At 41.9% G+C, this 55052-nt stretch overlaps 1 protein-coding gene across 3 annotated transcripts; it reads left to right on the forward strand.

Moving 5' to 3' along the window:
- Positions 1-852: 852 nt before the first annotated feature.
- LNPEP (leucyl and cystinyl aminopeptidase) lies at positions 853-47735 on the forward strand. 3 transcript variants are annotated; one of them, XM_080972400.1, is made up of 18 exons: positions 853-2536; positions 13523-14369; positions 15224-15362; positions 17954-18085; positions 19525-19645; positions 20051-20205; positions 23069-23182; positions 24927-25058; positions 27011-27142; positions 28996-29159; positions 30901-30989; positions 34431-34614; positions 35972-36128; positions 37172-37356; positions 39145-39306; positions 40153-40293; positions 41711-41792; positions 42401-47735. In XM_080972400.1, exons 1-18 carry the CDS (start codon positions 2515-2517, stop codon positions 42530-42532), a joined length of 3090 nt encoding a protein of 1029 aa, XP_080828526.1. In that variant the 5' UTR covers positions 853-2514; the 3' UTR covers positions 42533-47735. The 3 variants fall into 3 exon arrangements, with proteins under 3 accessions (XP_080828526.1, XP_080828527.1, XP_080828528.1); XM_080972401.1 differs by lacking the exon at positions 853-2536 and adding an exon at positions 2641-2771; XM_080972402.1 differs by lacking the exon at positions 853-2536 and adding an exon at positions 2863-2980.
- The last annotated feature ends 7317 nt before the right edge of the window (positions 47736-55052 follow it).

Below are 55052 nucleotides of genomic sequence, written 5' to 3' on the forward strand. Positions count from 1 at the left end.
CTGTCATGAACAGGAAAAAGGTGCCAGTTGCACAGCAGCTTATTGAGTTTTCTGCAAAAGCTTTTGAGGAAAATAAACAGAAGCTGTACAATAGAATAACCATTGTGGGTCACATAACCTCGGTCTTCGTAATAAGACCAGTATATAAAGCAGCTGACATGATAGACCTCTTACAGTTTTGTGTTGAGACAGAGTATGAATTGTTTGGTGTTTTTTTTTTTTAATGGGAACTGGGTCAGGCATCTGTAACAACACGGAATGCGTTAATAAAGTTGTGTAGCCAAATTATGAGGGAGATCCTGTAGTCAAGGCTAACACATCTATGAGATTCTCAGTTTTAGCCAAGGAAACAGCATATATTTCTGGCATAGGGCAACTGTCTCCAGGTGTAAGATTTGTGGGAAAATGTGATTGAAATGCATCTATACATGGGGCAATTTCTTGGGGGACTCTCTACTGCAAACACAACAATAATTTTCACCAATCCAAATTACCATGCTTGTGAAACGCTCAAAATGCAAGATGATATCCTAGGATCATAACAAATCAGGAACTGAGGTGCCACCTGCAAAATGCGCTTTGAGCCACCACACATCATGCACCCACACATCCAGGTGAGGGTCTTCTACAAGATGGCATTGGATCCCACCTGGCCCAGAGCCCCCTCCAAGTGCATGGCACGGTCAAGCGTACTAATGCTCACCAGCAGCAGCCCAAACATGTATGGGGTGGGGGGAATCAAGAACTGGGGGTCTCAATCACAGAACATGCTTTGGGCTACCACAGATCAGACACCTACACAACTGGGAGGGTGTCATCTGTGATACGGCATTTTAATCCATCAGACTCATGGGTCCATGACGCTGTAGTCAAGTGCATCTAGACACACCAACAATAGCCAAAATTGGGGCAGGGCAAAGAACTAGGGAAATGGGAACCCAAAATATAGGTCTTGGCCAAAAGATGGATCCTATGACTCAACAGAAGAGGGCAGAGCTTGCATTTGATCTTAATTGGCAATGCCCATGACATTAACTTGGAGGTGGATTGGTCCAACATGCATAGTCAAATCTTAGCTAAGTATATGGCCAGCTGGTTTTCCATAGCCGTTTTTGTTTCTTTTAAAAGCTGCTTGGCCAACAAGCATCAGGTTACTATTTGGTGACAAACCACGAAACTACTGCACTACCGTAAGTCATTTCCCTTATGGGTCATCCTCACATTTATCTCCCTCCAAAATGACCAAGTTCCAGTTCGAAAATGATACTGATATCACACCACCTTTACCACCTGTGGGAGGAAGATAATTTATCAGTTGATGTGGGAGAGAAGCATCGCCTGCCAAATTCCTACTTGCTACGCAGTTGTCACGCAGAGGAGCCCTGCCAGAATTTTTACCCAATAGGAACAGTATGCGCGGTAATTCTTACGCCCTGTTTGATTCAGTGAAACGTGGAAAGGTTAAAGATGGGAGGGGGAAAGCCCTAGAAGCCGCAAATGGATACTCAAAATAATTTAACTCGCCCCCACCCCCGATCTCTTAAAACAGACATTACTTGCGCTCACAACCAAGGGCTGGGAAAATGGTAGCTACTAGGATGTCTTTACTGCATGTTTATGGCTAGCAACCCGATCCTAAGCGTGTTTACTCAGAGCTCACGTCTACTTGGCTCAGTGGGATTTATGATTGGGTTTAGGATCGCAGCCGGATCCGATTCTAATCCGGTTGTGGGTGGGGTGTGCGTGCAAGTCAATGCTTGGCCATATAGGAAACAACGATGGCGAATTATTCCAGATTAATACACACACACACACACACACACACACACCCCATAGCTGTCAACGTTTGCCTTTTTTTTAAAGGAAATTCCCTTATTCCAAATAGGATTCCTCGCAAGAAAAGGGAAAAGTTGACAGCTATGACACACACGCAACTACAGGAACAGATACTGCAAGTGCTGCGAAACGGAGCGTCGACCTCTCCTCCTGGATGTGGCGCCGATGGCCGCGGAGCAAGGCGCCTAGCCAGACAAGCTGCGAGCTTCCTCTCCCGCCGCCTGCTCTTGAGGCCGAGGCGGCAGGCGCTGCTCCGTCTGAAGCAGCCCAGCCCAGGCAGGGGGAGGGATTGCACAAGCCCCGGAGCAGAAAATAGTCGGCCGGGGTTGGTGCGAGAGGCGAAGCTAGCCGGGGACGCCGCCGTGCCGAGAAGAAGGGGAAGCGCAGCAGCGCCGGAGACCCTCTTCCCCCCCCCTTCTTTCTGTTTTTTTGGCCTTCGTCGTCATCCGGGCTGTTGTTTTCCCTGCTGTCGACCGATATTATTGCATGCATGCAGCGGATTTGAGCACCGGCCGCCGCAGCCGCCCGGGCAACATGCAGCTGTCTCCCTGCGGGGCGGAGGAAGCGGAGTGAGGAGGAGCCGCAGTGGCGGGTTTCTGCTTTCTTCTTCTTCATTTGCGTGTGTGTTTCTCCTCCTCCCGCCACCCCGCCTTGTTTGGGCTTTTTGCTCGCGGGAAAATGGAGCCTTTCCCCAGTAACGGTGAGTACGACAGCTCCTTCCTCCCTTCTGTCTCTCTGTCTGGCCTTTCGGCTCGCCAGCTGTAACCAGACTCCTCCTCGCCCCTCATGCTGTTGCTGCTGCTGGAGGAGAGCTCCGAGGGTGGCAGAAAGCACCCGGCCCCGAGGCGGCAACAAGAGAGAGGCCGTGCGCCCCGGCGGCTGTGCCGGGAAAGGGAGACTTGCTGCATCCGCGCAAGGCCGCGCGCAGCCTGAAGGTCAGGGGGTCGCCTCCCCAAAAGGAAAGCGCCGGGGTGAAGGAGCCATGCGCGCGCGCCCACCCTCCGCCTCGCCTCCACCCGCAACTTGAAGCTCTGAGCTAAGCGACCCCCGAGGCTCCTGGAAAGGAAAGTTTGGCGGGAGGAAGCCTCCTCGTGGCCTGAAGCGAGGCGCTTCTGAGGCGCACTAGCGCCTCTGTTTTGGAAAAGTAGGAGCGCCCAGCTAGGCGACCCTTCCAGGGAGGAAGAGCTTTCAGTGGGGCTGGAGTGGCCTGTCCGTGTGGACAAGAGCCCTTCTTTGGAAGGGTACCTGCGAACAGCCACAACCTTGGCCTTAGGGCAGCAGCCCCATCTTGAATGAGGCGAACGCTCCCCAACCTGTTGTAACTTGCTCTCTTGGTTTATTGACTTTTCCATTTCCAAAAGCTCCTTCGAACCATGCGCTGGTTTGCTCAAATGTCCCCGCTGTGTTGGTTTTGTTTTCAGCCCAAAGACTCAATGCTAGGATGGAAGATGGCGGCAAACTTTAGACATGCTGACTGTTGTTCAGTAGGCCGACAAACTTGACTTTAGTGGGGCTTGTTGTGGGGAGGGGACACCTAGCGAACCACTTCAGTGTCTGGGACAAGAAGCATTGCCTTCTCTACCCATGAACTCTAAATAATTGACCATTATTTTTGTTTAATAAACTTGCATATCTCCTTTTTTAAAAGTCACTGCTATTTAGAGAAAATCCACAAACCACATCTCGCCTAAACAAAACGAGAACCAAGACTACTACTTGAGTTCTTAGTGCAAGGATTGTTAGCAGCTGGGGGGGGGGTGTTATAAAAAGTTAAAACCTTTGAAGCCATTCAGTGTAACTGCAAAATTAATTGTTTGTTTTACTCCCATACTATTTACATGATGATTGCGGCAGTGAGTCTTGTGGCTCCCTTCAAGACTTAATAAACATGGTGTGAGGTTTCATAGACTAGTTTATTTCAGGAGATGAATGAAGTGTTGCCCTGTGTTACATGTGTATATATATGCATATAGTTGAGGCGGGGGATTGTAAACTGAAGTCGGAAGATAATTGTGTTCTTACTTAGGAGGACAACATTTCATGCACCTAATGAAGTGAAGTGTAGTCCATGAAATCTTATGGCATAAAACATTTGTTTGCCTGTAAGGTGTCATAAGATTCGCTCCTGTTTTTACCAACTGTGTTGTTTCTCACGTATAAGATTTCATTCCCTGCCAGAATTTAGCTGTAAAATGCAAGGGGTGCTCTCAAATCTCCAAACTACATGACAGTTTGGAGTGGCAAACATTATCTGGCACCATCAAATTGATGATGTCAGGGAAACTTGTTAGGCAGAATGCAAGAGTAACAGTTCACAGGTGTGAAAATGTCTTAAAGCCGTTTAAAATAGATAGAATGCTAAAATTATGGAAGAATCTCTGTAATCTTTTCCTACATTTTAAAAAAGCTTTATGAAGCAGTAGCACACACATACAAAAAACAAAACAAAAACCAACAAAAAACCCAGAATCAATATTGGAACCTGGGAATTTCCCCCTATATAGAGGCCTTGTGTGTGGCTTTAGTCTGTAAAACTTTGTACTGCTTAAATTGAATTCATGCATGTTGCGCAAAATGCTCACAAGAGTTTATTACAAGAAATAAGAGATGCATGGGACAACATGTTACCTTCATAAAGGCATGATTCCAAATCCGGATTTGCCAGCATAACCAGAGGCAGATGTTGCAAATATGATGCCCTCTGGTTGGATTAAACTCCCATTAATCCTGACCTTTGGCCATGCTGGCTGGGACTGATGGGAGTTGTAGTCCAACAACAGCTGGAGGGCACAGCTTACTTTCTCTGATCTAGGGACAGGAGCATTTGAAGTGTGGGAAGGACTAATGACCTTCCAGGTGTGGGAAGGACTAATGATCTTCCAGGTGTGGGAAGGACTAATGATACATCCCACCCACCAACCCCACCTCCCCTTAAGTGACTCCAAGGCTGTTTGTTTCTCACTAACTGGGCAAGGCTTTTGGTTTTAAAAACTTGCTGTGGCAGGAAGTGAGAGAGTGGAACTTGCTTAAAGGGGCTGGGGGCCATTTGCAGACGAGAGAGGTGGATGGATTAAAAGTAAACCCTTATCCCCACCTAACAAATGGTTTCCTGCCTTTGATTAGTGTTTTGAGAAAGTATAGTGAGTAACTATTATTATTATTATTATTATTATTATTATTATTATTTATTACATTTCTATAGGATCCTTCATCTAAGGATCACAGGGCAGTTTACAATATAAAAACAGATAGACAGATAGATAGACAGACAGATAGATAGATAGATAGATAGATAGAACAGACAGTACTCCTTTGCTTTGGTATAGTTCTTAGTTGCTTGTACATAAGAATGTTCCTCAAGCATTCGTCTCAGACATGTCAAGGTTTCATTTATGGAGCATGTTATTGCATTTTTAACCACTGGCACCTGCAGCAGGTCCTTTTCCTGAGACTGGAGATACTATAGTAAGACCATACAAATGTCCTCCAAAGTGTCCTAAAATCCTTTTCCTTAAATGATATAGATTAGGAAGAAATGGGCTACTGGGCCAATGCCACTTTGGTTCAATTCACATGGTCTCTTATCCTGGGATATTTTATCTTGCGTCTTATTAACCCCCTCCGTTGGATGGCTTCTTCTTCTTCTTCTTCTTCTTCTTCTTCTTCTTCTTCTTCTTCTTCTTCATTTTGTTGCATTTATATATAGCTTTTCTGACGAGGCACCCAAGGCAGTTTACAATTTTAAATGACTAAAACACAGGGTCCCAACTCCATGATTTTTTAAAATGATACAACATTTGTTTGGTAGAAGGAAGGAGCCGGGCTCTGATGTTGCCTGTGCCTTCCTGCTCCCTCATCTTTCTTCCTCCTAACAGTGCAGGTGGTGTCTTTCAGCCCTGTAGGCCTTGTGAATCATGATTGTGTTTTAAAGAATTCATATGTTATAGCAAGCGTCATTCAGGTAGCAGAGTATATTGGCATTTAAATTCTTTGCTTGCTTCTAAGCCACAGCACTTGAATAGGGAAAGGAGACACATAATCTGCTCTGCCAAAGCTTACTCTTGTTCTGGCAGAACAGGAAATATAAGTATTTTTGTTTCAGAGGGTAATCACATATTATGTTTGGGTTTTTTTCTTACTCAGTTACATCTGTGTTGTATCCATTTCTGCTATTTCTCCCCGTTAAAAAAACACACCACATCTCAGTGCCCTTCCATCTGGGCTCTATTCAAACCTCTTCCATTGTTTAAAACCACCATGTTCCTTTCAGTGTCTTTTCATCTTTGCTTTACTCAAACTTCTCCCTTTTTTTTTTTAAACCACCACTTTCCCTATCTCAGTGGGGAAGTGCTCTCTCTCTCTCTCTCTCTCTCTCTCTCTCTCTCTCTCTTTCACACCCCCACCCCCTTCTTATCCCCCACCAATGCCTTCCATTAACCTGCCCCCACAAGTCATTTACTGTACTACAGACATGAGTTTCCTCCTTTTTCTTCCTGCTTCTTCCTCCTTCCCCTGCCTATAGAATCATAGAAACAGACGGAAGACAAAGTAGTGTAAATGCAGTATAGACAGAAAAATCATTATCAGTGAGATGCAAATGTATTCTGGTCTCTAGTCAAGATTTATCTTCTTCTCAGTACTGCCTTGTTATGTTGACTGAATCTCAGGGGCCTGAGGAGAAACCTCTAGTTTCTGGCTGACTCATAAAACCATTTAAATACATGATTCCTTATAACTTTTTTGTAAACGTGCATTGTGTTTGCTAGCACCCAATCAGTCACAGAAATGGATGAAATTATTTGTTAGTAAGCTATTACTTGACACCAGTAGTATCACCATACGAAACTGAATTTGCCAGAGATAAAATTGAGAGAATGGAATGGCTAAAGTCGGTTAGCTTAAAACCATAAAGCAATATCCTTTGTATATTACACCTGCAATGTAACCAAAAGATCCGAGAGATAATGGTTATGTATTGTGTTCTATAGGTGCTAAAAAGCGAGCAATTTCTGAGCTCTGGACTCAGCACTGTGCCTAAGATTTCAGATTAAAATCTCCACTCCTGACACTGAGGGTGTGGGAGGAGAAATTCCTGCCTGCTCGACTTCCAAGAAATCACAGCATCAGGCAAGCTGATAGGTTCTGCCTCTCAGCTGGCCTTACAGAAAGGCACCGTTTGGAGGGACCCTCATAAGAATATTAAGGGATCTTTGTAGTCTTAAAATGACTAGACCATGTGAAAAATGAATGTAAGATTTTAGCTGCAATTCATTAATTTTCAGCTTTGTGTTCTTGTTATAAAAAAGTGTGCCTAGACATTCCATTGTTGCGCCCATAACCTAGGTTTAAGGTGCCATTTAGCTCCTAGCTTTCATTGCTCAGTTTCTAACACTGGTTATGTGGTTGTCGTATCAGATTTAGGGATGTGTTTATACTTAGCCTTTCCCCCTTCCAGGCAAGCTGATTACGCTTTAATGAGTATATTGGAAGGATGTGATAAGAGCATGCAACTAAACTAATTTTAATTACTAATTTTTTTAAAGATGCTTTGGAAGAAAGAATTAGAAATAAACTAGGATTGGTATAGGATTGAATGAGAATGAGCATAGCATTTTGGCCATTTTCCACTACATTAGTAGTTTTTATTTCTATTGACACTTTCTGATGGAATATTAAGGTCAGCCAGGTTAAGAATGCAGAAGGCCATAATCCAAATCTCATTTGTTAAGACCCTTATCTGCTCTGCTGACATTCGTATGCTACTCTGTTTTGGCTTACCCGGCCGGATGTGTACTAGTATTAGCACCACACTATTGAAGAGAGGCTATAATCATATGATAACTCTACGGTGGAATAAAATACCCCCCACAGATTCAAACAATTATTACATTACAGTCAAATACTGACAGAGAGATGGATTGCATACAGGAAAACAACAGGTAATTCTCCAAGGGTAAAGGGGACTCTAGTCTGCTGATTAAACCTTTTATAGAAACACATGAATAACAGGGTGAATTAATTTAAACAATTGATTTAAGTTGCCAAGGGGGCGAAAGACCAATTTAAGTTTAATGTTGTAAATACACAGCTATATGATGGGAGTTGATCAGATGGGTCCCAACCATGGAAGTGGTAGTCTGCTGCATGTGTGTGTTGATTCTTTGGAAAGACCCATGTGATTGGCCCCCATCATGTTATTAAAAAATGGCTGCCAGACTGCTAGTGCAATCCTTAAAGGAACCACCAATGGAAGATATTGTGGAAAACAAGCAGTTTGTCCTTCAGCACCATTTTTGTGGGTGTGCCTCTTAAAAACTTTGTTTTGGGTTTCCTTTTTGACAAGCGTGCAGAAAAGTTGGAATGTGCAAGTTCCTTTTGGAGTCTTATGAAGTCCAGTTTATAAAGAGACCTGGATTCCAAATTGATTTCTAAGATTTCCTGAGTGCAGAGGAAAGATAAAGAGAGGGGGAGGATTTTTGACAAGTGCAGCCTTTGGAGAAGTTCTGATTGTACCCTCTGTGTCCCATTTGTTTCAATGAGATAGGGCTTTTGATTTTGCCTTCTTGCTAGGTTTTTAGGTTGAATTCCTAAGGATTGTGTTGCTCAACGTATCTCAACAATTTTGTTCTTTAGAATTTAGTCAAGTGTTTCTGAAATTCTTGCTGTTTACATTATATTTGGCTACTTATATTTGGGAATTGATAACCCATTTCTTCCCTCCATCACCAAGGAGGAACAAGTTCATTGAAATAATATGGCTTCTCCTGTCTTCCTTATATTCCTGTAATACCTCACAATTCCACCATTAACTATATGTTCATGGAGTTGTTTCCTAGCGAGAGCAATGAGCAGTGTAAATAATTTTAAGTGACCCTGAAAGGGATGGAAAGAGCTATGCTTTCATTTTAGAGGAAAAGAGTTGAGTAGGATTTGTAATCATTTGTTCCTTTCACTGGTTAAAATGTTGAAATAGTGAAAACTATTTTTAAAGCGCATTAGACTAAAGATGCGGAAAACATGGCCTATGCAGATGTCAGCTGTGGGTAGTTCTCTAGGTAAACGAAAGTGGTACAACAATACAGGATGCAACTAACTTCTTTTTTTTAAAAAATAATATTTATTAGTAGTTTTCAGAATTATAAGAAGAAAAACATTTTAAAAAATTTAAAAAACAACACTATAATAGACAAAAAAAGAAAAAACACGAAAATCAATACAACAATACAACAAAAAGATAAAAAGAAAAAAGAAAACAACACAAATCCCAACTTACATATCTAAAACTTCCATTTGCTTGTTTCATTTACTTCCTCACACCTCCTTTTTTGTATTCTAGTTTAATTAGTTATTTCAGCAAATTCTTTCCATCTTTCTCAATTTTTATTAAAAAATTCATCCTAGCCTAATTTAATCTAATAATTAACTCAACAAATCCTTTCCATCTTTCCCCATATTCTATTGTTCACATTACCTTAATTAATTTAACCTTATCTTACCCTAAAACGCCTTAAAGCTTGAATCTTAGTTATCAAATATACATTACTCCTGATATCATTTCTGCTAAAGTCATATAGTTTCATTCCAACATTTTCCCTAATATTCATTAATTTTTAGCCAATTCCCCAATTAGAAAATTTTCTTTATAATTTTTCTTCCAATCTTCATCCAACGTCCCTTCTTCCTGGTCTTGGATCGTGTCAGTCCTTACTGTCCATTCCATCTAGTCCATCAACCTGGAAGCCTTATGTCCGAGGCCCTTAAGTCTCTTCCATGTCCCTTCTGCAATTTTTCTTCTTCTTGTTTATACTTGCCCTTTTCCTTGTCTTTTCTTGGTCTCTTTCTTAGTTTCTTTCCTTTCTCATTGAGGGGTAGGCCTCTGGGGGCTTCCAAGCCGGAATTGTCTCCATCTCCCTTCATCAAACCCGCCCATTCCCCACAGTCCCACTCCCCACAATCCTCAATATAGTCAAAAAAGTATTTAAAAGCATATTCCAAGGTTTCTCCAACGTTGGGAACCTCCTCAACTCCAGACTCCCCCTGGCCCACTCCAACTTCAATCTTCAATGACAGCAGCTCATACTCCTGTAGGGCCTCGGGACTCTCCATTTGTATTATTTGGGGTGCAACCGCATCCTCCTCCATTATCTTCTGCACTTGCCCAGTCAGTACAGATTCATGAGTTGGTCCCTGGATAATTTCTATATCAATATTCCCTGTTTGCCCACAGTTATTAACTGCAACAGTCAAATCCATTTTCTCATTCATCAAGTCCATCTTCTCATGCATCTGTTCCAGCAGGGCACTTGTCTTACATAAGGCAAGCACCCAGTCTTCTTTCCAACTCATCTTTAGTCAAGGTCAGAAAAGCCTGTTCCCACGGTCTTAATCTCACATCTGTTGAGCCCTCAAGTGTACTGCAGCAACAATTTGACAAGCTCCCTCTAGAGGAGGCAACAGATATTTTTCAGATATTTTGTTTCTTTAGGATGCAAAAGGCAACATTGGAATCAGCTTGTTTCTCTTCTTTAGCTATCTGTCAAAATATCCCATTCACAGTCAATGAACCTCTCCAACAATTTCTGTCTCTGACACCCCGTTCCCAGGTTAGAGACGGTGGAAACTTATCCTTCTTCACTCCCTCTCCTGCTAGGGTTGAACAAAGTTCCCCCCCTTTTCTCCTGCTTCCAAGGGGGTTTCAGTAATTCTAAATGAAGAAAATTTAGACTTTTTTGACAGCTTTCCAGGCTTTAGCTTACAAAGTTTTTGCTTTAGTCTATATACAAAAAGCGGAAGGCAGACTTCCTGTTTTGAACCTTCCCGCTTCGTTACCAAATTAAGAAATTTCTTGATCCAATTTTCCGTTTCTACTCACGGGTACTTATTTTAAATCCAATTGTCCACAGGAAAAAGTCAGCGCTCTCCGGCAATGGCTGTGCGGCTTCACTCCGTGAAAGTAGCAGTCAGTTTGCAGCACCGCGCTTCTCACCCCACTTCACTCCGGAGCCCCTAAATGGGATTCCCTGCGAGTAGGGGGGCACTCCTGGTGCCCTGCCGAACCCCACGTTCCCAGGCTTCCTCCGCCTGGGATTTCTAGCGGGTCCCCACCTTCGCCGTGGCGGGAAGATCCAGTTTCCACGGAGCCCGTTCCTCCGGACGGAGGAACTCCGCCATTCACCGATGGCGCTGACCTGGAAGTCGGGCCAGGATGCAACTAACTTCTTACATCTACTCTCAGTTTTCAGGAACCATGAAAATGTGGGTGAGTCAGTTGCAAGTAATTAAATATACAGCTTTAACCACACAGCTTACAGAGTAGCCGTGAACTTGTTAACTTTAAATATGAAAGACGTGGTCTTTCAATTCACATATGACATGTGTAACTTTTACTTTATGGCACATCAGAGTTGGAGTTTTGATGTTGCAGACAGTCTCTATTGATCCCCCCCCTCCCAGTTCATGTTCATAAGTTAATATATGAAAAGTTTCTCTTAAACTGGTGCAAGGTAACCATCTGCCGGGTATTTCAGCAGAACAAGTTGTTCAGCATACCTTTCTCTGCAAAGGACTTGAACCAAAATTGCCTGAAGGGTTTTGTTGCAAATCTTTATAAATAAGCCCAGGTGAGAAACTCTTAAAACAGATGTAAAGTTTCAGAAGCTGCTGTTACTGCAGAAATATGTGGGCATTTCACAGTTCTCCAGTTTTTATCATTTACAGAATCTTACAGCAACAAAGGATCTAGAAAAACCTGATCAGATTCCCTGTTCGCATGCAACACAGGTCAATATTAACTAAAGTATAGGAATTTGGACACCAATTAATGTATAGCCCTTTTGCTTCAGCTAGATGCATGTTCTACCCCATTTCTCCCCTCCTTTAATGCACATAGATGAGAGATGGTATGGTGAGCATTTGCTACTCAGTGTCCTACCGCTTTTAATATTGATTTAAATGCCTACTATCTTTTAAATGGAGGGACGCGGGTGGCGCTGTGGGTTAAACCACAGAGCCTAGGACTTGCCAATCAGAAGGTCGGCGGTTCAAATCTCCGCAACAGGGTGAGTTCCCGTTGCTGGGTCCCTGCTCCTGCCAACCTAGCAGTTCGGAAGCATGTCAAAGTGCAAGTAGATAAATAGGTATCGCTCCGGCGGGAAGGTAAACGGCGTTTCCGTGTGCTGCTCTGGTTCACCAGAAGTGGCTTGGTCATGCTGGCCACATGACCTGGAAGCTGTACGCCGGCTCCCTCAGCCAATAAAGCGAGATGTGCACCACAACCCCAGAGTCGGTCACGACTGGACCTAACGGTCAGGGGTCCCTTTACTGTCTTTTAAATGGGTCTTAATATTCTACCAGTCATTGCCAATGGGTTGGGGGAAAGAAGTGCTATGAAAACATCTGTGATACAGCTACCATAATAGCAGCAATTGTACTGTGCCTTCACCAAACTAGTGTCCTCCATATGTTTTGGACTACAATTTAAATATTTTTTCTTGGTTTTACTGTTTTATCATTTGTACATCACTTTGAGGTTTGTTTTCTTTTGGTTTGTTTTACATTCAAGCGGTGTATAAATTTTTGTTAAATAAATAAAGCAATTCCGATCAGCTTCAGGCAGCTAGCTTGGGAAGTACAATTTTCTGCAGCAAAACAATTTGCATAATAATGAAAATAGCGCTGGTTATACTTGGCAAGTTATTGGCATAATGTTGCTTGCTAATGCTTTCTTCCTTTTTTAATGATTTTGCTTTGAAGGGTAGGGTGGGGGAGAATTTTATTATTGGACTCAAATGGTCTTTATTGAAGCTTTGCTTTTAAAAAAAGTCAGGTGAGGTTTTATATGACATAGTTGTTATAAGGTTGTGTGCCGCCTCAATTGCCTTTGAGCATAGAAAGGCAAGAAAGATGAATAAATGTAAATGTGAACCATAGTTTGGGAAAGTCTTTAACCAAATGCATGATGATGATGATGATCTCAATGATTTAGTTGTGGTGCGTGTTTTGTTCTGGAAAAAGTCACAGATAGACGCCAGTGTTATGCTGACTTTGTCGGTCTGACTTGGTAAAAATCCTTATGCATGAACTAACGGAGGAACTTCAATCCTCCTTGGAGGTTTTCGATAAAAGATTGAGCAGGAATCTTGTCACAGATGCTCAGAGCACAGGCTATTCTGTATTGCATGATTTCCATTTCATAGCTTGCTCTGAACTGCTGCTTGTCCAGATTTAAAACAGTTAGTATTACATTAATACTCTTTGCAAAAGTCTAAATCTATTGCATTTTAATTAAGGCATTTCTAATACAGTGTTTGGTGGTGAAAGTGTAGCATAAAACTGTTATATGTGGTACAGGTTTCATGTAAGAACACATTGTGGTGTTGGTAGTTTCATTCAGGTGCCCTTTGTGTAAGAGCCCCTTGCCAAGTAGATAGCCCCAATTTCCATACTGTCATGGCACATTGTTGGCTACAGCCTGCAAAGAAATGGACTCATCCACTTGTTAAGCAACTTTTGCTAATTAAATCTTCTGCATTGTTGTCCCTGCATGAACACATGTCCACTGTGTTCCTTCATGGGTACCATAATGAGAGACACAACCATCCACATACATGCAAACTATGCTTGAAAAGCCCCAAAGCCCCAACCACCCAACAATTCAAACAGCTGATAAGCTTCATTTGTGTTTCAGATCGAATTCCCTTACCTAGGAATATGATTGAAAACAGCATGTTTGAAGAAGAACCTGATGTGGTTGATCTGGCTAAAGAGCCTTGCTTGCATCCCTTGGAGCCTGACGAAGTGGAGTATGAGCCAAGGAGTTCTCGGCTCCTTGTCCGTGGTCTTGGAGATCACGAAATGGATGAGGATGAAGAGGACTATGAATCATCAGCCAAACTTCTGGGAATGTCTTTTATGAATAGAAGCACAGGCCTGCGTGGTAACACAGTGGGCTACAGGCAGAGTTCAGATGGATCATGTTCTGCACCATCTGTAAGGACCACAGTGATTTGTGCTGTTGTTCTTGTGATTGCTGTCTCCGTAATAATGGCAATCTACCTTCTTCCCAAATGTACCTTTACCAAAGAAGGCTGTCATAAGCAAAACCACACAATGGACGATATATATCCTTTGGCAACAAACGGAAAGCCCTTTCCATGGGCAAATTTCAGGCTACCAGGTGCTGTTGTGCCAGTACATTATGATATTGTCTTGCAGCCAAACTTAACCACTATGAAGTTTTGGGGTTCAGTCCAGATAACTGTGAAAGTCCTCCAGGTGACCTGGCATATCATTCTTCACAGCTCAAAACTTAATATTACCAAGGTAACTCTTTCTTCATCAGGCTCAAGCCAGCCAAAGCAAGCCGAGCTTCGGGAATATCCACTGAATGACCAGATTGCAATTTTTGCCCCCGAGGCTCTCCTTGTAGGACAACAATATAACATCAACATGGAGTATTCCTCTAATTTATCAGAAAGTTACTCTGGCTTTTACCGAATCGCTTATAACAATGACAACAGAAATTCAACAAAAAGGTAAAATTGGGAAATAATGTATTTCTACCTTATTTGTAATACATTATGGGAGTTGAAGTACAGCAGTATCTGGAAGCTTACAGGATTCTCACTCATAATTTAAGGAACCTGCCACCTCCTCCTTTAATTTTTTCAAGTGATCTACATGCAGTGTAGTGCCCAAGATGAAATTATAAACCTGGTTCAAATCTCTTTGTTGCCATAAACCTAGTAGATAGATTTGGGCAAGATACATTCAATTTTAGACCATGTGCAACATGGAGATGATAACATTGCTTTCCTTAACTGGATTGCTCTAAGAATTACTGAGAGTGTATGCAAAGTGTTTTGAATATTCAAGGCACTCCATAAAATGTTAAGTATGTGTTGAAAAGTTCAAGCATTCTGAACAAGGAAAACTTATTTTGTAATCTTTTGATGTTGCAGTTGTTGACTGTGCCTTTGGGTCTGGGAATTAAACCTGCTAAAGTGTTCTTCAGGAGTGAAAAGGAAAGTGTTCATCCTCTCCACTAGTTTTTGTTCCTTTAGGTAGAATGCAGGCATATATATAGACTGTAAACTAAGTTTGGTTTTTGTTATCAAGCCTTGATCAAAACCAAATTCTAGAATTCAATCTAGAATTTTTGTTTCAAAGCCAGATCTTTGTGTAGCTTAATCCGTTAGGATACAGCAGATCTTTTGCAAGGTACATTAAGCTAGGGCTAGTATAAGGAACTTAAAAGGTACAGTGGTAGACAACTCCTTAGAGCTTGTTTACAGGTGGCCTGAGAAACTATTTTTAAGATTCATATGCAATTATGAAGTAATAAATATAATAGATAATAGCAAATGGATTTTCTTTTGATTTTCATCAGGTGGCTTGCAGCAACCCAGTTTGAACCCTTGTCAGCAAGGTCAGCTTTTCCGTGCTTTGATGAACCAGCATTCAAAGCCACTTTCCAAGTCTCTGTCAAGAGAGATAATCAGCATTCTGCTTTGTCAAATATGCCAAAGGTAAAATCCTGCCATATTCTTGTTCGTGGGAGATGGGTACCTATGCTGCTATGCTCCACTGGATATATAGCATGGGCACCTCTGGCTGAAGGTGGCCCTCAATGCCTCTCTTCCCACCCTTGGAATTATCCTGAGGTCATTCCCTACACTGACTCTGCTCCTTAAGCGCTTTAAACCTGGCTGGAATGTGACCTTGAACTGTGGTGATGCCTCTTACTCACCTGTATGGAGAGGGAGGGGTGTGTGTGTGTGTGTGTGTGAGAGAGAGAGAGAGAGAGAGAGAGACCTCAGACTGTTGCATGGTTGTAATGTAGCCCTACTGTAGAAAGTTAAGAGTTGGAACCACTGTCCTGTCCATGTTTGTCTGTGGCTGACCTACCTGCAGCCCCAGAATGCTGTCTATCAGAGAATCTGTTTCACAAGCTGAAAAAGGCTTCAAGCCACTGGTATATAATATATGCATCAGAATACTAGTGGCTGCTAATCGCAAGCTGGAGAACACCTTTGTGTTTTCTGTGTGGTATTCCCATAAGCATCTCATTGCCCACTATGGAAACAGAATGCCCGACTAGATGGGACTTTGCTCTTACATTCTTAATAATGTGCTCATGGTTGTTGGCACAAAAAAGCTGTTTAGTTCATCACATGAAATGGCATTCTGTGCTTTGCCTTTGCTTTTATGATGCGGAAAAATGTGAATATGTTGGCATTGTGTGGCTATAGGGAACTTGGAAACAAAAGAGCCATACAAAAAGTCCTGTTTCCCACAAAGGCCAGCTGGATGCCTCTGAAGTCCACAAGCAGTTTATGAAGGCAATTGCCTTTTCCTGCTTGCTCCCAGAAACTGGTGTTGCATTTGGTAACTCCTTCACTTTCCATTGGAAGGTTAAATGCAGTAAGGTCTATGATTTTCCAGCTGGGAAATGTGGTACTTGGTTCTCTGTGCTGTTATGGTAGCTGTGTATAGTTACTTGGCTGCTATTTATGGTGCTGGTTGGGGTGAAATGGAAAAGCATGGCAGCACCATTTTGCCCATGTTCTTTAAGATCCAGGAGACCCAGAAGGTGAAGAACCTGTGGCAGCAAGATGATGTTGGACACCCAATTCCTATCAGCCCCAGCCTGTCCAGCAACATCTGAAGAGCTATAGGTTCTCTACCCCTGCTTGAGACAAATGGAGTTGGGGAGGAAGCATCTATGAAATTGATGGAACAGGGAACAGGACTCAGACATAGCAATCAACAAGTCAGTTAAATCTCATACAGGTGTTGGTGCTCTCTATATAAAAGGTAAAGGGACCCCCTGACCGTTGGGTCCAGTTGTGGACGACTCTGGGGTTGCGGCGCTCATCTCACTTTATTGGCTGAGGGAGCTGGCGTACAGCTTCTGGGTCATGTGGGCAGCATGACTAAGCTGCTTCTGGCAAACCAGAGCGCTCACGGAAACGCCGTTTACCTTCCCGTCAGAGCAGTACCTATTTATCTACTTGATGTGCTTTCGAACTGCTAGGGTGGCAGGAGGAGGGACCGAGCAACGAGAGCTCACCCCATCACAGGGATTCGAACTGCCAACCTTCTGATCGGCAAGCCCTAGGCTCTGTGGTTTAGACCACAGCACCACCCGCGTGGTGTTGGTGTTCTCTATATACCCTATACCAAAGCCATAAGTTTTTTGTCTTCTGGTTCTGGCCAGACATTTAAAAAATGTGGTTTGAGAAGCAATCCGCAGATAGGATATCTCTGCAGTGTGTCTTCTAGGGAGGCCCAACTGATGAGATATGAATCCGGGATTCATCATATTTGTTTTAGTCTGTTAGATATAATGTCTGTGTGTATCAATAAGTTAGCCTCATTCTATGTATGTGTGGTGATAGGACTGCTGCATCAAAATTATAGGGGCAAAAGTGGGAGTTGAGCGCGTATGAGTTTTCCCTAATCCTTTGCTTATCTTTTTATCTCTTTTGCAAGCTATTCATGGCCTGTTTGCCACTGCTTCTTTGTCCATTCTGTAGCTTCGGCACAGTTTTTCTTAAAAAATAAGAGCAGCTTGCTGAGGTCATACAAGGAGTGTAATGTCATGTCACCATGAAGCTATTCAGGTTTGACTTAAGGATATTATGAAACCACATCAGTCTGAGCTCAGGAAGCATTTCCTTCTGTTTGAATTGACTTTGTGGTGATATCACAGAGCTAAATTAATTGTGTGACATCACTACAGAGCCAAAACTGAGAGAGTGTCCTAACTCTTCAGGTGAACATTTCTCCCCTGTTTCAACTACTTTTCATGGAACCGACAGAAAAAAGGGTGCCTTACCTGGGGGGGGGGGGTGAAGTTTTTCATAGAACATGTTGCCAACTATTTAGTTTCAGTCATCATAATACTAATTGCAAACCATTGGGCAGTGCAGGCCTAGGGAAATATCGATATGCAACACTTAACATTTTGCATATTAATTCCAGTTCTAGCCTGTATATATTTTGCATCACTCTATTTTTTTACTGTGTCAACACAGGGTAGGCATCTTTGAGCTTTACTCTTGCCCCAGGGCCTCTAGGTTTCTATTAAATACTTATATTTTGTTTGTGTTTCCAGAAAGCAACCAAATCTCTGGCAGATGGATTGGTTCAAGATGAGTTCTATCCAAGTGTGAAAATGAGCACTTACCTAGTAGCGATCATCGTTGGAAACTTGGCAAATCGCACTAAGGAAACAAATGGGATTCAGGTATGTGTTCCTTTAGCTCTTGAGCGTAAGCTTTTTCGTTCTCAGAATTTTTCAGGAAGTGCCCTTTGTGTGAATTGAAGAAAGCTGTGTCCCCTCCCTTGTGCCAGCATACACTGTCTGAAGTAGGTTGTGGTTTTCTGGCCTAGACCCACCAGAACCAGCCAGCTCTGCTGCTGCTGCTTGCTTGTTTCAAATTACTGTGAAGGAATCTCAAAGTTCAGCTAAACCAAATAAGCCACATAGGTGTATATTTGTGAACTGCCGCAGGTGGGGCAGTGGTATTACAAATAACCTTGCAGAAGGAAGGGTAGCTTCTTCCTTGGGTTGTTTTTCCTGGGTGTGGCCACAAACCCCGCTGCTGACCCAAATATGAAGTTTTGTGTGTCGGAGCCGTAAACTCATATTTAGCTCTGTAGAGTCTCAGTTGGTAGTAGCAGCCTATGGGGTATAGCATAGTTATGGAGCTGCACTCCTGACACCTGCTTCACTGCAGCGTATCTGGGAGGCAGGGAGGCAGCAAGGTCAGGGCTGCGCAGGTACCCTGGTCTCTACTTGGTCCACACATGCAGTGCAGGCCTCTCCACTGCTTTGCCTTGCCTCAGCCCTATCCATGTAAGCTGTTGTGATGCTAGTGTTAGGAAGGCAACTCTTCCTTACCACAGAGGTTGCTACTGCCAATTGTGAAGGCAGCTTTTAATTTCCCTCATATTCTCTCTTTTTAATCTCTGGAATAATAACCACTTCTGGTGGTAGTTAGTGGTGGCTCATGGGGGTGTGTGTGGTAGAAGCACATGCACCCACCTGGGCTCATTGAGAAGATGATGGGGATGAGGTCAGGGGTCCTCTGGGAGGGCAGTCTCCATCCAGGAGGTGCACACCTGTGGGGCAGCCACAACCAAATCAAAGGTTCCCCAAGGATACACAGCCTCCATCCAGGGGGTGGGCACACCTGTGGGGCAGCCACAACCAAATCCCCAAGGATACACAGCCACATCCCTGTCCCAGTAAACCCAGTACAAGCACTGGGAGGATGCCGCTGCCTCCCCCCTCTCTCCCTCTGACCATGAGCCACCAGTGTTGCTGGTGGAGTTACTCAGAAAGTAGCATAAAGCTAAAACATGAACAAGGTTGTATTTACACAGTAGAAGCCGTTCAGAACTGCGAAACTCTTTGGAAATGTCCCAATGTTGTTTGCATTCCATTTTATTGCCTTGTTTAACAAGAAAGTGCTAAGGTGGTTCTCAGCCATAAAACAAAGAAGTCGGTTCTTTGAGCTGCCTTGCAAATGCTGCCTTTGACAACTGTTTTACTAAAACTGTGTTCATAAGAGCAGTTTTCTCACCTAAAAACTATCAGTGAAGCATATGCGTCTCGTGGGATTTTCAGTTTCATATTCTCTCTCCCCACCCCCACCCCTTTCCTTTCTTCCACTGTGATAGGTATCTGTCTATTCTGTGCCACAAAAGTTGAACCATACTGAATATGCCTTAGACACAGCAGTGGAGCTCCTCAAGTTTTATCAGAAGTATTTTAATATAACATACCCGCTTCAAAAATTAGGTGAGATGCTTTATATTCTTGTGAGCTTGCATCTGTTGCTCATATATTCTTATGAGTTTGTTTTTAACCTGGTTTTTAACAGTATAAAAGTAGAGGAGAATTAATCACTGTAACATGGGGAAATAATTAATTACATAACTAAAACTAAGTGGAGTCCTTGTTACGTTGTCCGAGAAAGTGCATGTTTCCTATGTTCATTGAGATTTGAGATATGCCATGTATAAACAAAATGGGCATAGGTTTGCAAGTGGTGCCACAATGTTGAGCATGGAACATGGACATGTTCTATGCACTTGAAGTTTAGTGTGTTTGACTAGGTTTTTTTAATTATAATTAAACTTGGTAAGTTTTTTTTTCATTTTAGTACTGGTTTATTTAAAAACTGGTGCCTTGTTTTTCATCTAGACTTGGTAGCTCTTCCTGACTTTGAGGCTGGAGCAATGGAAAACTGGGGTTTGATCACTTTTCGAGAGACAACACTCCTTCACGAGGACACGACATCTTCAGCCATGGATAAAAAGAGAGTAACAAGAGTGATTGCTCATGAGCTGGCACACCAGGTATGAAGGATCTCCCAATTTCTTCCTGTACTGCAGGATTTCCTCTTTTTTTAAAAAAAAACCATTGCAGTTCTGATTTATGCTGCTTACAAGAAAGCTTGCCTTTTCTCAATTTCTGCTAAGATAATTAGGCTGCATCTTTTGCACCGCTAATAGGAAGTAGTTTCTCTCTCCCCTCCCCCTGCCTCAAATAAAAATTACTGTGTCTGTGCACTCGTGATGGAGCAGTGCTTTTGAGACAGCCTAGAGTAATTACATTTTCTCACGCTGCAAATTTGTCCAGACAGCATATAAGGAAGACAGAGCAACTGCAAGCTAGATTTTTTTTTTAAAAAACTAATTTGATTACACGCTGTAACTTTGTACTAGGAGCAATGGAAAAGCATGATGCGATATGAACTGCTGATGTGCATTATCTGCAATTGCCAAGTGGTGGTTGGGGGGCAGGGTGGATAAAAAATCAGATTTTTTTGTTTTTATAATAATAATAATAATAATAATAATAATAATAAATTTTATTTATATCCTGCCCTCCCCAGCCAAAGCCAGGCTCAGGGCAGCTAACAACAAACAAATAATCAAACAATCAAATAATCCAACATTCTAAAACATTTCATTATAAAATTAATTAAAATCAATTTAATGGCAACCGTTAAGCAAAGTTCTGTGCAGGTTGCCAGAGGAGGGAGTCAGGCTGGGCCCTGACCAAAGGCCTGGTGGAACAACTCTGTCTTGCAGGCCTTGCGGAAAGATGTCAGGTCCCGCAGGGCCCTAGTCTCTTGTGACAGAGCGTTCCACCAGATTGGAGCCGCAGCCGAGAAAGCCCTGGCTCTAGTTGAGGCCAGCCTAACCTCTCTGAGGCCTGGGACCTTCAGGATGTTCTTATTTGCAGACCGTAGGTTCCTCTGTGGGGCATACCAGGAGAGGCGGTCCCGTCGGTACGAGGGTCCTAGGCCGTATAGGGCTTTAAAGGTTAAAATCAGCACCTTAAACCTGATCCTGTACTCCACCGGGAGCCAGTGCAGCTGGTATAGTACCGGATGAATGTGATCTCGCAGCGAAGACCCCATAAGGAGTCTCGCCGCGGCATTCTGCACCCGCTGGAGTTTCTGGGTCAGTCTCAAGGGCAGCCCCACGTAGAGCGAGTTACAATAATCCAGTCTGGAGGTGACCGTTGCGTGGATCACAGTGGCTAGGTCAGGGCGAGAGAGATAAGGGGCCAACTGCTTAGCTTGGCGGAGATGAAAAAATGCCACCTTCGTTATAGCTGTAATCTGCGCCTCCATAGAGAGGGAGGTATTGAAGATTACACCCAAACTCTTAACGGACGGTGCTGGCACTAATTGCACCCCCGCAAGAGATGGGAGTTGCCCCCCCAATCCCATAGCGTCCCGTCCCAGCCAGAGGACCTCTGTCTTCGAAGGATTTAACTTCAACCGGCTTCCACGTAACCATCCAGCCACAGCTTCCAAACATCTGGTCAGTGTGTCTGGGGCCGAGTCAGGATGGCCATCCATCAACAGATAGAGTTGGGTGTCATCGGCATACTGATGGCAACCCAGCCCAAAACTCCGGACAAGCTGGGCGAGGGGGCGCATAAAGATGTTAAAAAGCATCGGGGAGAGTATCGCACCCTGAGGCACTCCACACACCAAGGAGTGGCGGGATGACAATTCCCCCCCAAGCGCCACCCTCTGTCCCCGACCGGAGAGAAACGAGCGCAGCCATTGAAGGACTGTGCCCTGGATCCCCACGTCGGCAAGGCGGTGGTCCAGGAGTTCGTGATCAACCATGTCGAAGGCTGCTGACAGGTCTAGAAGAATCAGAATAAAATGCTTTTGGAGGAAAAATCTTTTTAAAGATAGTTTTCTATTTAAGTTACATTATAGTCCAAAGGCTATTCATCAGGAAATAAGGATTTGTTTTAAGTTTTGCATGTGTCCTAAAACTCAGTCTGGTTTTTTTTTTTTAAATCGTTTAACCACATCAGTTAACAAACATGGATACATATGCTATAATGTTATTGTTTTAGTTAAATAAATTGTTTAAATTGTTATTAAGGAAATGGTTATTTTTCTCCTTCCAATAAAGTACAGCAGAAAAGTTGTCCAAATATAAACAGTTAACTTATTAAACTTCTCAATAATTTCATAATTATCTCTCTATGTATTTCTAATAGTATAACCAAATCAGCAATTTTTGATATAACTGTAAAAACTACTCTGAAAATTTATTATTCCAAAAATGAAACCTTCATCTGGTTGTAAATATTAAGATTATACCAGCAAGAATGAGTCTTTCAGTAAAAATATGATTTAAATCAAGTCTTACTGACTAGTGATTTAAATCATGATTTAAATCAATTTGATTTAAACCAAATCCACCCGGGGGGGGGGGGGATGTAAAATTTCTGTTCACAAGCACTCTTGCAGTTCAAATTAAAACAATTAAATGAGCAATTTTAAAAATATGTATATACAATATTTATTTACATTCAGATTTGTGTTTTGGGTTAACTGGGTGGTTAGGCCAATTTGCAGCAGCATGCCCCACTGAAATGTTTGTTTCACATTCATGCACGATAAGCTGCCAGTATAAACATCTATGCAGCTGTAATGTGGTTTTCCTGAGTTGAGAAAATGCATGTAGCCCCACGTGTCAAAGCAGTATGGGCTGTTTTACTGCTTCCTGTTGATGAAGATGATTGATGAAGACGGTTTGTTTCCAAATATGAAACCTTCCTATCTATCTTGCATAGCTCCTTGAACGCTCCTTAAAATTTTTATTCTTATACATAACCCGTGGTTTCATCTTTGGGCATGTTATCTAATAACGGGAATATGTATTTCTTTTGCATCCTTAGTGGTTTGGCAATCTGGTAACTATGGAATGGTGGAACGACCTGTGGCTGAATGAAGGATTTGCCACTTTTATGGAAAATTTTGCCTTGGAGAAAGTCTTCCCAGAATTATATACTGTAAGTGCAGTGAACGGGTGTGTACAAAGTTTTTTTTAACTTGGCATAATCCGCTTTGGTCTCAGACTTCGTAGTTATACTAGGAGTTTGGATTTGATATCCCGCTTTATCACTACCCGAAGGAGTATCAAAGCGGCTAACATTCTCCTTTCCCTTCCTCCACCACAACAAACACTCTGTGAGGTGAGTGAGGCTGAGAGACTTCAGAGAGAAGTGTGACTGGCCCAAGGTTTTGTTTTTAGGAGTTCTATTGTTTGAAGAAAAGAAAAATCCTTGCTTTTGAAGCACTTGTAGTAAAATTCTAGCCATGGTGGAGTTTAACATATATATGGAATTCAGCACATATGCACACACACAGAGAGAGAGAGAGAGAGAGAGAGAGAGAGAGAGAGATTATTGGATAGCTCAGTTGGTAGAGCATGAGACTCTTAATCTCAGGGTTGAGGGTTCGAGACCCACATTGGGCAAAGGATTCCTGCATTGTGGGGGGTTGGACTAGATGACCCTTGAGGTCCCTTCCAACTCCAGGATTATTTTTAAAAGTGTATTTAGGCTCCTTTTTAGGGCCTAACCCATCGAAGGCAACTTCCATAATACACACCTGGAGTATGAGAATGTGAGCACAAGTGTGTGACTGGTTGAGAAGAGAGTGTTGTATGTCTGCATCCGGTGCTTATATGGTGGTGACAATAAGAGAGAGGAATAGGGACACATGCATTTTTGTTTTCCCCAGCTCATTTTTCTTGCCTACCCTTGGTACATACACCCCTGAAGTGTTGGTTAAGTTTGAATCTGGGCCTTGGGGTAAAATAGTTTCCCGACCCCAGTTTTTACAGGCTTATAAACAAGTCAAGAATCGCTTGGAAAAAACTGCACACATTGGTGCCCTGAAGAAATAAAACTTCACCACTTGGTGGTGCCAGATTGCTTTAAAGAATGTACATTTTCTTTGTGGGCAATGTAAAACTTACCAACTTGATTTGTACTCTTGACTATCTTCTCCTTGACCTTTTCTGCTCTCCTAATCTTTTGAAACGAGTGGTCACCTGGGGTTGAACCTGGACATTGTGTACAGGCCTCTGCATCTGAAGTGTTTGCCAATGGACGGTGCATTGAGGAACAGGCCCTAACAGTTTATGTAGAAATCTGAGTGTAGAATGAATTATAATAGACAGCCCTATGGCATTTCATAGCTTACTTGTTTCATTCAGTAAATTGTAAAGTGGAAACATAAAATATAGTCCATATCTTATAGTTGAAGTACATAATCTAAAATCCAAATCAGCTATAGTCCTCATACTGCTAATCTAACTCTTTATTGCTAACACCTTGTTCAATATTGTTCTGGCTCAGTATTTCAATCTTACGCATCATATGCTGGAAAGCAAGTTTCAGCACACTTGGAAATAAATCCCATTGTGTTCAGGGGAGCTTGCTTCCTGGTTATTGCATTCATAACTGCATTGTTGGTGTGACTTGGTGGCGGGTGCTGTTGCATTCAGGTCCTGCTTGCAGATTTCCATGGGTATCAAGTTGTCCACTGTTAGAACAGACTGCTGAACTAGATGGACTGTTGGACAGGGCCAGTTGTAAATCTTCAAAGGCACCCCAGTATCTAGAAGGGACTGTGTACAAGATAACTATTTCTCCAGATCTCCAGTTCTGATAACAGTACTTACAGACTGGTCAAATTCCTCATGTTACTATCTACTTGAGTTCACTTAAACTTTTTCCTGTTCTTCAGGATTACTCTTTTCCAAATCTGCAATTCAAGACAATGGAGAAAGATTCCATGAATTCATCTCATCCCATCTCCCTTGCCGTCCATTCGTCAGAGGAGATCGAGCAAATGTTTGATGCCGTCTCCTATATCAAGGTAACTTCAAAAGTACTGGCAAATGTGCTTCTAATAAAATTAAATGCGCTTGAAAAGTCCGCACAAATATGTTTCAAATCACATTCCTGACGTGGGCAGCAGCAGGTCAGGCCCTGAAAGGTGGGGGGAAGGGTTTGCAGGGCGAGAGGACCATATAATGGAAACCTTTCACACCAACATGAGCAATTTTTAATCAGAAATTTTAGCTCAACAAGAATTGGTTAGAAATGTTCCCTTTCCTCAGTGGAGGGGGGGAAACGGAATGTTGTTTCTCACATGCGTTTGCACTGAAATATCAATCCATTGTTTCTGAGCATTTTAAGACACGGCTAGAAGATCAGATGCACTTCATAGACTTGCTGTCCTTACACTCTGTATGCATTTTCAGAATGTGATGCAGGGGTAGCCTTAAATGAGAGAGGGAGGGAGGCCACAAATCTCTCTGCCCCCCCCCCCTCAGTTCTTTAACTGTGGTTAAAAGGATGACATCTACACTAAGCCATCATTTATAAATATTTAGATTGAATTTTACTAGTTCCTGTTTTCAGTTAATTCTCATAATTATCCACCATAAAACTCTTTGTTTCCAAACTTCTGTTTCCCCTTTTTGTAAACACTGTTTTGATTCGAAGAAGGAGCTCTTTGCTTAGGCTTTAATGCAGTTTTGATAAAATCAGGTGTGTATTCTTTCAAGACTAGATGCAACACTGTTTCTTTTCACAAGGTTGGCATTTGCAAATAAAAGGCTATTCATACACACCCTTGAATATTTGTAAACGTATAAAAGGGAATTGGTATCTGTATAGATGATGACTTCGCTAGATATACATAATGGTTTAAATTCACATAATAAATGTGTAGAAAGCAGATGTATGTGAACTGATACTTTTTCATCTGCTATTTCCAATCAGGCCCAGTCATTTGTGGCCAGATCACATCTTGTTCAGATTTGAGGAATAGCTGAGACCCACTTTTACCCTCCCATCTGTAAGCATGGCCAGAGGTGAAGTTTCGTTCACATCTCGAGCTGTTGATATGGAAGGGAGGGGAGTTATAATATTGGGGGCATGTTATCCTTTTTGAGCCTTTATCTTTATATTCAGCCATCTCCAGCTGCTTGTGATCTTGAGGCCCTGCAGACATCTGGAAGAGGGAGAGGAGGAACACATACAAAAGCATGGTGGAAACTAATTATATAACTCCCTGTGGCAGCCACTTCTGTAGCCATTTCTGTATTCCTGGCTTTAACCACGTGGAGTTTCTTAATACCACTGCAACTCCTGGTGGTCAATTACTTAGCTCTCCCTTCCTACAGTTTCCACAATCTAGTATTCAGAAGCATACTTTGTCCACCTGTGAAGGCAGTGCATAGCCATCATGGCTGGTCACTACTGATGTTTTCTCCATGAATTAATTTTAATTTTCTTTTAAAGTCGTCTATGTAGTGGCCCAAGTACCTTTTCCTCAGCAAGGAAAAAGAAAAAGCCAGTTAGTATGCTTTGTTGTACCGGGACGCGGGTGGCGCTGTGGGTAAAAGCCTCAGTGCCTAGGACTTGCGGATCGAAAGGTCAGCGGTTCGAATCCCTGCGGCGGGGTGCGCTCCCGTTGCTCGGTCCCAGCGCCTGCCAACCTAGCAGTTCGAAAGCACCCCTGGGTGCAAGTAGATAAATAGGGACCGCTTACTGGCGGGAAGGTAAACGGCGTTTCCGTGTGCTGCGCTGGCTCGCCAGATGCAGCTTTGTCACGCTGGCCACGTGACCCGGAAGTGTCTCCGGACAGCGCTGGCCCCCGGCCTCTTAAGTGAGATGGGCGCACAACCCTAGGGTCGGACACGACTGGCCCGTACGGGCAGGGGTACCTTTACCTTTACCTTTATGCTCTGTTGTAAACAGAAACTGAAAACATGGCCATTGCATTTCAAATAGGTATGTGATCTATTTTTCTCTTTGCAGGGAGCTTCTCTCTTGTCAATGTTGAAAAACTATCTCCACAGTGATATCTTCCAAGCTAGTATTCAGTTATATCTGCATGACCACAGCTATGGGTCCACCCAAAGTGATGACTTGTGGGATAGCATGAATCAGGTAAAACTCTTGGACTAGGGGAGGGGAAGTGAACAAAGGTTTATTGATGTTACTTAGGTTGGCCACCACTGAATTGTTCTGCAAAGTGTGCCATGATGGATTTTGCTGGGAACTCCATGTCTGCTTGTCCTGGCTCTTCCCCCTGGGAAAACCCGCTGAATCGGAACAGGCATCCATTGGTTTTTTCTGTGAATAGACATTCTGATTCAGTGGTAAACAGCGGGTTTTGCCCGGAAAAGTGATGGGACAAATGGGGGGGGGGGCTGCTCTGATCTATGCTTAGGAAGCTTAGGTCACTTGGGAAACTTCTCAGACCTCTGCTTTTTATGCATAGGGCAAGCCCTGTCCCTATCAGTGCCACAGTAATCAGCATGAAACCATACTAGAATGGCAAACAGCATGTTTATTAATATATATCCTTTAGTAACCCTGCAATTTCAGAGTCAACCTTTTCTAAACATGGGTTCTCTTGTACCTTAACGTGCCAAAAGGCAAGAATGTGAACACAACAGTAGAAAAAATATTTCTTTGCCTGCATACATGAATTGTTTTTAATTCGATTGTAATAGTTAGCCTCTCTGAAAACCCTTGTTTATTGTTGAAGAGTGTTGTTTAAATTTATTTAAATAAAATGTGTACATGTACATAACGCGGTCAAATATTATTCCCATTTTGCAGATAGGAAGCTGAACAAGTTATTGAGCCCAGAGGCTCCGTATAAGTCTGGCAGACCATTCTTACTAGATATAGGTGACTGTTCCCCTGATTAACTTGTAAGGGGGAGAAAAGAGGGACCCAATATGTGGGAGGAATTTACTCTTGGAACTCTGGGTCTAAGCCAATCACTTAATGTGGCTTGGCAGGATTTTCTTTTCCTCACTTGCCCCATTCCCTGCCAGCCCTCGCTCTGAAAATCAGTAAATAATAACAATAAACATTCTGTGGCATTTAAAATGTGTATGTGGGAGGGGGCTTATTATGTGTTTGTATTTTTATGTTGTGGTCTTTGGATAAAGGGCGGTATGAAAACTTAATAAAGGGCAGCATATGAAAATTTAATAAATAAATAATAAATGCTCAGTGGATGTTCAGCCATTCAGGAATGAGCACAGTTGAAAGCAGAGGTGTAAATACAGCATTAAAACGGCTTCAAAGTTGATGTTTGCTTGCTCTCTTGTTGGCTTCCACAAGTCTATAGGTAGCCTGCCCAGCTTCTTGCTCCCTCTCTCTTGTGAAAACGATCGCCAGCTTGTTTTAGTTTCCCCCCAAAGACAGTAGATTAGAAGAAGTGATTAGTAATGCTCTGCTTTCGGCCAACAACCAAGAAGCAGCCTGTAGCCTTCAAACAACTTCCCCCTTTCATCCTGCTTGTTTTCCTCATGAAGAGGTAGCTTAGGCCTTCCTAAGACAGGCCTCTCTCTAGAAAACTGAGCCACACCCCAAATATAATTTTCTGAAATTAAAATTTCAACTCTTAAATGGGAAGTTTACTGTGTTGTGACCCAAGATCCATGGATCTTTTCTGTTGTCTCTCAGAAGGGCAAAGAGACCTAAAGATGACCTGCAGTTTAGTGCTTTGACTTTTTCTCTGTTTCTTGCTTTTCTCAAACGCTTCCACTGCATAGCTGAAGCAGTGTGGAAATAGGAAGGTAGAGTTCAGTTCCTGGACTTTTCTCTTCTTAAAAAAAAAAAAAAGGAACTATCACTGATAAACTTGGCAGTTACAATTCTGTTTAACTACTTAAAACCCTGGTTTCACAAGGGTCCTTGTTGAGTGAATTGATTAGGCAGCTGTTGAAGGTATCCCATAATATATTCTTCCTCAAAAGTTGATTTTTCCTGTGCTTTCCTAGGTGATAAATGACACCCGTGTCGATATCAAAAAAATCATGAAGACCTGGACTCTCCAGAAAGGATTTCCTTTGGTGACTGTCAAAAGAGAAGGCAAACTGATCCATCTGCAGCAGGAGCCATTTGTGCACAATGTGGAATCGGAAAATCAGACCGTACCTGCCAGGTTCATTTCTTTTTTTCTTATATTTAAATTCTGGTGATTTAACTCTTCAGACAGTGTTTTAGCTTACGGAGTGAGGCTTCCAAATGCTTTCTGCTGATGGCAAATAAATCCACTGAGGTGTGGTGTAAATATCAAACTGAGTGGTACACGGTCCAGCACATCTGCCCAGGTTGGGAGAGAACAATTGGAAATGATGGGAACTTGTTGGAGGGGTGGGTTGGAGAATAGTAGCTCACTCACCTTCTAGTACACCTCAAATCTGTTTTGAAACATGGATTAGAGGGGCAGTGACAAGTTAGAGATGGAAGGTGGGCCTATAAATTGATAAGGAAGAAGACACTTTTGGACATGAAGGTGGGTTTATACCGTCCACATAGGAGTGTCTGGGTTGCTGATGAATCTATTGGACATGAGCTCCACTCTTTGCTGTTCTTTTTACACACGGATTATATCAACATTTTGTGGCAGAAACCTAGTTCAAGGAAGTATATTTTTTGACTAGACAAGGTTGTTGGCATTGCCGGGAAAGGCAAGGAGATTAAATGGGGGCGGGGGGTGGGACATAAAAGTTTGTGCCATAAAATAAAGGTGGAGTATTAAACTGGAGGTGTTTTGTACATTCCAAGTTGCACAAAAGTGCAAATGACTTGTATCCACCCTCCCTGCATACTTTTTCTGGCGTAAAATGGAATGTTGGAATTGCTGAACTTCTCCGCAGAGAAATCCGTGAATTCCACCTCCTTTGTTATGCTGGGAAATGTCTTGCATTTAGAATGATTGCCCCAATCCCACGAAGAGCAGCTGAGCTTGCACATGCAGAGTCTTTTTAAAAAGCTAAAACCCAGCTATTCGGTAAAAAGAGGGGAGGTGACTACTGTGATTTTTCACATCTGTTTCTTTGCCTGAAACGAAGAATGGCCCAAATATTGCATAGTTGGAGAATTTCTTAACACGTCACTGCTGATTGTGGCAATTGAATGTCTTCGTGAAAAAAACCTTGTGTTATTTGAATGACACTTAAGGCCAATTGCTACTTACAAATATATGCAGAAAAGCAGAATGGGAGGAGAAAATTGATTGATTTTAAGTGTATTACATACCATGAACATAAGAGCTCCTTGTAGATCCGTGGTTTTGTGTGTGCATTTGTACAAAACTGATTTGCTTCTACAAAAGCAAATTGCGTAGTGAACCTGTAAAGCACAAGATTTGTAGGCACAGGTTTGGTCTTGATCTTTATAACTGTACCCTCAACTAACTCTGTTAAGTTTAATAAACAATGCTTCTGCACACAAACATAGGAAGAACTATCAGTACAGTGGTACCTCTGGTTAAGAACTTAATTCGTTCTGGAGGACTGTTCTTAACCTGAAACTGTTCTTAACCTGAAGCACCACTTTAGGTAACGGGGCCTCCTGCTGCCACTGCGCTGCCACTGCACGATTTCTGTTCTCATTCTGAAGCAAAGTTCTTAACCCGAGGTAATATTTCTGGGTTAGCGGAGTCTGTAACCTGAAGTGTATATAACCCGAGGTACCACTGTATCTGTTTTTTCTTTTAAGGTACAGTGCATAAGCAAACACAGATCTCCAGATGTTTTGGAACTACAATTCCCATCATCCCTGACCACTGGTCCTGTTAACTAGGGATCATGGGAGTTGTAGTACCAGAACATCTGGAGTTTGTCTATGCTTGGGATAAGCGATCTTTAACACTGTGTAAACACTTTCTCCTCTTCCAGTTATTTGTGGAGCATTCCTCTTTCTTATACCACCAGCAATGGCAGCTTACCCTTCAGTTTTTACAATTATTTACTGCAGCAAAAGTCAGGTATGTATGTTTTTGAAGGCTTTTGTCCTCACAGATGCTAAAGTCAACCAATGCACAAATACGTTCTTGATGTTGAATAGTTTTCCCCTGGAGAGTCTCCAGAGCCAAATTATGAGCATCTTTCAGAAGCATCATCGTTGATCTTTGATGGCTAGTGTTGGAACAAGGGCAGGGGACTCTTTAGGGTTTAATTTCTGTAAAATAAATGATGAGTGTTCAGAGCTTATAGTTAAGAAAGAAGAAAAGTGCATATGCCCTCATTATTTTGGGTTTGCAATACAGTTCATTTACTTCATTTACATAATGCGTTTACAGTCAAAACACTTCTTTTTTTTTTTGGCATGGTTAGGAAAGGGGGGCATACCAAAATGATTATTTTCTTAGTTGTAACATGCTAAGCATTTTAGGATTTTAAACCTCTGAACTAGTACAATCTCTGTAGCAACTAAATTCTGTAGCTTCTGACTGGTTACACCTTGTTAACCAAGAGTGCATGCAAGTCCTGCTTTCTGAACACCATATGCTCCCCAGAGAATTGTTAGGCAAGCATTTGCACAATGGGCTGAAATAATTTCCATTATTTTCCAAGAGAACATTTTAAATCCATGCTTTCTATTTCCATGCATTCTGCCTGAAACTGCTGCAGCCAGTCAGCAGAAGGCAGATAAAGATTTGTCCATTCTCTCCTGCTCCCTGATTTGTCCAGTCTTTCTCCCTCCCTCCATAGTTTCTGCCCAAAATGGCTCCTGGCCACCAGCAAAACACAAACAATTAAGGAAGTGGGCAAACTCTATCTGTTTGGATATTTGAATCAGCAGTATGTATAGTGAGGTTTAGGTATAATTCCTTGTGTTTGGATAATGGAGATTTTGGATGAGTTTTCTGAAAACGGGCCCTGTGTGTATTTTGTCCCTCACAGAATAATTGTGGCCAATAGAAATTTGTCCTAGATTTTTAGCGGTAGTAATCTTTTTACATTTGGATACATTTTGTCCCCCCCCAAAATAACATCTAATTTTCAGGTGCATTTTATTTGAATAGTGTTCCCTCCCTGACTTTACTAGTGCTCACTTCTGATTTGGCTCTTCATGAGTTGGCGTACGTTAGAGCAGGGAAATGCTTCACATTATTATTATTTATTTATTATTATTATTTTACTGGCGGTACTTGTATATGACTTTGGGAACTTGAGAAAGTTGAAGCATAACACAATAAAAATACTTTTTAATAGTAAAGCATTGGTAGGATTTGTTCCCTGACAAATGGAATATAAATAATTGCAAGAAACAAATAGTTTAAATTGCATTAGCTTCTGGTGTCTATAGAATATAATTTTTTAACCAAGATTGCAACCGAAGTTTAGAACATGAGACTTGAAAATATACATTTTCCCGGTTTGGATTAATTATGAGCCAATCCCAAATCACTTCAAAGGTCAAACACAGCTTAACATTAGTACGACCTTCTTTCCCTCAGACATTAACGTGGTAGCAGCAGTGAGGAGTAGCTGAAATGGCCTTCATTTGTTAGGTGCCAGGATGCCTGGAAATTGCAGCTTCTTTTAGGTCCTTAGTAAAATTGTACTTTCCCAAAATCCTGCCACCAAAGCATATTCTCAGCAGCATCCCAGCACCAGGATTTATGGAAAGTAATTTCTCAAGGCTTATATTTCTTGACAAGGCTTTGGAAACCCTGGAAATCTACGATACCCTAGAAGCAAATTGTCTGGGACTGTGTTCCTGTAGCATCTAGGGGAAAATGAAGACTGAAGTCTTTCTGTACTGCTGCCAGGCAAGGCTTTTATGTTTTTGTTGTCAAGAAGAGTTTGGGTTGGGAAGGCCTCTAGGTCTGCTTTATTTTCTCGGTGGATGAGGCAGCTCAGGAAGGGTTGGAGAGGAAGTTTTGCATTCCCAGTGACATCAGGAGCCTAGTCAAACCTAGAGTCCAGAATGGGTCTGAGCATAAAATGAACTCAATGGTCCATCACGAGTAGTTGTTTTCTTTAACCAGGTTAGGATGTGAAAAAGCAAAACTAGTTCATCTAAATAGGGGTCTTCCAGCTGCTTTTGGACTGCAGTTCCCATCATCCCTGACCACTGGTCCTATTAGCGAGGGATGATGGGAGTTGTAGTCCAAAAACAGCTGGAGACCCAAGTTTGGGAAACCTTGATCTAAATGAATAAATGCTGTTAAGCCCGAAAAGGACTTATGTGACTCTCAGCTAATTAGTGAGCTGTTCTCCTTGTGTGCCTCCCTTGAGACGAACAGTTCTTTGATGTGTAGCCTAAACCTACCTTCTGTTTGCCTGGAGGTACATTCTTGGATATAGCAGACCTGCTTCATGGTAGAAATTGGAATTAAGTTTGTAATGGATAGCTTTCTGTAACCTGGCTCCTCTAAAATATAAAAGGATGGGGCAATGGTGCCAACCACAGAGACTCAAGTAATTCACTTCTGGACAGATACATTTCTATAATTGAAAACTGGTTTCCAGAGAAGATGAAAGCAGCGTGTGTTAAAAATATATACATATCCCACTGCCAAAATCCAGGCTGCTGCATAGTTGAGAAGTTAAATATGCTAATGAAAAGCAGTAAACCTATTTTAAGGAGAAAGGGTTTAAACGAATGCCATCCACAACATTTTCTGGAAAAAGCATGCAAAAATGTACTGTCGGTAGGTAAGTTGACTTACAAAATATATCTTTGTACCGGGATTAACTTTAGAAAGCTTTATACAAGGATGGGATTCCTCCCCGTTTTTTTATATAGTGTGAGGTGAAATGCAAGACTGGATTCAACACATTAATATGCCTATCAAATGTGCTAAGTTCTCTGCAGTTGATTCTTTTTTTCTGGCCCATGTGGCCATTCAGCAGATAAATAAAACTGAGTACTTCCTGTCACCTCTGTAGGTTGAGAGGGAGTGATCCTATGGGAGGTCTCTGCCAGCATTACTGTTAATAGCCTATCAACAAAGTATTAACTTTGGGAATAGGTTATGTGCATCAGATCTTGTGATGCATGACATTTCACAGCACGACCTCGAGCTTTAGTTATTTCCTCTCTTCCCTTTTACACGGCTGCTGGGACAATTGCAGGTAGCAGGGCAGTTTGCATAGGTATTTTGCTATGTTGCCATGTGTAGCGGCATGCAGTAAAGGCACATCTGTCCAATGAAGGCTTGCCGTGCACACTGTCATCGTCTCAGGTTGATCGCTGATAGTATTGGCTGCAAGTCTGTTGTAGCTAAGAGGTGCCCTGCAGCTGTAATCATTGGCTGGCTCCTACTGCTCCCAGTAAAATTCAGGAAGGCAGAGAGCTTCTTAAATGATGCCAGTGAAGTGTTATTGCCCTGATATACTCCTAGAAATTTGCAAGTGATCTGAAGACTGTATCAGTTCAGTGCTTTCTTACTCTCCTCCTTTCCCCCCTTTCCTAGACGCCGTTGAACTTCCAGGTGATACGCAGTGGGTGAAGTTCAATGTAGACTCAAATGGTTACTATATTGTACAGTATGCGGAAAAGGACTGGACTGCTCTAATTGACCTGCTGAAGACGGAGCCCACTGCTCTGAGTTCCAGAGACAGAGCCAATTTGATCCACAACATTTTTAATCTGGCAGGGTAATTCTTTAAAGTTATTACATTGAACTGTGATATAAAGGGTAAAGGGACCCCTGACCATTAGGTCCAGTTGTGGCCGACTCTGGGGTTGCGGCGCTCATCTCGCTTTATTGGCCGAGGGAGCCGGCGTACAGCTTCTGGATCATGTGGCCAGCATGACTAAGCCGCTTCTGGCGAACCAGAGCAGCGCACGGAAACGCCGTTTACCTTCCCGCCAGAGCGGTACCTATTTATCTACTTGCACTTTGACATGCTTTTGAACTGCTAGGTTGGCAGGAGCTGGGACCGAGCAACGGGAGCTCACCCCGTCACGGGGATTCGAACCGCCAACCTTCTGATCAGCAAGCCCTAGGCTCTGTGGTTTAACCCACAGCAGCACCCGCGTCCCTCGAACTGTGATATATCTGTCTGTGATATATCCATCTTCAAATCCAGAGTCTTAAGAACAAACCTTCTAGGAAAGGGGCGGGGAAGCTTTTCTGGCCCACGGGACATATCTTTATCTCCCCACTGCTGGTAGGCAAGGCTGCTCATCTGTCAGTCACCTGGAAGTCCAGGTTGTTGGGACTTCACTGTGCAGTGGTGGGCTAGTTTAGAGCCTTTGGTTTCAGCACAATTCCATGCAAACCCCTTCTGATCCAGAACTGGGTTTTCATGGAAAACCCTGCTAAAAGGGAGAGTTTTTCTTCTTCATTTTAGTAGGTGATGCAGGGTTTAAATCCTTCTGCCTTGGCTGCATGTGCCTGGTTCTTGCTGGGAACAAATGCACACAGCCATTGCAGGATTTAACCCTTCCTTCTGCCCATCTGCTGATGTCACGAGTGAGCAGGTGAGTGTGGTTAGGGGAAATGACCTTGTGGGTCAAATTGGACTGCCTGGTGGGCCAGTGGAATAAAGGAGAACCTTATCTAATCTGGATGAGTTAATTATTTTTTACCTTTTGTTATCCTAGATGTTCACTGTTGCGCATAACGAAACTCTTTAAGTATGAAATTGCAAAGGTTTTAGTTTAGGATCCTTCTGTTAAGGGTGAGATATGGCGAGTTTGCAAGAAGAGTGAAAGATGCAGGAATTTAGTCCAGTGGTGTTTGTTAGATCTTAACAGCACTTTGGATTTGGGGGGCTTATCAATAGAATGCTATAATGAATCAAACTTATCTTCTGTTATGGAGGTTTTGCCTCCAGAATGAATGAATAAATAAATAAATAAATCTAATAATATGAAGAAATAAAGCAAAACAATTTTATATTTGAAGAATTTATATCCTGTACCACAAACAAGTTCTTTTACATTTGTTTAGGCTTATCAGAATGCTTGACAGTATCTTCTTCTTCTTGTTTTTGATGCCCCCTTTAGACTAGGAAGGGTGTCTTTGGCCAAAGCCTTTGACCTGATTGACTACCTAGTGAAAGAAAACAGCACTTCTCCAATCATACAAGCATTGGACCAAATGAACCGTATCTTCAACCTAGTTGAAAAAAGAGGAATGCAGACCCTTTCAGCAAGAATATTGGTAAGTTACTGAAAGCAGGCAGGTGGTGGAAGCTAGATATGAAGTTCATAGTAGGGCAAAATAGTTTGTACTACATGGAAGGACAATTTCTAAATCATACTGTTTTGTTGTGGTTAGTGTTAGAATGTTGGATGGGTTGCTTATGAGCTTTCCATTTAAAAGCACGTATTTTCTCAGTAGTAAATGCCTCAGTAGTAAATTCTCAGATGTAAATGCCATTTGTAACTTCTGAACCCCAACTGCAAAGAGATGGATACCTTAGATAAAATAGAAGAGCAGCTGGTTTTTTGGCATTCCTTTAGAGTGGCTGGGGAGACCCGGCCCGGTGGGTGGAATATAAGTAATAAATTATTATTATTATTATTATTATTATTATTATTATTATTATTATCCTCTTAAATTTGTAACCAGCTGCTTTTTGCTCTGTAGTCATATACCAAAGGAGGAGAGCATCTATTTGTGTCCATCCCAAACAAACCATTTAGTCTTTAAGGTGCCACAGCATGCATTTTTGTAACATTTCGACCATGCAGAAAGCATACACCTTAACAATCAAATAATTTGGTTCCACATGAATCTGCTGATTATTATTATTCAGTGATAATGTGGAATGTGTGCCTAGCAGAACTGTCAAACTGTTTCAGCTCATGAACTCTGGAAACCAGACAAATAAAAAAGATTTTATTGAAAGTGGGGTTGGGTTAAAAAAAAAAGTCTATGAAAGTGAGTTAAAGATGGTGTGACTGGTTTTATGTGCCTTTTAATATAATTCATATAGATTTGAACTAGCCTATTGAGCCGCAGGTCATTCAAAGACTCATTGGGCTCATTTTGGTGCCAGTTGAGAATTGAGCACATGTAAGACAGTGAGGAAATTCTCTTCAGAACTGAATGGCAGACCTGCCAGAAGGGAGCATTAGATACAGGAGTGTTGCAAGGAGCTATGTGATTTGGGGGATGTTTGCAGTTTATAGTCTCCAACCTAGCACAGGCTTGTTGTGACAGAGTTTGCATAGTGAAAACTTCTCCTCTTTATTCTCCAGCATAAGATGTTACAACTATTTAAAGACAAGATTAATCAACAGAAATGGACAAGTGATGGGACCCTTTCAGAACAAGAGCTGAAGTCAAGTCTGCTGACCTTTGCCTGCACCCATAACTTGGAAGACTGCAGCACGGATGCTACCAAGCTATTTAATGAATGGAAAGACTCCAATGGCACAAAAAGGTAAAACACAGACTTGCTCTTTGGTTCAAGCTGCCTCTTGTGTACTATGGCATTCAGAAATAGTTTTCTATTACATAGTCTCAATGCAGTCAAGCATCTTGCAGCCTGACGGGTTTAAATAGAAATATGGATCAGCATCTCTTAGAGCTGTGGTTTTGCTCCCTCAGGTGAGCTACTCATGATTAAGCATTCTCCAGCTTTATATCAGGTGAAGAGAACCTGATCTGGCTTGTGGGCCAGATTCTCATCTCTTCATCTTCTCACAGACCACATATGAAAATTGGCTGGAGCAGCCTTCATGTCACCCACCTGACATCACAGTGGCATCAGGTGATGATCGTCGGGACTTGAAAGCACCACACAGGGCTTGCAAAGAGCCCTCCGTGGTGCTTTCAAAGTCCCGCTGATCAAGCTTGAAGCCAACACTGATGGGCAACGAATTCAGGCCTGCTTCTGGAGGGATCAGCTATGCAGTCCAACTCCCCATGGATGTCTCTACCTGCCTCACTCCTGATGTTTCATAGGCTTCTTTGCAGCGGGTGGAGAAGCTTTGTGGCTCCATGGGCCAGATCCTTATCAGGATCAGCCACACGGGCCAAATTTGACAGGTAAGTGGGACCTCCCACCTGTCAATCACATGTCATTTGGATAATAATAATAATAATAATAATAGGGACACGGGTGGCGCTGTGGGTTAAACCACAGAGCCTAGGACTTGCCGATCAGAAGGTCGGCGGTTCGAATCCCCGTGACAGGGTGAGCTCCCGTTGCTTAGTCCCTGCTCCTGCCAACCTAGCAGTACGAAAGCACATCAAAGTGCAAGTCGATAAATAGGTACCGCTCTAGCGGGAAGGTAAATGGCGTTTCCGTGTGCTGCTCTGGTTTGCCAGAAGCGGCTTAGTCATGCTGGCCACATGACCCGGAAGCTGTATGCCAGCTCCCTTGGCCAATAAAGCGAGATGAGCGCCGCAACCCCAGAGTCAGCCACGACTGGACCTAATGGTCAGGGGTCCCTTTACCTTTACTACTACTAATAATTTTATTATTTATACCCCACCCATCTGGTTGAGTTTCCCCAGCCACTCTTGGATCACTTGCACATTTAAAACTCCCAGGGAACCATGTGGAGACGTGCAAAAGACTTTGCGTATCTCCACACACTTCCTCTTTAAACCCTGCTTTTTGGAGGATTAAAGGGACGGATTACACAGACTTGCAAAGGCTTTAGGGCAGCCTCCACGCTCCCATTTGAGCTTCTGGAGGCTCAGGCCAGGAGCAAGGGAGCTGTCTTAAAGCCCTTTGGAAAAGCGCTGTTTGCAGCAGCCACCTCCTCTTCATCATTGAAATGTGGGAGAGACTACTGCCCACCTGCTCGCAGCAATGGTTAGAGGAGAAGTGGTGAGGAATGGCTGCTTTGCAGAGAGCTGGTCCTTTGCAAAAGTGCTCTTTATAGCAGCTCTGCTTTTCCTTTAAGCGAGTGGGTGGTGATGGGGAATCTCCCACCACTTCTGCCACACAAACACACACATACTGACTAAAGGGTTTTCATCCCTGATAAGCAGTGGCGAAATCCTCCTGCCTTGGCTGCTATATCCTATTCTGTGCTTGGAACAGGGCATATAGCCAGTGTAGGATCCCTGTCCTCCCACTCATCGGACGACTTCAAATTAGCCTCTTGGTTAAGGACTTACTGAGATAAGCCATGGTTCATATCATGTTAGCTAGTGCTTTGATGTGACCTACTCTTTTTAGGCTGTTCTTATAAAGGTTTGCACTTTCTCTCTGTAGCCTGCCAACAGATGTTATGAAGATCATATTCACAGCCGGAGCAAAAACTGAAAGTGGCTGGAACTATCTTTTAAGCATGTATGCATATTTGGTGTCTGAACCAGAAAAGCTCAAAATCCTTGAAGCATTGGCCAGTGCAGATGATGTTAAAAAACTGATATGGTATGAAGCCGCATATATTACGCATATAATCATAAAGAAAATCCTAAGAGCAATTTCTATATGTCACTGTAAAAGGAAGTCTAAAAAATATGTGCAGCATTTAACACACCTTCCCTTCTTTGCACTGACAAGAGAGATTTCACTCATTGACTTTAATGTCAGGGCAAGTTTTGACTTGGCAGCAGCTGTATGTGGGGTGTGTGTGTGTGCGTGCATGTGTGCATGCATGCGCGTGCTTTCTCTCCCTGCTTTATGGACATGTGTTATACATTGCTTCAAAACTTGAGGCTACAAGTTACCTTTTCTTGTGCTGTCCTTCCTTGAAATATTTAGGTATACTTGTAGGAACAAATTTCTAGAATAAAGCGTTTAGTGGACTCATAGAATTGTAGAGTTGGAAGGGACCACCAGGGCCATCTAGTCCAACCCCCTGTGATGCAGGAATGTTTTATCCAACATGAGACTCGAACTCACGACCCTTCCAGAAAGTTTTTCAGTTGGCAGTTTGAAAAACATATGCTTCTAATTTTCAGTTGCAAGGTTACTGAGGTGTTTTTATTCGAAGTTTCTGTATTTCACTTTTTGTCCAATAAGTATAGAAAAGTTTCCAGCAGCAGGCAGCCTGATAAAAAACGACACTTTTTATAGGACATCCCAGCTAAAGAGTGGTTCAGATTTCTTTGCTGAATGAATGGGCAGGTAGTATTTGCATATACAAACGTAGACATTTTTAGTTGTGAGATGGCCCTCATTGGCCCTGCCCCCTTACAGTATCTGTTATAAATTGTCTAGATCTCTAAAAAGAATGCACATTTGCCTATAATCTGACTCTGTTTTGCTTCATAGGTTAATGCAAACAAGCCTGGAAGGAAGCATCATCAGATCGCAGGATCTTCCAACTGTTATAACAACAGCCAGTCAGAATTTGCCTGGACACTTATTAGCATGGGATTTTGTTAAGGAGAACTGGGATCAGCTTATAAGGAAGTAAGGCTTTCCTTGAGTTCTTGTAATAAAATTCTGTCTTTATCCTTCCTTCTGCTACACACATATACAGAGAGAGACGTGTACATATAAAACAGGATTTTTACTGGCACTAAATAAGCATGCCGTTCAGGTCTTGCCCTAGTGCCTTGGGTGTCCTTGTCGTTGCTGTTTAGAATAAACACCTACTGAATAAAAGATTTCAGCACTATAGCATGAGCTACGTGGAGACTTGCTGGGTTGCTGAAGCTGCATGCAAATCACAGTAAGTCACCAAAAGCACATTTCACTGCTACTTGAGTCTCTTACTTCTTTTGAAACACCTTAAAGCATCTCAAAAACTCAACAAATTTATTGTGGCATAAGCGTTCCTGAACTACAGTCCCATTTCATCATACGCATGAAGTTTCAGGCACATGCACATATGGCTGGGGGTAGATCAGAAGGAGAGGAAATGCTGAAAAGTGCAGGCACTCGTGTTGCTGAATTGCGGCTATTTATCATTCTTTGTGCCACTTTAATTCCTTCGGTGTCCCCGGTATAATTAACCTGTTGTCTTTTCATCTATAAAAAGAGTTGTTCTCAGTGTGTGCTCTCTGGCTTTGTTCATTGTCCTCTGTAATTGTGAAAAATACTGAACTTATCTGACCAGAGCCTTATTTTAGTTGAATACTGAACCACTTTTAGTTTTGGGGTTCAGCTGAGCAGGATTCTGCCTGAGCCACCCCAATTGTTGCACGGATCTCAAAGGCAATTTGGGTTGATTTGGATGTTTAAAAGCCTGTGCAAGGCTGCCTTTCATGAAAACCATTGCAGCTATCCTTTGGCAAAGTGATAGGACTTGTACCTTCAAAAGAACCGCCATGCCTGCAGATTTCACCCCATTCTGCCAAAAAAGAAAGTTGTAGACCATTCATTTTGTAAAAAAATAATAATGCATAGATAAAACACCAAAGGTGTCCTGTAAGTCCATAATTAGGTAGGCTTCATCTGCTTAGGAGGGGCTACTGTGACTACCAATTTCATCTAATTCTTTCAAAAGGGAAAAAGTTATAGCCTTTAAAAAAAGCCCTCAAATGGGAGAAGACAATGCACAGGGTGTGTGTTTTTTTTCAAATTAAGTATCAGATTTGGATCCCTAGATTAATCAGAGAGCCTTCAAAGTGCTTTGGGCCAAATCAGACTGTTTTCTGGAGCATGGAATCAAGGTCCAAACGGTGTCTAGCATAGTCAGTGCACACCGTTACTTACTTTGTATGGCTAGTAGTTTAGTGACCAGGAGTAACAGATTTCTTTAAATGCTGATCACTTTTAAGAACGTTAAATACTCTAATTCACCATGAGCTCCCAAAATAGGTAAGGCATGAATTGAGTTAAATATGCTTTGAATAAACGTTTGATTCATTCTCGTAAACTTCAGGTTTCACCGTGGATCATACACCATGCAAAGTATTGTGATTGCGACAACTTGTCAGTTCTCAACACAAGAACATCTGCTTGAGGTTTGTTTGAATAAAGTATTCCGAAGAGTTTTGGGGGGTAGGAATTATAAAATAGAAGCTGGAACATTGCATATTGCTCTGTTACTGCTGGCTTTTAGTAGCTGTGTATTCTTGGTACACAGCAATGTGGAAGATGACATTTAAAGTTTGAGTACTGCTGGTGAATTAACTGCCTTTAATCACACAAGTAAAATAAGGAGTTAATTAAGCTTAAGGTTGGAAGGGACCTCAAAAGTCATCTAATCCAACCTCCTGCTAATGCAGGAAATCTCTTCCTCCATCCCTGATGGATGGCTATCCCAGCCGCTCAAAAGCATCAAATATAATAGTCTACCACCTTCTGAGACAGCCTCTTCCGCAGTCCTTCAGGAAGTTATTCCAAATGTTTACGAAAAAGGGAGATTTCAATAAATAGTTTGGATTTTTAAAATTTACTTGGTATGCATTGGTGTAACTAGGACTAAATTAGAATAGGCAAATTGTCCAAGTCCTAAATGAAGGCTCCTCCTCACCACCAACCCCCCTGTTGTGCCACTTGGAAGCACAGGGGTGAAGTTAGGTTTTTTTATTGTCCTTACATATTCCTGTTACGTGCGTTGCTTCTGCAGGTTAAGACATTCTTCGAATCCAAGTCGGAGGAGACTGCTCAGCTACGGTTTGTTCGAGAGGCCATTGAGAGGATTCAGCTGAATATCCAGTGGATGGAGAAGAACTTGGAGACGCTGGAAAAATTACTATAGTGATCGCATCCACCAGAGTCCGCGTTGGCCACTTAGAATGTGGCAGTTCTTGCTCTTTTGTGCAAAAAGGGGCGTGTGCGAAAAGGGACAGTGCAACTTGCTTTGCGCTGCGAGGGTTAGAGTTAGCTCAGGGTACATCTCTTAAGTTGGCACTCTTTGCAGTGCTTGTAGACAAGAGAGAGAGTTGCTAATCTAAGGGAATGTTCGTTCATTGACCAAACATTCACGCAAAACAAAGACAGTAACTTGTCATGGAGCCTCCCTTCCATCATAGGAAAATCCAGTTCTACTTTCTACATATTGAATGAAAGTTGAACAACAGCAACAAAAAAGAGCAGCTAAACAAGAACTCTCCCGTGATCTGTTTTCTCTCTTTGCAGGGTGCTGTTTAATCAGACTTCCTCAATGTCTGTAGCTTCTTGAATGGTAAATACCGTACCCGCTCTGAAGCACGTTTTTTAAAAAAACGATTATAAGCAGCTGCTAAGACACACAATATGGCAGTGAACAACTAAAGTGAAAATGTTAGATTTTGGGAAGCTCTGAGTTTCGTTTTATCAAAGTAATTTCTAGACATTATGCAAATATCAGAAATAATATAATTATTGGTAGAAATCTCTTATTTTTGTCTGCAACATGGCTGGATGCTACCAGTGCCACGTAGTGAACAGCTTTTTTTGCAAATAGCTTTGTGAGGGGAGTTTTCAGTGTGCAATTGATCAGAGTAAAACCCCAAAGATTTTGACTCCTATCTCATTAGGGTACTTATAAAAAAACCAGTTTCCATTGTTGTTTGGCTGACGCTATAGAACAGAGTGTTCTGATTGTTCTGGTTGATTTGATGTTTTTTAAAAACTGATTTGACTTGATTTACTTCTCCCAGAGGATCATCATTAATACATGCTGTGGAACCTTGTTAATCTCCAATATTTAAGTGCTACAGCGTTCCACTTTTCTATGTTATATTAGCCCAATACAGTAAAGCTCACTTCATTTCCTCGTAAGTTGTCCCGTGATTTAGAAACAGCTGATAATATAACTTCGAAACAAATGAGCCAAGCTAAGGGAAATGGCCAAAGATTGTGCGGTCTCAGTTTTTGAAACAGCTTTGGGCTACTATGAAGAAAGTCATGATAATTTGTTCAAGAGAAGCATTCAGAACTTACCATGCCATAGTTTTATTTCACAGCGCTTTCAGTGCATATCCCCTCTGCGTTGATTTCACAATAAATGCAGTGAAATAGTGGCTTTTTCAGATAGGTTGAAATTTGCAAGAAGAGGAGAAAAATAATTGTATACATTAAAGTAATAAAGATTTAATACTTCTGGGTCTCTAGTAGACTGAAGTAGAAATTCATCAGTTTCTGCTTCACGTTCTAAAATGGCCTCAGAGCTTCTCATCTTTCAGTGGAAAACATGACCATGCATTCATTCTTTGATTGGGAGGAGAGAATTATTGTCATGAACTATGGTTGTTGGTTAGTGCTTGAATGGCTGTACTTTCTCCGCTCTTTCTGGCCTGTAGTCTACTCCTGCGACTTCACCCCTTTCATCCCCCCCCCCATATAATAGCACTGATGGTCAAGATTCTGTTGCTTCCCTTTTTGTTTAAGGGCAGGGAGTCACTTGAGGCTGTCCTCTATTTATATATAGATGCGCTTGCTACTGGAAATGTGAAATGTACTTGAAAATATAGTGCACCTGCCTTCTAGAATTAAGACTGTATTGTTTAAATTAAAGCGCTGTTGGATTAAGAGTATTTTTCAATTATTTATTTTTTAAATAATGGGTTTTGGAATGTGTGACATTTTCTATTTAAACAATATTAATCAAACTTGTCTGGACCTAGGATTCAGTCTGTAGGAGAAGCTATAAAAACTCGTCAATCTTCCAGAAAATACTAGTGAGATCAAGGTTTAATGCCAATTGCTGGGTACCATAATTACTTCACTGCAAACTGGAGGGATTAGAATCCTCTCCCCATTTTATTTTATTTTTTGTAAATTCAAGCTGTAAGTGGCAGCTCACAGGTATTGTATCTTGTTTTAACCTAATCTGAATCTGTTTTGTGGTGTCTCTTTCAGGAGAAAAATGCACTGTAGTAATAGAGTATATATTTTCACTAGCTGAATTATACGTGGAGTTAAAGAGTTTTCTACTGTGTTTAAGAGAAATCTAGGGCTAATGTCTAGTTTGGGTGTACTCCTTCTTTATGGTAAATTTTCTGTTCCGTTAAAGTAATTGACTTTGAATTGTGCTCAAGATTCATTTTTTTAAAGATTGTTTTTCTAAAAGCAATCACCTCAGTGTAGAAATATAGTTTAGAAATTTGAAAACTGTGTGTGCCCCCCCACTTGTTAATCAAATACTGAATTTAATTTTAAGCTTTTCTTTGAGGATCTTGTATGAAAAGAATCTGAATGGTATCGGTCTTGGTTCTGCTTTTAAATCAAATAGTAATGATTCATGTGCCTTAGAGTATATTGTAATGATTGCACAAGGAATATGTTAATGATATATAAAAAGATGTCTGTTTATTTAAAAACCCTCCATTCGCAATATTTTACGGCCATAGAAATGTGTAATTATATGCATACTCGGTGATAGGAAAACTGCATTCAGAAGTACTTTCTGGTTCTTTTGAGACTGGGAGTCAAGGAACATAATTCACATTTCTGTGGTGCTCCATTGTGCAGCCATGGAGCTTTTACACCATCCGGTGAATTGCCTGTTCTTTTCAGTGTTAGGAAATGTGTTGTGCACATGACACTGGAAACATAGAAGTATGCTTTTTTGCTATGTATGCATCCAAGCCCTGGATTTGGGGGATTGTAACAAAATAGGCTTCCATCCAAATCGTCTGGCTTAGCCAATTTATAGGTAGCACCTCCAGCTGTTTTGTCTTCACACAATTTAAGCACAACTTCAATGTTACATAGACTTATTGCCGCCCCCCTTGGGTAAATGTTATCCAGCTATTTAAAGATAAATACACACATAGAAACATGTATCTACCATGTATGTACCACACACCTAATGTTCACAAATAGAGAGTTACCTTCTGTACATCTTCTTTAAATGAAAACCAGATGCCCATTGTTCCAGTGATGTTCACCCATTTAGTGTGATGTCTTATAAACATACAGCTGTATTCACCTAGGTTCCTCTTTCAGATTTGGGGGGTTGAGGTTAGCAGAGCATGCAACGTTGCGAAAGGGCTGCCAACCACAGTCCTCCTCTGCCCCCCACGAGTTTAATGAAAGCAGGATGGGGGTTGTGTGTGAAAAGCTTAAGACTCAGTTACTTAGAACCAACTGGTGACAGCCATTTATCAGCTTTTTGTGTGTGGTGAGGTGAATGGTACAAAAAAGTCCCATCTCTCCTACTGCCTTCGGATTGCGGCTTCCACATGTCATCAGGCTCAAACGTTAGGATTTTATCGTGCAGAATTGTACCCTCAGAAACAAAGGGGAAATGTGTGGCGCTTATAAACAAGTTTTGAGGTAATATCTAAAAAACATTTGTGGGTTTTGAGCTCCTGTGCAAACTTCAGGTAATTCTGGAAAATGCTGCACGAATATCCGTTCACATTTAAAGCTTCTGAACGGGTGGAGAACTTTGAAGGGGAAAGATGTGCTCTGTTCTTTAGAATTCCCTGAAGTGGTCACAGTAGCTTGAAACGCACCAAATGTTCATAGAGAAATCTTCAGTAAAGTTGTTTTTAAATGCCTTGAAACACCCCTTCTGTGTGTCTTTATTGTTAGATACAATTCAGGAAAGGAGAGGGATACACAGAATATAGGATATCTGAAATCTCAAAGTCTCTCAGAAGTATCAAGCTGCTTATATTTGCAGAATCAGCTTGGCTGAAGTTAATCTCACAAAGCTGCTGCATATACCTGCATTTTAACTGTAAAATCTGTATGTATCTAGCTGTGTGAGTGAGGCGTGGGGATGTAGGGATGGATATGGCAGGTTTGTAATGGATCCTGTTGCTTAAAAAAGTTGCCTCCTCCATTACATCTTGCCATATGTGAAATCAGGCGTGCATTGTAAGGGTAATACTCTTAAGGAATGTGGCCTTAATTTTTCCTTACTAGCACCATGCTGCAGGATGCTGACCTTTGAGCTGATTTTGTATTTATATTGCTGTGTATCTTTCACCTGTTCTCCATTAGAACATTCCTCCTCCTGATAGATTGGCTTTCTTAAATCTCTTCTGGAAGATGTTATCTTTCATTGCACTCTGAAATTTAAAAGGTTGCCTCATTTAAGTGTATGCTTTGTATGCATTTCATGAACTTAAACTCCAGTGAATTTTTAGATACGTGTTCCTTAATTTCAGTTTCAAAGGCTTTGCTTAGATGCATAAAATAATCCCCCCTTTGCCCCCATGCACACACTTTTTTTTAAAACGCTTGGGTAAACTCTGCTTTGCTCTGATGCTCCTAAATGTTTACAATGTTCTATCCTTTGTTTAATGAAATGTTTAAAGTTCTAGCCACCTTAAAAAAAATTTTTTTTTTGCCATATTAAGTTCTCAGGTCTTAGCCTTCAATAACTTAAACCTCCCAGAATTGCTGTGTTACTTAAACCTGCTGTTTTGAAGTAGAAATTCAGATCTTTGCACATGACAACATCTCTTTGATCAAAAGCAATGGTCTGGCATCTTTTTTAAGTTAGTCATGGCACCATGTAGCAAATTACTGTAAAAATCTAAAATAGTTACCTTTTTTAAATTGGAATGAATGATGGAGTCTGAAGTCTTTTAATTTGCAAAGTCTTCAGAAAAAGAGAGAGTGGATTTGAGAGTAAATTTGCACCAGATCCGTAGTTATATTGATAACAAGAAGTTGGCTTTAATAATGGTAACAATACAATACAATGGTATTTCTGGAATATCAACTGCAACAGGAATTTTTTCGAACCTTGCATAGTAAAAGAGTAAAAGACCCAAGTTGTACAATATTACGTTGAGGAGAAGGATTTTTGAAAATGGTATGCATATGTACATGTATAAGCGTTATATGCAAATTTTTGGTTTTCCTTAATTTGTAAAGGAGAAATAAAGCCTATTTTCTTATATTTCAAATAAAAATGGTGTGCATATAATGAGCACTGATTGAAGGGCATGTGTATTGCAAACACTGTTGCGTTTTATTTTATTTTTGGTGAAATGAAAATAAAATCTTTTAAATACAAACGTATGTGACTTTCTTCTAGCTTTATCCTGATTTCTCGGATGTATTTAACAGGATTTCAGCTCAGCCTTTGGACTTCTTTCTACATCGTTCGACACATTCTAAATCAGGGAGGTCTAACCTGTGTCCCTCCCAGGTATTGGACTCAAATTCTGTCTTCCCAAACCCATCACTTGGCTGGGACTGATGGGAGTTGGAGCTAAGCGATGTCTGGAGAACCACAAGTTATTCACCCATGCTCTACATTCTGCAATATTTAATGGGCTGAAATATTTCAGTTGTTCAGGTGGCAAGGTCCGTCCTCTAAGATGCAGGAGCTGTGGCTTGTTCTAGACTCATAAGGCAAGGGCACAAGGAGTGCGGCATCTTGAGCCTTTCTGTGTTCTGGGTGTCGTAGAATCTGTTAAGGACAACTGTACAGCTAGCTGTATTCAGCGATACGCCCTAGTCAAAAGGATGAACTGTTTCAACTGAGTGCTGTGTTGAAAACACACATTTTTTAAAAAGCATTGAGAAATTTGCATTTGAAAGTTATCAAAGGGGAAGATAACATTTCTGAAACTTTCAGGGTACAGGAGTTTTAGTCTGCTTTGCTTCCTTTCAAGGTGCCCTATTTTATCTACAAATTGTATCCCCAGTGTTTACACTGCAGTCTTCCTGGGGCTTGTATTTTCTGAAAACCCCATAACATCCTCACTGGGCTTTACTGCATGTGCAGAAGTCAGGGATGTTATCTGCTATGTACCTGGCCACTGTGGGTGAGTCCCCACCCCTAGAAGTTTTTATTTTAAAATGCTGAGAGATTTAAAAAATAATTTAAAAAATGACATTCCGAACAAAATCTGAGCGTACTGATCTCAGGTGCTCCAAAGCTACTTCTCTCCCCAGCTTCTTGTAGTTTGATTAAAACCCAGGAGAGGATAGCATGAAGTAGCAACCCATGGTGCTTTTTGAGAAGCGTAGGCCTGGGGCTACAATGTGCTAGGGGAAAACACACCTTTTAATAGAAGAAAGACCCCCTGCCATCAATACCTGAGGGGATCGCCTTTGCCCCATGTACCCCTGCCTGATGATTTAATTTCTAAAATAAGGCATTGTTAATGGATCTGCATGCCTGACATCAAGTAGAAACCCACCCATTAAGGTTGTGCTTCCAGCTTTGTGGAATTCTTGCTTTTAGATGGCTATTGAAACCTGGCATTTCAAAGAGAGCTTACGCCACATATTTTATATTGTATGCTTATACGGAACGTGTGTAATTAGGATTTTTTTCAAGATAGTTAACGGATATTTCATTTTTACTATACATGTTGTCTTATATTTCTGTTGCACACTTCAGAAACGTTCATTAGAAAGCCGTACAATAAACGCTTAAATAAAAACGCATGTATCCACAGCCAATCTGCAATAATATATTAGGTCAATCTCACACGCACCAACCCAAAATGTAAAATTCTAAAGAGGAAAATGGGCCTCTTTTGCAGGTGGTGAAAACCTGGAGGACAATTTTCTGCTCTACTTCCTTTCCTCAGGCATATTGTGTGTCATGGGAGCTTTAAGTCAGTAGAATCAAGCTCTAAGCAAGTAGATCCAGTGACCCTCCAGGTGCCATTGGGTGCCAGATTCCACAGTCTCTGGCTAGCATGGCCAGTGATCGTGGATGGTGGGACTTTTAAGTTCAACAGTGTCTGGGGAGCCACAGGTCCCGAGGCCCCCCCCCCATGCTGATATAAAAAACTGACGCACTGTAGACTTCCACTTTGAAATCAAAACTTGCAAAGTTTAATAGAAGGGATGGTATTTTTATTTGCTTTCTTGGAAAAGGTCCCCCCCCCCCTTCACACTTGCTTGCATATCCTTGCAAATCATGAAGACATTGGAATGAAGAGGAGTCAAACTCCTGTGTGGTCTTCATGTGAACCATGAAGGAAGAAAAACCACATTTTACAGACTGTCCACCTACCAAGATGTGATAACTGACTCCTTTATTTATCTGCATAGAACTTAAACCCGCATACTTTTGAGGAGGAAAGTATAAATAAATAAAAGTGATCCTGCACTTATATTTCTCTCTCTGAAGTGCTCCCACCTGGGGGTGATGTTAGCCAACCTCACTTCCACTCAGCCTTCCAAAAAGCAGTCTGTCTTCTGCATCATAGCATGGGGAACAGATGATGATGTGTTTAAAACTGGACGACTGATTGGAAAACTTAAAACATGAAATGCTAACACTGCAGTTATGCTAGTAAATCAGAGATGTAAACAGATCTGCTTTCTGCACAGAGAACCGACTTCAGCTGTCTTACATCTCCAAACCTATTATTCTCTTTCCTGTATGTTTGTGGTTTTCAAATACGACTCAAATATCTGATTAGTGCACCCTAGAGTTAAGCTACTTGGCTTTCTCAAGCTTGCACGATTATTCTTCCAGGGTTTCCCTTCTGAAGTTTGCACATGAGTATGAAATCCATAAAGCAAGGGGGAAGTGGTGCTACAGAGTGGTCGTCTTTTCAATCCATAATGTTATTGAATGTGACCAGGAGATCAGCTACAAATCGTTACCATCTGAATTTCAGCACTCATAAACTAAAAACACAATTGTTCAGTAGCAGTGTTTTCTTCTGCGTTCCGCCAACATAGCTTGACAGTGTTTGGTGGCACAACTTATATTCTGAACCTTCTTAATCGTTTTCCTTTTCACTCAAGAATGAGCACTGAAGCCAGCATCTCGCCCTAATATTTCAGTTTGCATGGGAGAGAGGGGCTTATTGCTCTTGTTGTGATTGCCAGTTGAGGCCTCTGTAAACCCTTTGATATGGAAATGGCTGCCATTTGTGTGTCTGCCCCATGAGGCAGCTAGAGGTTCTCACTCACCTCTGCAGGTCTCCTTGGCGCAAAGAAAACGGTCCATAGTAACGACAGCTGCCATACTGAACTAGAATTCTTATTTTTAAAGCAGCTGCTGGCTGCGATCTAGAATTCTCTATGACACTTGTAATCTTTCCTGTCAGATGCCCAAGGCAGCACACATGAGATTATCCCACACTTAGCCTTAAACCAACTCTTGTTTGTGTCAATCCCATAAGCAGAACAGGGGTGGGGACCTTGAACTGAGTCATCTCTGCCCCAGCTCTTTTAACACTTGATCCACACCACTGACACAAGCTTTTTGGCTTCCTGCCATGGCAAAGTACAGAACAGGATTTGAACATGATGGGGTTGCAAGCCAAGCCCATCATCATTTTGCCACGTTGGAATATGTAAAGCAGCCAATTTATATGATGCGTGTTGCAATTGTTCTGAGAGAAGACACAATCATATTAATTGAAATTAAGACCTAAAGCTTTCTAAGTCTTACTTAGAAAATGGCGTAGAGCAAAAACGTATGAGTAACTGGAATGGCATAGTATTACATTTTTTTAAAAATTGTTCCGGCCATTTCCCAAGGAGCTCATGGCTGCTTATATGGCTCTTCTCCCTTTTTTGTCCTTACAAGGTAAGTAAGTCATTATGCCAATAAAGGCTGAATGAATGAAAGCAAGTAAGTCTGAGATACAGTAGCTGGGCCAGGGAGCATCAGTAGAGCTTTGAAACCAAGTCCTGCTCCAAGTCCACAATGTCCTGCTTTCCAGATGTTTAAGACTACACATTCTCCCATCCCTGGCCATTGACCATATCGGTTGGGTCTCAAGTACATTACAGACCACCTGTTTGTTGAGTATTCACCCTCATTTGCCAGCACAAAGCTTTCACAGAGGTTGTACAGTGCCTGCTCTTTATTGAGCATCCTGATTTGTTTGTGCAGAGGTCATACAAGTAAAGGGGTGGGACATAGAATCGTAGAATAGTAGAATTGGAAGGGACTACAAGAGTTCTCCAATCCAATCCCTTGCAATACAGGAATTGTTTGCCTAATGTGGGGCTTGAACCCATGACCATAAGATAAAGAATCTCCTGCTCCACTGACTGAGGTGTGTAAGAGTATGCAGGTAAGGTAAAGGTAAAGGACCCCTGGATGGTTAAGTCCAGTCAAAGGTGACTATGGGGTTGCAGCGCTCATCTCGCTTTCAGGCCAAGGGAGCCAGCGTTTGTCCACAGACAGCTTTCCAGGTCATGTGGCCAGCAGGACTAAACCACTTCTGGCGCACCGGAACACTTTGACGGAAACCAGAGCGCACGGAAGCACTGTGTACCTTCCCGCCGCAGCAGTACCTATTTATCTACTTGCACTGGCATGCTTTCTTATGGTGGGGCTCTTCTTATGTTCTTACATCTTCCCATCAATTGATGGGTTATACCACACTTTTTATTGCATTTCCCTGTCACTTTCCTAACAGCAAAAATATCTTTTTTAAGCAGACCACAGTGGTACCTCGGGTTACAGACGCTTCAGGTTACAGAATCTGCAAACCCAGAAATAGTACCTCGGGTTAAGAACTTTGCTTCAGGATGAGAACAGAAATCGCGTGGCGGTGGCGCAGCGGCAGCGGGAGGCCCCATTAGCTAAAGTGGTACCTCAAGTTAAGAACAGTTTCAGGTTAAGAACGGACCTCCGGAACAAATTAAGTTCTTAATCCGAGGTACCACTGTACTTGTGCCAGAACACTTTAAACTGCCTTAATTCTACAAAGCAACATTTCTGGTATATGACAGAGTCCTCCCCACAAACATCTGACATTCTGGAGGCAACCATAGTCCTAAACGTTGGGAAAGCTCCTTTAGTCTGACCGTTAATGGCAGTAGTGTGCAAATAATTTTGTCTGTCTGTAACTAAAATAAAGAAGTTCGGCCCTCCCCCATGATCATAACATGGGGAAATGTGCCCCAGTTCTGGATAATCTTGTAGCCTGGCCCTGTACATATTTAGCAAGTTTGCAGAAGATTAAATTGTGTATGCTTTTTAAATGCTGCATAAAATTATGGGGCTAGCCTAAATAATTTTCCCTTTGTCTATATGTGCTGCAGGAAGTCTGAGATTCTGATATACGATCGTACATCTTTTGCTTGACTCCCATTAAAGGGAATGCTCTTTTTCTCTCTGTGTGCTGATATTATCTTTCATTGCACTCTGAAATACAAAACAACGTTGCTTCATCTAACCATACACTTTTGTATGCATTTATGTATCCGGATGTATATGCTAACTCTTGGAGTTTCTGTATCATGTTTCACATGGTTATTTCATTCCACCACATGGTAAACGTTACTGTTATGCATTTAGCTATATTGTGCATTTTTAGGCTTTTTATTTTTTATTTTTTTAAAAAAAAACATTGGGCAAATTTTTAAACATTGCAGCATTTTTCTTTTATTTAGATGCTGCCAAATTTTGAAAAGAACATTTTGTTTGTGTCACTTTATAGCAATGAAATGGTAGTTAATTCGCCCAAAATGTAATCTAGTTATAACCATTTACAATGTCAATGAAACTTCTGGATGTAGTTGAAATGGAATCACCTACATTTAGAGTCTCAAGTGCAACATCCAGCAAGTTCCTTAAATGCTGGTACTGCAAAATATATATATATATATATATAAAAGGATGGAAGAAAAAAATGTTTAGTTATAATTGGCTTTAAACAGGAGTGACCAACCCTTGGCCTTTCAGATGGTAAGATGTTACTGAAATACAACTTCCATGCTGGCTGGGGCTGATGGGAGTTGGAGTGCAACAAGATTTGGAAGCCCACAATTAGCCACTATCTCTAAATGCTTATGAAGCATGGAGGTCTGAATTCTTAAAAACATGTTTTCCTACCCCTAAGAGTGATGTGGGCCACCACACAGGCATTTGAAGGTGACCTGGAAACTACAATTAATCCAGAATGCGGCAGCTAGATTGGTGACTGGGAGTGGCCACCAAGACCATATAAGAAGAGTTTGGATTTGATATCCCGCTTTATCACTACCTGAAGGAGTCTCAAAGCGGCTAACATTCTCCTTTCCCTTCCTCCCCCACAACAAACACTCTGCGAGGTGAGTGAGGCTGAGAGACTTCAGAGAAGCGTGACTAGCCCAAGGTCACCCAGCAGCTGCATGTGGAGGAGCAGGGATGTAAACCTGGTTCACCAGATTACAAGTTCACCACTCTTAACCACTACACCACACTGGCTCTCCAGTCCTAAAGGATCTTCACTGGCTCCCAGTATGTTTCCGAGCACAATTCAAAGTGATGGTGCTGACCTTTAAAGCTCTAAACAGCCTCAGCCCTGTATACCTGTAGGAGCATCTCCACCCCCATCATTCTGCCCAGACACTGAGGTCCATCGCTGAGGGCCTTCTAGCAGTTCCCTCACTGTGAGAAGCGAAGTTACAGGGAACCTGACAAGGCCTTCTCGGTGGTGGCTTCCGCCCTGTGGAACACCGTCCCACCAGATGTCAAGGAAATCAACAACTATCTGACTTTTAGAAGACTTCTGAAGGCAGCCCTGTTTAGGGAAGTTTTAACTGTTTGATATTTTATCATGTTTTTAATATTCTGTTGGGAGCCGCCCAGAGTGGCTGGGGAAACCTGGCCAGATGGGCAGGGTATAAATATAATAATAATAATAATAATAATAATAATAATAATAATAATATTTATTGAACCTCTCTATAGCTCAGTTGGTTATAGTGTGGTGGTGATAACGCCAAGGTTGCAGGTTTGATCCCCGTATGGGACAGCTGTGTATTCCTGTATTGCAGGGGGGTGGACTGGATGATCCTGTGGTCCCTTACAACTCTACAATTTTATGATTCTATGAAATGCTGTGCCAGAAGTGAATTTAGGGGAGAGTGACTGGTTCACTTGCACCGGGTGCCAAGCCAAGAGGGTGCTGCAGCGAGTGCTGCAACAACGGCTTAGAACATAAGGTGAAAGGCAGGGGGGTGCTAAATTTTTGTGCCACTGAAATTTGAAAGCCCGAAGTCCGCCACTGGCTGTGCAGTCATCTTTAGGATGTAATTTCCATTTTGAGTCTGGGGGAGGGACTGTTCCTGCAGCACAGCAAAAGGCTCCAGGAGAATCCACATTCCTGCTGCTTCTATAACCTGACTGCAAATTTGTTTCAGTTTTGTTTGTTCTACAGTGGTACCTTGGGTTAAGTACTTAATTAGTTCTGGAGGTCTGTTCTTAACCTGAAACTGTTCTTAACCTGAAGCACCACTTCAGCTAATGGGGCCTCCTGCTGCTGCTGCGCCGCCAGAGCACGATTTCTGTTCTCATCCTGAAGCAAAGTTCTTAACCTGAAGCACTATTTCTGGGTTAGCAGAGTCTGTAACCTGAAGTGTATGTAACCTGAAGCGTATGTAACCCGAGGTACCACTGTATTTATTTATTT

The sequence above is a fragment of the Podarcis pityusensis genome (assembly GCF_964106645.2).
Source record: "Podarcis pityusensis genome assembly, chromosome: 11".
NCBI classification, from domain to species: domain Eukaryota; kingdom Metazoa; phylum Chordata; class Lepidosauria; order Squamata; family Lacertidae; genus Podarcis; species Podarcis pityusensis.

Coding starts and splice junctions, on each gene's coding strand:
- LNPEP (XM_080972400.1), top strand. CDS start 2,515: ATGGAGCCTTTCCCCAGTAACG. Junction 14,370..15,223: donor AACAGAAATTCAACAAAAAG/GTAAAATTGGGA, acceptor GATTTTCATCAG/GTGGCTTGCAGCAACCCAGT. Junction 20,206..23,068: donor CTCATGAGCTGGCACACCAG/GTATGAAGGATC, acceptor TTGCATCCTTAG/TGGTTTGGCAATCTGGTAAC.